The 72,089-nt window shown below is 41.3% G+C and overlaps 1 protein-coding gene across 1 annotated transcript; it reads right to left on the reverse strand.

Moving 5' to 3' along the window:
* Positions 1-12,032: 12,032 nt before the first annotated feature.
* Positions 12,033-31,173, reverse strand: serpinh2 (serine (or cysteine) peptidase inhibitor, clade H, member 2; the record flags this gene model as incomplete). The annotated part of the gene is made up of 5 exons (XM_083910278.1): positions 31,098-31,173; positions 28,882-29,474; positions 23,614-23,706; positions 22,321-22,553; positions 12,033-12,338 (listed from the first exon to the last, which is right to left on the reverse strand). Exons 1-5 carry the CDS (start codon positions 31,106-31,108, stop codon positions 12,033-12,035), a joined length of 1,236 nt encoding a protein of 411 aa, XP_083766404.1. The 5' UTR covers positions 31,109-31,173.
* Between the last annotated feature and the right edge of the window lie 40,916 nt (positions 31,174-72,089).

Raw genomic sequence — 72,089 nt, forward strand, 5'->3', positions numbered from 1 at the left:
TGTGTGTTTTTATTTGCAGTATTTGTGAGGCCATTTGACCCTCGCCAGCCAGAATAGATGATTGAGGTGCAATCTTGCTCAGAGGCAAATAAGTGCTTTACATGATTGCTACAACTCAGTCTGACATGGGAGTGAAATCTGTATACCCGGGAGCTATAGTATAACCTGTGTTTTCAATTTGCATGCATATTTATGATGTAAACGTCCCATCTGCACAGTCACATAGGGGCAAATCACTGTGACTTCATCATTACAGAATTGAGAAAGTTTAGAAAATAGTTCCTAGAAAGCAAAAAAAGAAAAGTTAATCCCATTGGGCCATATTTGAGTCAAAGGAATTTAAAATGCTTGAAATACATTTGGATGTAGGTGTATTGAGTGAAAATGATACTGCAAAATGAGAATTGCAAGGGGCTGAATGAATGAGAAGGATTTCTGACAGGATTATCCAATCTTTGTCTGATTATCCAGTAAACATGAAGCTGTGTCAGGTAGCAGAGGTTGTAATTGTGGGTGTGTAGTTTCTGTTTACTACCGGTGTGTCTGTGTGCATGCACATGCATAAAGTGTGCCAGTCTGAGTACGTCTGTTGCTCCTTTGAAAAGCAGTGGCATTTTGTACTCTGATTGAGATAATTAGCATGAGAATTGAACCATCACGACGCACTAGTATGCTGTATGATTACCCCTGTGTATCTTTCAATTCAACTCGTCTGTCAGCATTTACCTTTCTGGCTTTTGCAAACAGTGAGCATCTCTTTGGCTGCAACATGAAAGAGCGAGTCCAAATTGTAGAGGCATTTGTTGTTCCACATGAAGCAGATCAATGGCTTGCTGTCAAACTGACATTTTGTCAGAGAGAATAGTACCAGAATCTTTATTGTGATGCAGTCTCTGCTTTCAAGAGGAAATGCTCTGTTCTTTATGACAGGGTAATTTATAGGTAGCTTTGTAGTCAAACTCATTAAAAGTGGGGCTGTTAAAGTTGGGGTAGGCAACGGATTCTCTCAATTTAACCCCCAGATTAAATTGAGCTCCAATTTAAAACTGTAGTGTGTGTTTCTCAGTAGAGCGGTATCTAGATATCACAGATGGTGCTTGTAAACCCAGATGGTTGCAAACATGTCGGTGCATGACTGAAAACACAGATTGATGGGATAAATGCTTATCCTCACCCACTCCTGTGCTGCCGCTGTATACACACAAATGCTTCCTCCAGGTCTGACAGTATTGCTTGACAGAGGCCCTTTCCAGATGAAGGATGTAGCCTACAAATAATGTTACATCATTTCTGTTAATGAAGACCAAACAGAGACAAATCAACAAGTGTTGCACACTGCAGCTTTAAATCTGGAAACACATGTTGATTTATAATTAAAAACTGTATTTGAGCTTGAAACTGACTGTAATCACAGGGGTACCTTTGAACATCATGTCTAATTAAGCTTATTTTTGCAGCCCGACATCACACCAAAATAAAAACCAAGCAACCAGCCAGTTGAAGATAATAGTAGTAACCAGCATCAGGCCAACAGAGCAATCATCAGAACAAAGTTATAGTTGAGACGAGTGTGGCAGACTGCAGGAAAGAGCCGAGTTTCAGGAAATGAACAGATGTTAATGCAGGTGATGGATATCTGTGGCTAGTTAATGGGTACAGAGTCTCCTCCGAACAGGAGTCACAGGGTTTTTATTATTGAATGACTACCTTGTGTAGCGTTGTTTGACAGTGACATGTCTTTAAGTGAAGTACACACCTTTGAGGCCGGTGAAGCATCACCACATGTCGGCGGTGTAGTTGTCCTTGATGCTCTTTTCCCAGTATGTGGCAGGGAGCAACCCAGGAGCCGAGCAAACGGGTCATCCTGGGTGAGGTCATCCTGCACTGTGCCAAACTGCACAGCCACATCAAATGTCTCCTCTGTGATTACTGTCCTTGTCATGTGGAAGTTGTCGACCAGCTGCCCTGCCACCTGCCCATGTAAGAGAATGAGGCAGATGAGAAATGATTCAGAGTGGTGGTGAAAAGAAGGAAATGTAAAAAAAAAAAAAGTAAAAAATAACACGGAGATTAGACGAGGGGAGGTGAAAGAAATGCACAAAAGTCAAAAATCTGAATTTGATAAATGTGAAATGGTAAAGAAGTATGTTGAGAGAGCAAAGCAAAAGAAAAATTAGAGGAGTGAAGTGGAAAGGGAGACAGGGGATGGACAAAGAGCAGGAGTATAATGGGAATGAAAAATCTCCAGGAGGCACAATACAAGCAGAGACACACTGAAATACATAATTAAATCGTGGCATTCAATGATTCTCTTTTGTGATCTCTCGAAGGCAGGAAACCACTGCAGCCCTGAAATGGTAGATGTTTTTATTAATTCCTGTGGGTCTCTTTAGATGCAGCTCACTTGGTATTCAGGGACATCATTACCAAAATCTACAAAAGCTCTTATCAGTTAAAATACTGCATAGCTCCCTCCGTGAGTAGAGGTGTGTATGAGTGTTTGACAAGGCTTAGCAGCAATCTCTGCTTCACATCTTGGCGTCTGAGGGGAACGGACAGTCCAGCTTTTTTTTTTTTTTTTACTGTGCTTTTGACATTTCCATTAGTCAGAATGAAAGCAAAACAGGTATCAGACAAGCTGGACCAGGCTGCATAAACAGCTCCCTCTGATGAGGCTGTGTGAGTACATGTACACTAAACCAACAACACAAGACCAATTAAAAAAAAAAAATCTAATCCATAATTTCTTCCAGCCTCTATTTTGCCTTTTAACATGTGTTAACTGCAGGCACCAACTCACAGGAACTAAGCAGCCCTCCCTGGGATTTTCAATGTCAGAACATTCATTATAGGGCTCAATGGGGCACAAATCTTTCATTAAGGGCTTCATAACACGTCTCACTGGGGTTCACTCATTATCTGTTGGTGCAGCACACCACTGCTGCCGCATTTAGTTGGAGGGAGTCGAGTCGGAGGTCAAATGCACCTGTTAGAGCAAGGAGGATCCCCCCTACTGCAATAGTTGGTGATGTAGGTGTGCTTTGTGGAATTATCCAGGTTTCTATTTGTGTCTACAAACCATTGGTCACACTGAATGGTCCTCACAACTGATAACTTCAGCAGAATGGAGAAACCAAGGGCAAGAGAGACTTCACAATGTCACCATACCACTGTTCACCCCCATAAAGCGGTGGATTGAAAGGTTTGAGGAGTTACACATTATGGCATGTATCCCCCAATTATGTACGTGGTACATCATAATTGGAGAAATCTGTGGTCTAAACACTACAAAGCCCTCCTCCTCCCCCAACCCACCTGGCCCCACTCACACCAGCAATTTAAAAACACAAGCAGGTGGTGCCTGAGCTTCCTCCAATATTACCCAAATGATATCACCATGCAGATTATACAGGGAGCTGTCTTGTCGAATAATGCAATCAGGCAGGTACAGCAAAGTGTGCATGTGACCGTGTGTGTGCGCATGGGATCAGTGCAGACACAGCAACTGTTATTTTCAAGGAGTGTACACGTACACACACACACACACACACACACACACACACACACACACACACACACTACAGGGACTGGAGCATGGGTCACTGCATGTAAATGCCAGTAGTGTGTTCCCAGGCAGAGAAAGGGTAATTATTCCTCATAATTAGTTGAGAGGACAGTAATTGTAATTGTTTGTAATTGATGAGATTACAGTGACTATGCACATTTGCCAAAATGAACACCAGCAATCTCAACCGGGCCTGTTTGTCAAAAAATTGCTTTTTTGTGTGCGCGTTAATGCACTGCAACACGTTAGTATTGATGCCTAGGTGAAAAAAAGTAGATAAGATAGGTGGGATGAGATTAAAGGAAAAAACAACAAAGAAACAGTTGAAAGAAAACTGGGTGTTATATGACAGTGACTGAGCTTCAATAATCACACTTGTCCTAGTTTTAAGTTATCACTGAATTCCTAAAGAAAAACAAATAAAACTAGTTTTCTTCATCAGGTTTAAAGATAAAGGGGGGGCTCAGTTTGCACATTTGGAACAGAAACCTAATTATTTGATCACACGTGAGACACACTTAACAGCTTAATAATTAAATCTGAAAATCAAACTGCAACTCTATACTTTTTCTGGATGTATACTATTGAACACTTCAGCTGTGATTCCGGTGGTTTAAGTTGCTGTCAATCATTAAGTTACAGACCATTCTCTCTATAATGAGTCAGTGACCCATTAAGATTATTATGTATTAAAAGAAATGGAAATGCTTTCATGAAATAATTTGGCACACGTTCTGAGTTGCACCGATAAACAATAGAAACACTGGTTCTAAAAGCTTAAACTAAACCCTCTTCAATTTGCTGCTACAGGAGCAGTTCTGGATGACATTGCAGGTGAGTCCTGGAAGTCTGCTTTTTGTTGGCTTCAGATGAGAGCAGCTCATACCAATACTGATTGGACAGGAGCAGGACACAGGAATAACATGTCCTGAACTGAACGATATACCAGTTTAAGATCCGTCTGTAATGTAGATAATGCAGCCCTAACTCTGCAGAGTGCCTGTTGGTGGTTGGGAGACCATGACTATCAATTCTTTGCTGCTGACAAGGTTTCCATGAACAAACTGATGGCTTTACCAGCTTACTGGAGCATCGTGAGACTGACATTTCTAGCCCCAACAAAGCCTTCTCACAGGACTCAACTATTTATTCGCAGACTACAGTATGTGAGCATAAACATAGTCATACAGGGATGTATATGGAGTAACATGAAACATTCTAACAGAAATACAAAAAATACCATGAAGGACACCGACGTTGATAATTCCATCTGGTTCATATTGTCAGTATAATCCAGCCTCCCTATTCTCTCTTGTTGTTTTGACCACTATCGTTACTTTTGACAGTAGTCTGGACTTCAGGGCTGATATAATTGTTCAGAGACCTACTATAGTATGAATAAAAATATGCACACACACAGCAAAACCCCCCACACACTTTCTTCCTCCCAGAGGTAATGACATAATTATATAATTAGGCCTTTTAGGGGAGAATTATACACTATAATTATGTGATATGTTTTCATTTTTAGGATTCACTGGACATCACATGAAAAGGTAAAAATATTACTGTAATCAAGCTGTAAAAAAGTATAGGAAATGAATGGACTTTATCTTGAATGAGCTACATGTATATATGTACACTCACACTATATTTCAGCCTGATACCAATCATGTCACATGTGCACAATGGCAAACCAGCAACTGCTAAAACATTTCCTCTCAGTAGGTACTATTAATATTTCTTATTTTGATTGCATGAAGGGAAGCTGTCGATCAAGAAGTAGAGAGTGTCATCAATTAACCAGAAATGACGGTTCTATCCCTGGCTCCTTAAGTGTCCTCGGGGACACTGTGACCAAAATTAGCAGTAAATGAAGCAATCACTTCTTGAACTTAAATATGTGTGTCATACTGGTGCATATTGAGTACGTATGTATGCGTGTGTAGTCATCATTAATATTTACCTTCAGGTTGGGCCTCCTGTGGTCAACATGAGGGGCTGGTGGACCTTGTGAGAAAGGTTGTACCATACATTATTCTGACCACAGCACCTGGATCAGTTTAAAAACATGACAGAGAAAGGGTCAGGTAAAGAAAAAGTAAGGAGCCTGTTAGTTTAATTTCAGTCTTCAATGCCACAGCATTGTGTTTTACTAAGTCAAGCTGAAATGACTGTATGGCTTCCTGATTGCTGTTGTAGTATTATTGAGATCCTGATAACTATCCAAGCACCTGCGCTCATGGCAAATGAATAACTTCCACATTCACTATCAACTCCTGATCCAAAGATTGACAGCTGGGGCCTGTGGGGTGCACAATGAATAATTTGCGGGCAGAAAGAGCTGCAGGCAGGCGGAAAATTCTGAGACAAAAGTAATAAAATGGTGAAGTCAACAACTTCATGAACTATTTATCTTTCTGGAACCGATATGTCCTCCTTCAGACTCTTGCTGTACTGTTCCACTTCAGCGACAGCCACCTCACTTGTCAAAGCCCACAGCAGTCCAGGCTTTATTGAAACTTTGATGCAGTTTCCCAAGTTGTCACTTTCTAGGGGCTGTGTGCAATAAAGGAAACGGGTTATTTGGGGAAAAGAGCAGAGAAGGGGACTAATGAAAAAAAAAACCTTTACTAGCAAAGGGAAAAGAAGAAAAAGCAAAGAGACCCCACACTATAGTATGGTCTGAGGTTGGATGAAGCACAAAAGTTGACAGTGATCAATAACATTAATATGGACTGCTGCAGACACGCTGCTTCAGGCTGAGTAACTAGCTGCCATTGAGAAAGTTAGTAGTGACAGAGTAAAGGTACTGTGTGATGTTTCGCTCTTAGAAGGTTCCTGTACGCTTGCAGTTTGCCAAGAGAGTCAGAGATCCCACTTATCAATTGTGGGCTTAAGGTTACATTCATTTATACAAACAACATATTTCAAACAGTGATGTTCAAAAAAAAAAAAGGGGGGGGATTTCTAGGGACAACCATAGAAATTCCTTCAAAGTAGCCAGGTCATTGACACTGTGGCACTTATTTTGTGCAATAAAAAAGGCACACATTTCCTTCAAACTCAGCAAGCAGCATGGAACAAAATAAGAGACATTAAAGTACATGTTTAAAAGAGTTATTTCAAGTATGCAGCAACAATAAATCAATTAATTGGTCAATAATTAATCACCTATTAAAGTAGTCACTAACTATTTTGATACAATACGGTACAAGTGTTTTTCTGGCGTTTTAAATGTGACTATTAAAGAAGACATTTCAGAACATTGTCATTTTGAGCTCTACGGTGCACAGATTAACATTTTGGACAGTTTTCTGGCATTTTATGAACCAAACAACCAACCAGAGAAATAAAAACTTGATAGAAAACAATGGGTGCATTGCACAGCACCCATTTCGACACACATAAATGTAACTCAGCCATTATTAATTTGATCAGATACACCAGCGAGTTTCGTTCAAACTGTGTGCAACGGGCACATTGTTAGTTGTTGTTCTAATAAAAAACATGTTATTAGTACATTGTTATAATTACAAGCTTATGGCAAAAACAACAACAGAGAATATGTGAATTACTCTCTAGATATGACAAGCAAAGTGTGACAACACAATTCATCACTTTTTTTCTGGCAAATACTCAGTTTGAGGTGATATTTAACCAGCAGCACACCATAAAAGCAGCTGCGTTTCATCTAAGTGTATTTGTGCCAGAAGCTTGACTTTTTTCAGATCACTCACTCCGACTTGTGGCAGCAGCAGAAGCACAGAAGACATTGAATTGATGTTTCCCAGTAAACCTTGTTAGTCCACAAGCACACCGAATACCCAGTCAATGGTTCTGTCTAACATGCCATTAATTATGCTTCAGCCATATAACTGCTACTGTATGAAAATGCATTGCAATGCATAGAAAAGCAGATCAATTTTTTGATATGAACGTTGATTATGTGCCCATAATCAACATGTCTGGTTACAATTGCGGTCAAGCTATCTGACACTCCTTTCTATGTGGCCAAACTATCCGACACTGAATTTTAAAAGGCTTTTATAAAGGCCTGCGATCCAATGACTCAGGGTGATGTGTTCAAGATATCACAAGATCACGGTTGCTTAATCTTTGAAACATTGCTGCGAGGGTTATTTTTCCAGTTCAAGTGTGCACTTATTTTTGAAACGGATGTTGGTGTCCTTACAAATTAGCTGCATTGATTTATTTTACTTATTTAGTTTACCGTAAAAGCCTTTGTAAGGGAGGGCGTTACAATTCAGCGTCAGCTAGTTTGACCACGGAGAGTTAGCTAAAGCTAACCGCCGTTCGGTTACACCTGTGCACCTGCTGCTCTGCGTCAACAAGCAGACAAACTGCAACATATTTGACTTATTACATTCTGTCTTGACTACGTCAGGAGACTAGTGTTTCTATAAAAACGCATTGTGTATTTTTCAATGTTTTATCTCTGCCGAATTTCTGTTGTAGTGGCTACTTTCTGTATTCGCCACACACACAAGCACATATTTTCCCCAATAGTATGTAAACTTAACTTCATATCTCCACAAATGTTACATTGTAGGGACTCTAACTACCTAAATACTATATACGTATCAGTACTGTGTTCTCGTTATTAATAATGACCAAGAAAATCGCCATTTTACCTTAACTGAGGACTTAATTATCAATACCAGGTGCGACGTATTCCCACGCGAACTCCTCCGCTTAATCCGCCATGTTGGAATGTTACAGCAGCCCTGAAGGGACAAAATTTACGGGCTCGGTCAAAGTCAAAGAATGGTTACAGACTAGTGGATATTTTTTTTTTATTATTTAATCTACATATTGCATGTATTTTATTTGAGTTTTAATTTTTTTTGAGAAGCCATTTGGATTGTCACTTCATCCACCACCACACAGCACAGAACATTATTTATACAATATATATATATATATATATATATATATATATATATATATATAACAATATATTTTATTGAGTCCAAATCTGTAAAAATGGCTTAAATACATTTTTTTTAATTAGCAACCACTTAGCTCAACTCACAGGCTTAAAATACATACACACAAAATAGATATAATTTCACTTTGTATGGCCCTGTTGCACCAGATTTCTGACTAAACTATGATTGTATAAATGAAGACGTGTCATTTTTGTCTGCGACCAAAGTTATTATCTGACACCGTTTAACCTTGTCAGAACATTATTACTATGATTATTGTTGTTGTTTTTGGCCGTCTGTGTAAACCACTTGCTTCAGACAGGCAATGCTAATGTTGTCATATTTGCCCTGGTTTACCCTTTTTATATTTTTGTATTATTCTTTCTGCAAAGCTCCACATTCTTGAATGCTCATCGACTCAAATTATAAATATACAAAGTACATACAAAATAAACTAGGCTTGTTTTAATAAGCTAATTAACTGCCGAGTTATCAGCAGTCTCTGGGAGCATATACCAGCCTTTGAGAAAGCCCAATGTAAACACTTGTTCGTTTAATTTATGTCTGAAGGCCATTCTGTTATTCAAATAGCCGGGAAAGTGCATCTTCATTAAAAATCAAGTCAAATGCATCACATCTCTTGTTTTTTCTCCTCCTCTCCTTGTGCCTCAGCGTACACACATTGTTTTCATTTTATGTCATACATACAAAATTAAAATGACCAACATAAAAAAAACAGAAGAATTGCTGTGGGGTCCTGCACCAGTACAAAACTCTGCTGGTTTCCATGTATCGCGTGCTTGTTTCTTACTTTTGCAAAGCTTTAAAAAGATCAAGGTCAAAGCTGCAGAGCCCCTGGAGCATCCCTATCAGCAAGATGACCCCCATATGAACACAGCCAGCCGCTTTCATGATTCCCTCTAAAGGCACCTTGCTGTACTTGGGATGACGCTGCCTTTAATGCTCTTTTGCTGTATCACACTCTTGTCAGCCACTCTGATTGTCCAACACTTGAACCGACCTGAGACCGCAACAGAGAAGTTTATGGTCCCGTTTCTCCATCAGCTTTACTTTAGAAATAAACCCAACATAAATTAAACATTGAATTCCCTTAACTTTTTAAAAAAAACCATAGTGGCTGAGGTGATGCTCTGATGCGATATAATTACCTGCACAAAAACATTGCCGCTTTCTATTGTTGAAGACAGGCACATCCTTCCAACCTAAAATCACAAAAACAGTGCATAAAAAGCATAGATTGCACTGTTTGTTTTAGATGTTGTGCACACTGAGAAGGCATTTTATTAAATAAAAACCTGTCATGACCAACAAACTGGCAACACTAACAATTCTACAGACAACAAAAGATTTTATTGGTGAAAGGCTCCTTTTTAAAAAACAAAAACAAACAAATACACGATACAGCTGCTCCACATTACGGAGAAGTACAGTAGCTTCATTACATTTTCCCTGTCAGTTCGTGTCTGGCTTCCTGTGAGCGAATGCGGACGTGCATTTGTTTGTCAGGGCTCTGCACCAAACGCGGTGTGAAGGTGAGTCAGCGGGAAGCTGGTGTTGGAATGAGCAGGAGTGATGCACTCACAGCAGACAGCCTTGGATCCATCATCGGCGATGTCTGAATTGATATCCCGGGCTTATACAGTGTAGGGTAGACCAGAAGTATAACGCCGAGGCCACACCGGAGAGGTCACTGTGGTAGCTTTACTGTAGTCACACACAAGCAGTCCATGAACACATGCACACTGTTGCTGAGCAGACCTGTGCAGAGAGCTAAATTAGGAACAAAGCTACAGTGTAACACACAGCTGTGTGTCTAGACTCTCAGCACTACAACGGGGCGGGTGTGGCACACATTTGGATTTCACCTTCACTGCACCACTTTTTGTAGTTTGGCCCACATCTAGGACAAAATCCATTAGGTCTGTAGACACAAGGAAAACCAGCGACAAGTGAAAAATATCACAGTATAAAACACGGAAGCTACCAAACCACTAAAACATGGGCTGAATAGGTACAGCAAGGACTAATATTATATTTTTTTTAAATTAACTCATTCAGATACAGTATTTCATTCCTTACTCTATTCACGGACGGAAATTGAAGGAACACATTTTACCTTTCTCTTCGTGTAAACCTTGGGTGGATCTTCACAATGTTGGTGAAGCACTTTCGTAGCACTCTGCGAGTCCATCATGTGTCACTTCCAAAATGAAATAACTGATGCATAAACACTTGAGGCCCAATGTCAACCGACTTAGTTCAGGGTAAAAATAATTTAAAAAATGTGGTCAATAAAGATGGATCTGTAGCAGCTCCTCATGTAGTTACATTAACATGCATTATGGGGATTAGGTAAATTGGACACCCAATCATCATTTGGAGGATAAAGCAGTAGAAAATAAATGGATGTTTGATTAATTGGTTTGTATCAAGAAAAGGTTAAAATATTGATAAATATAGTGTGGCCAAAGCAAATGCCATTGATTCCTCAACATATTCATCCATCACGGTGCTAAACAAAACAAGCCAAGTTCACAAATGACAACCAGTGCCTCTTTGGACTCCTCATCCTAAAAAAATCAAGTTGTTACACTTAAGTCAAGCAATGTCAGACAATGTTTATTTCCAACAACGTGACAGGGTCATCGATCCCTCAAAGAGATTCCCTGTCCTCTCTGTGTTGTTGACACACATTGTGACTCATTACGGCTATTAGCATCAAGCTGGCTCATCAATAAGCACTTGGCTGACCCATCAGTCTTTCTCAGATACTAACCCAGGAGACCCCGCCTTAGCTGGCAGCGACCGCATGGGCATCCCTAATGTGTCAACACACACACACACATTCACACAATTGCCCGGGTGTTTGTGTGTTTGACTGTGAAGATTCAAGTGTCGCTGTAAGGCTGTGTTTGTTAGAGTTCTTTGTTGACGCTGCTGTGTCATGTCACTTTTGCTTGTCAGCGCGTTAGCGTTTGTTGTTTAGTGCTCTCCTGTTTGTCGTTTTGTTTCGTGTTGACTCGATCACTAAGCCCTTGAATGAGAAGTTGAAGTGCGGTCAAGGAATCGAGTCAATCAAGTCTGTTGTTTTCCATGTAACAGTCATCGTCTTACACAATATTTCCATTTAAGTAGGTGTCGTTGTTTATGACTGTGTCAGAGTTGGGAGTAAGGCATTGGCAGCATCAGTCACAGTGCGAGACTATGCCGCGTCAATGTATGACAGCAAGGCATAGTCTGATGTGAAACTGTACTAGAGTGAACGGCAACGTCTTGACTATGAAACCTAGAGCAAGAGACAGAACATAGACTGTGCATGTGACCTTGTGGTTGCGAAATGAAGCCTCAACATTTGCGATTTGACCACAGCAGTGTCAAAAAAGTAAGTTCACGTCCTACATCCTGGGCTTTTCAACCACAACACTGCATAAATTTTTATATAAAGACTATGAAACAGACAGAGAAGAAAGTAAAGGCACAGAGGATGGAGGGCCCTACAGTTCATCATGGAGAGCCTCCCCCTCTGCGTGGTCCAGGGCTCCTATCAGCAACAAGGCACCGGTGGCGTTGTCTCTGACAAAGATGATGAACGGATGATCTGCATAGAACATCTTGGGCTTTTCTATGTTCTCCTCCTCCAGATCTGCTTCTCCTTTCCCAGCGTGAGGAGCCAGCTCCAGGGACGCCCAGTGGAGGACACCGCTCAGGTGAAGCTTCCCTTTGCCTCCGTCAGACACGCCAGAGAAGTCGGCCACCTCCTGGTCCCAGGCATCGGTCAAGCCCAGAGCGAGCAACTGTTTCTGGAATCAGAAAACACAAGAGTAAAGGGAGAAGTCCAGCAAGTAAATGTAAATAAGGAGCTGCTAAAAAATGGATCAATTATGCAGGCAAAGAGACCAATGATGCTGTGAGCATCATGCTGTACCATGGCCCCTCCAGAACCTCTCCACAGGATTAATATAAACATAAGCATTTTCAGGACAGTCAGTCAGTCGTGAACTTTTCTTGGGGGAATTTTTCACCATGATGTTTATTTACTTTCTATCTCAAGAATTCGAGATGGGAAGGAGCCTGACAGTTGCCCTTGTTGCGAGCTGGCAGAACAAAGTGGGCGACAGGCAGAGAGGAGACGGAAGGAGGAAGCAGAGGATGAATAATTTAAGAGTGATGCCCCGTGACCTCAGCACCCCCCCTTTGTTTTGCCTGTTTGCCTGGTATGAATTCCACAGAAAGGCGTCATCATGACAGGTAGTTTATCCCGCAATGGCAGAGGGCCACTCACAGTGACAGGCTTCTTCCAGGGCCAGATGAGAGCACGCGTGGGTGTGACTGTGGGCTTGTGTGTGGATGTGCGGAAGGCGATGGCTAAAAGAAAAGTTGCAGAGACAGATGAGTGGGTGCATGTATTGTTTTTAGCTGTAGCATTGTTTCAAGTTTAGCTGATTAAAGGCTTTAGTGGGAAATATCCGTAGTGGCTGACAAAAGACAAAAAGAAATCATTTTGACGAGTTGTCTGCCTGTAAATGTAAATGCTCTGCAGGTGCTGCATCACAGAGTTTGACTTTCTCTTTATTCTTAGAATTATGCTTAGTTTCTGAAGCCACACACTCATGGACAATTGTAAGGATCCATGAAAAATAACCGTCAATTTCAGGAATTTGGAACAGAGAATTAGTGAGAAAGGCAAGGTTGATTCTAGCCAGCAGTGACCATCCTCTATTGGAGGAATTTGGTCAGAGGTACAGGCAAATCAGTCAAATCCTGTATCATTTTGTTTATTTATTTATTTATTGTTGCAGATATTTTGGTGGGTTTTAAACGAACACTTCTTGTGGCTGAATCGGGTTGCCTGCAATATTTTGTGTCTTTAAAACCACTGCTGCAAACCAAACCCCCCTCCTGAGGGAAAACACAGGTCTGAACTGAACTGAAATATGTGCTTAATATTTGAGATGTGCATGCAAAAGGAAGTTAAATTTGATCATGTTAACTTAAAGCTACACATTAATAAGTGGATGTATGAACAGGCATCTGTCACTCCCATTCTTGTATATTAATGCAAAGCTCCCGTTACACAAAAACACACACACGCCACCTCCTGTCTAATGCACTTCTGTTGTCCTCATCCATTATTCCCCCACTCCTTCTCATTTTTTTCCACCCGCGACCACTACATCACTGTCTTCTTCTGCTGCACTGCCACCCGCCTGGCATCCCCATCCTTCATCAGCCCAACATGCCTTTATTTTATCCCATTCTGTTTCTCTCTCTCTGCTCCTAACGCAGTCTTTTCCCCCTCCTTCCACATCTGTCTCGTTCTTTGACAGGCCAACGCGCCTTTGTATCCATTGCTCTCTCAACTTCCCGCTTTCTCTGTTGGTATTCATTTCAGGGTTTTTTGGTTTTTTTTGCTCCTCGTCTGTAGGAGAAACAGAAATAAACTGGTGGACAAAAAAAAGCAGCTGTTACTGTATTTCTATGTAACTAACACTTCTTTTAATCTTAAAGACACAGTTTATTTTATGTACAGCAATGCAGGTTCCGACATGAAACATATAGAAAGTACCAACCCTGGATGACCTGTCTCTTTTGTAATATTGTATGCTTGTCAAGGCAAAAGCGCCTGGTTTATTTTATTTTTTTCAAGCTATAAAGTCTTTAAAAATTAAGAGACCCTGTGGCAGCGAGCTGGGAAACAGGCCAGGAGTGTTAGAGGAGCCCAGGAAAGACTCAGAGGTGTGGCACTGCATTATACAGAAAGAAGAACCTCTGGGAGATGCTCTTTGGCTGCCCTTTCTCTCTGAAACACCACATGAATCTTAGATGGAACAGCACTGGGCCGACTTTGCTGATGCCTCACATACAGCATCAATGAGCTATTTGTCTGAGAGTGAGAGCCACAGGCATTGTCAGCTGGTGGTTTCCTCATGCATGTGTGTGTATGTGTATGTATGGATGTGGGTGTGTGTAGCTGACTTGGCCTACAGCAGTGCAATCCAAGCAGGCCTGAGGTAGGATGGCATCAAGCCTGAGGCGTGCATCCCACTGCATCACATTATTTCAGCCTGATAGTCGAGTCCACTAAGTAGCTTGTCGGCTGGTGTTTTCAGGGGGAGGTTGTGGCAGCTTTGTCGCAGGTCTGTCAGTGAGGAGTCACTGAGGCACAAGGAAGAAAGGGAAGAAGGGCAGGGGGCCCCCTGGGGTGGGTCTCTAAACAAAATCCAACTTTGGGGTCATACGGGCAAAAAGAATGAATAATAATGCTAAATTGGTATGGATTTAATGTAATTCTTAAATATATTCACTGGCCAACCTTATTAGCTAGTATCTAAAGAGTAACTTCATTTATTCAGGGGTCATGCTGAACATCAAACAGAGCATCACAATCATGGATGTTTCTACTGGGATTTTCAGGAACAACCATTTCTATGGTTTACAGAAAAGTGGTCTGCAAGGGAGAAAATATCCATATTCTAAAATGACAGAAAAGCAACAGAAAGTAAAATCACCATTTAGTATCTAGTCAGTCGCGTCCAACCTACAGCAGGTGCCACTTTATTAAGTCGCCTGTGTACTTGTGAATTCAGTGGCTGGTTGGTAGATTGTATATATTGTACATATTATGGAATATAAACTAACTTTGGGTTTATTTTGTTTATTAATCGATGACTGAATTGATAGTCAACTACTTTGATAATCAATTAATCGGTTTGAAGCTTTTTTCATGATTAAAACAAGATTTCTGATTGTTTTAGCTTGTTAAATGTGAATATTTTCTTTGTTTCTTTGCTCCATAAAACAAAATAAACAAAAAAATAAAATAAATCATTAAAACTGAATCATTTTGGTTTGTGGACAAAAACAAGACATTCAAGAACATCGTAATTTCCAGGTTTGATCAACGTTTTTTTAAACATTTTCTGACATTTTAAGGACCAAAGGATTCATCAATTAATCGATTAGGAAAATAAAGGCAAGTTGCAGCTCTCTATATATGGAATATAAACTAAGTTTGGGAGTATTCTGTTTGAACTGTGAGAGCAGAAAATTGAAAAAAGTAATGTGATTGAGTGCTAAAGCGATCTGTCCACTGATATGAGCGCAATACTCCATGTGAAACCTTCAGAAAAAAGAAAGAAAGACAGAATGAAATTTCATGATTGAGCGCTGTGGTTTTATACTCGGTGACAGTGGCACACAAGTCTGAATACACAGAAACAAGAAAGCAAAAGCAAGAAAGACGGCAATTATTTTTTTGGAAATAATTATTACAATTTGTGCTGCTGAAATCAGGACAAACCCAGTATGAGTAAACAAATATCTAATTTTCTTCACTGCACTAGGACAGACCTACAACCCCACATTATTCTTCTGAGCAGCATTAAACAACTACAGACATGCTCTTCCTAATTCAATACTGCCCTGAACATTGTGTGTGGGTGGTTTTCGAGCACGCAGTGCGTGGCACAAGCATCATCACAGCTCCATTTCAAGGACCTATTCAACGCTGGCTTTTAAAAAAAAAAAGCCTCTATTTTACTCTCTCACCATCAGCTCTCAAGGCTTCAAAGCCTCACCATCTCTTTATTGAGTCTCATCAGCATTGCTCCTATTGGTTTCTTATTTATATAGGCTTTTACCACTTTTTAGTCATTTAATTGTTTATTTATTTATTTTTTATTCCACAAGGACATATTTTCCACAAATGAAAACCTAAGAAAAAAAAGCCGTAGCTTTTCAGAGATATATTTAACTAATGACCATGAAAAACATTTGATGAATACATATAATGCAGGGCCGTAGTAGCTGTGTTAAAACAGCCGCCCCTCGACACTGTATACTGCCGAGTATGCTCTTGTAAATATTTGATGGCCTTTTGACCTCATTAGCCATGATTGAGTGAGCTCTCCGGTGCACACTCATACATCTTAGTCACCAAGTGGAGATAGGGCCAGAACAAGGCTCAAGCTCAGCCATTAGTGTGTTTATGTGTGGGGCCTGGTCAGCACTGGGTCAGAGAGAGAGGGGAAAAGGGGTGAGACGCAGCGAGCGAGGGAGGTTTACTCAGTAATCTCTGGACCAATCCTTGTAAAGAGGGTTCTCCATCTCTGCCTACAGACTATACCACAGTCTGCCCTTCAGCAGACGAGAACGCCACGGAAATGGAAATAGACAGAAAAGAAAAAGGCACAACTCCTAGCTATTTATAGTCCTCTGTGACACGTTCCATCTTGTCCCCAAGCAATCATTGACCCCCCTCGTCCTCCTCCACCTCTCCAGTTCCACCTCCACTCGCCTGCCGAATGTCACTCCTATTTAGGTCACCAGAACCATGGCAGTGCAGCTGAGTGATGCTGTATTAGAGTCAGATGTTAGATCTACAAAAGGAATTAGATCTCGGGGACTGATGACAGAGAGGACAGGAGTGAAGGAGGGAAAAGGTGCTTTTAGATGTGGCAATTTAGCACTATGTGACTCAGAATGCATGAATGTATTATTCTCATTTGCTGCAGTTAGAGGAAGCAAGACACACACACATTTGTAGTCCCATCTTTGTCATTGATGTAATGCATTCCCTCACACTTTAACCTCATGTTAAACATCAGGTAGAAAAACTGGTCCTCACATCTATAGGAAAACATACACGCACTCTCTACTGTGATCCTCTGTTTGTCCAGATGCTGTCCTCTAGTCCCAGGAGTCTGTGGTTGGCCCAAGCACTGACAGAAAGTGTGGTAAACAGCATTTACACACAGTAATGAGCAGTTATCTGCCTGATGCAATTGGAAAAATGATTGTCAGAGGAAAAAAAAAAAATGTCTGGTTGTCAGTGGCCAGAGGGGTCGGACAGGGTTTGTTCAGAGCTTAAACTCTTTCACTGTGATTCCTCAGACGCACTTCTATTTCTCGAGAGAGCAAAGGGAGGAGCACAGCGTCAGAGACTCAGACGCCAAGACATTGAAGTGTTTATCCATAATTACGTTAAATAATGAGCGCAGCATACGGCTTCTTTTAGTTATTTACTGAATCGCTTTTCCTTTTGTCTTTCAGAATCTCTTGCAGAGACAAAAGCGCTTGTGCAACAGTATGTTTTTTCCTTTAACTGGCAAAGTCATGGCCACGTCAAAAGCAGTTGTTCCAAGCCTTAGTTCTAGATTACAGCCTTTTCCCCAGAGAGTCCTGACAATGTTTATGTCAAAAGTTTGTTGCTCGCCAAGTAACATGGCAGTACATCACTACAGAGAGGCTTTGTTAAACTAGAAAGACGCAAAGTGGATTTCATCAGTCCATGATGAGGTTACGATGTACATCTAAAGAGAACATGCTAATATGTTCCAGTCAGCGTAGCATGCCCCAGGGAAATGGGTTTTTCTGGCATGGCCTCTGAATCTGTCAAGCTCAACTAACCCATCTTTCTCTCTCTCTCTCTTTCTCTGACTATGTCTTTCTTATTCATCCACAACTGCTGTGCCGCCAAACATTATACCTCGCTAATTGTAAGTCCGTGTTCAGACTGTACACAGGGTACATTTCCGAGGCCGAGTGACTGCGCACAAATTAACGGATAAGATAGAAGAGGATTCTAACTGCAGCCAGTGATTCCCCTTCAAGTTGTGGGAAACCAAGGTGACAATGCATCTGTGCCGAAATCTGAAAATGTTCAAAATATTATAATAATAATAACAAGGTTGTGTGAGTCAACCAAATCAAACCGACGAGATTAAAAAACAGATGACATAAACAAGCACAAGGACACAGTCCACACAGCAGTCACTGTGTACAAGAAAATACGGCAAGTTTATGCACGGTCTGCAAAAACAATGGAGCTATCAATGACAAATTAGCAATGCATCAATTCTGCATGTTCATTAGGTCTGTGTCCTTCAAATGAGTAACAATGACTGATCCAAAAACAATTATGAACATTAGAACGTTATGGTTACAGAATCAAGAATTCAAACAGATGTTTTTTCCTCTGTCTTTAGCAAAAGATTTAAATGGCAAACATTGCACTGATCGGGCTGTCGCTCCACAACCTGAATTCTGGAGAATTTGATAACAGACCATGTATAAGGCTGGGTCCGAAAAAATCAATGGATTATAATCGATCTTCTATTCTACATAATAATATGATAATCGATTCATAAAACCCATAATCGATCTTTTAATACAAGTCTCACGCTGAAAGCTCTTTAGAATTTGTTGGAACCGAGCTACGCTTTGTGTGTCTTTGTGTAATTAACAGTATTAATTCTGTAAAAATGTTTTTATAACCGACTCAGAGTGGCGATACAACATCCCTACGTCTGACCTGGGCTAAAGGTCACACACATACTGAGAAGAATCTCCACTCACTAACGCCACTGTCACAGGATCACAACACTGTCTAATCAATAAATCATTAATAATTATGGACCAGAAGCGTTGAAGCCAATAAAACCAAAACATGTGTAATTTTTTCAAAAACACAACCTCCTTGTCAGAAAGCATTAAAACATATTCACGGAACCTTTAGATTCTGTGACAACTGCAAATGAATACATTAACCCGTGGTGTAGTCAGTCACATAAAAGGAAAACTCCTGTTTCCGACATCACATCAGAGGAACATTCTCAAAGACAAGGAGACAAACTTGTCTGTGCCGTGGCTCCTTCTCTACAGACCCTGTGGCCTGGTCAAGAACGTGTTCTTCCACCAGCCTGACACCTCTCTAATCTCCCAGTCAGCAGCCTGACACAGCCTTTAGTTTGGCCTGCGTGAACCTGAGCAACCCCCATGCACTCACATTAGCATCAGCAGCCACTAAAGCTGCCGCCTGCCTGCTGCTCCACCTATGCTCCATCCACAGTTATGTGTTTTTATTTCAAAAAATATGTTTCCCTCCGCACCTAGATGCACAAACACGCCACAGCATTATCAAATGCAGAATACATGTTGTGTTCAGCAGTTATAGTTGAGGCTTTGTAGGTTAGTGAAACATGACACATCAGAGAAGGATAATGTCATAACTGAGAAGACCCAATTAAGCAGAGTTTACACCGCATGATTTTTACAATCTGTAGGGTTGCTCTGCTGCTTGCACTCCACAACTCGCTGTCTTGTGAGTGGGAGTTGACAATACATGACTGACTGGCTACAGTGCGATCACACAGTACATGAAACCTGGCTTGATTTTCAATTTGAGTTGAATTCCAGTTTCTGCTGCAGCCACATGGTCATGCTCACTGACTGGCTAAAGTTGGTTGGAGCTGTTGCAGTCAGGCTTGATTTCAAGCAGGCCCCCGAAAAAAATCAGATCAGAGTCTGAAACATGGCAGCAAGCGCTCTTTCATATATATCGCGTCTTTGAATAGTTCACAGATGCAACAGGTAATCCTGCAATCTGCAACTTCTACTCATGCTCTGTGTTGTGTATTTAACAGAAAGAGAAACACACTGAAGCTGTGGATCTGGTGATATTAATCCTTTAAAGGATATAAAGGGAAAAAAAGGATGTCACATTTCTAGTCAATCACAGCATCTCTCCATATAACAGCCCAAAGAGCCAGAAGTGCGGCAATTAAAAAGAAAACTCCCTAGGGAACAAGGTACGCTAAGGGGAATTATTAACAAGTGGAACTCATTTTGGGGATGTTCATGAATATAAAATCACTCTTAAATCTTAAATAAAGGAAGAAATAAGAACATAAAAATGGTAAAATATGTAGTAGCCTAAAGAAGACAAGTCTGATTATCTGTGTGATAAACCGGGAGTTTTCAAAAGGAGAAAAAAGCCAGTAGGCTTTTTCGAGAAGTCTTAAGTTTTAAGTCGGTAAGGTTAAGAAGTGACGCATGTTAAACTGAAACGTGGTGTGGATGTCTATTGACTCTGGGAGTAACGGGAGCAGAGATCCAACAGCTGAGTCTGTTGGGGGTGTGTGTGCTTCATGTCACGGTCATCCTCAGGACTCTTTTATCCTTTTAGCAGCCAGGGTGTGCTTTAAAAAGTCTGAGACTGTGAGTGCAGGAAATCCATCATCTCAAGGCAGGCAAGGAGAGAGAGTGTGAAGGCGTGACATTTGAACTCACCTGAGTCTGAGTCTGCAATGAGCTGGAAAGGCTAAGTCAGGCCACCACTACATTGACTAAAAGCAGTAAAGAGCCACAGGAGGAAGACGACGGAAACATAAGCACGGAAGAGAAGTCACAGGTGGGGAATTTATGGAGGAAGACAAGGAGGCGGGAGAAAAAAGGACAAGCGAGAAACACAACACAACATGGAGGCAGAGGAGCAACACAAGGACAGAGAGAAAGAGAGAGAGAGGAGGCGACAGAATCAAAAAAGGGCAGACACATGAATGGACTGGAAAAAAAATGACTCTTCATGGCAAAGAAAAGATAAGCCAAATGTATGTCACTGAAAAGAAGAGGCCAAGGCAGATGAAAAGAACAGAGAAGAAGAAGAAGAACCAAAGAGGAGGATGAGGGGCGACATAGAATAAATATGAGAACGATGAATGCATTTTTTGGAGGTATGAAAAATTGTATCAGTGTGTGTGGTTCCAGGAAATGAATACGAGAGGGAGAGAGAGAACAAAGTCAATTATAACTATGGCTGTATGTAAGGATCAAGCCTGTCAGACCGCACCGCAGTAATAAAAAAAAACTGCACAAGTTCACGGTGCTGAGCATATTATGTACGCTAGAAGATTTTTAATCTGACTTGATTCTAAAAACGTGGGAGAACACAGACACAACAAAACTTTGTAACTAATGTTTTAATCCTGAGAAAGCACAGACTAGACGGGTTACGGCAAGTTATTTAACCTTTATTTATACAGGTTATCCCATTGAGACACGTGGTCTCATTTTCAAGAGAGACCTGCTTATTGCGGGGTTCCCAATCGCTGTTCAGTCATAAATATCAAACGTGTTTAAGACTCTGATGCTCTGATGTTAAAATCCTGTACCGTTAACCCCTCATAGTACAGGATCATTTGGCCAGATTAGCTGTTCAAACCAGCCTCAAATCGGAAGGGCCAGATCAGTATAGAAATCTGTTCAATTATTGGCTTAACTAAAAAGAATAAAGCCACATTGCTTACTCACAAACACCTGCAAAATCCCTCAGAAAACAAATACAACAACCCCCCTCTGAGTTTGCTCTGGAAAGAGTTAGGTCACCCTTAAAACTACATTTGGAAAAGGACGTGGAAGCTGCAAAAAATGCTCTACTCGTCTGCACATCACAGGAGAGGCAAATGAGAATGCAGCCACAAAAACCTAAGACATGAACCTAAAATGAACCAGTATCACAGATGGATTAAAGAAAGCTACTGAAGCCTCTCGGATCTTCCCTTAATGAGATTATCAATCAGGTGCGGAATTTGATGTCAGACAAATTTTTCAAAAACACTGCCTGCCTTTGTGCACAGGCACACCATAATACATCAGCCTGGAATGGACTAAATAATTCATGCGAACAAGAACATTAAAATGCTTTTTAAATAAAGAACTAGAGTGAATCACGGAGCAACAGACAACAAACAGCCCCGTCAGGGTCAACTGCTAATAATTAAGAGCAACTTACCACCATGCCTGAAAGTGGCCCCTTTCATGAATTAAAAATGTATAATAGAACACTGTAAATCACAAGCTTACGGGTAACAAATATAAACAATCATTGAAGCTAGAAAATACTGCATGTCAGTTGCAAACTCCTTATCAAAAACTCACTATAAGATCTGTGTATGCTGCATTTTTCATATGTTCAATCTCTATAAAAGTAGAAGTGGCACTAACCTGCAGACTGAGCTTGCTGTTGATGTTTGCCCTGGGCAGCGAGATGGCCGCACTGGTCGTGTTGGTCTTCTCCAGCCACGTGGACAGCAGCTCCGGGGTCAGCAGCTTGTCCAGCCGAGTCAGATTCTCCACGTGGAAGGGCAGCAGGAACACCGCGCTGGCCTTGCCCCCCCACAGAGGCGCCTCCAGAACCTGCACCATGTTTTCTATGTCCTCGTAGTGACGGTACAAACCTGGAGGAAGCAGAACAGAAGCTTTCAGCAGAGGTTATGGACATGAGTTCAGACTGCAGTCATGCAGGGTTCCACCCTGGTTCTCACCTCCCTCGTCTCAGGAAGAACTTCATTCAAACGTGTGTCAAATGTGATTGAACCCGTAGACAAGATGAGGGTCACACATAGAGTGTATCATATGTCTGTGTTTGACATGGGAAGTTCTCAGACGTCACCTGCAACCAGGGACCTATTGGACTGTACCACTCATAGGTGCTGTGGTTTGTAATGTTTCTTTCCTCTAAATGGTAAGATCGTTTACAAAAATGACATCATGCAGGTTTCAGCAAGTCAAATCTAACACTTTTTAAGACTTTTAAGATTTTTAATGCCACCTTGAATGAATTTTAAGACCGAAAACACTATGAATAAAGGCAATAGTTGGTGGATCCTGTTTATTGAACATAAAGTGATTCTCAGTGCTCTCTGGTTCAATAGCTGTATGTACTAGTGCAGATTAACTGCATGTTTTCTGTCCAAGTATACACAAAAAATACACAAGAATACAAATTATTTAACAAATATAGCACATTTAGTCTCTACATCTCACCATTTTTAATGAATTTAAGACACTTTAAGGCCTTAATTTTACATACATGAATTTCAGGCATTTTAAGGATGCGCGGACACCCTATATTGTTGTATTAAAGAAAACCTGAAACCTTTTTTTCCTACTTCCTCAGCTTCACAAGAAGACTTTGTCCATTTTTAATGTACAGTCTGTGGGACCACACAGACAATCTTTTTCATGAATTACAAATGACATGACAATATAACATTACAAACAGAAAAATCATGCCTGTTACTGCTGGCAGGGCGGAAATTCTCTCTGCCTTGTTGTTGCTTTAATACATAAATATGAAAAAAAGCTTGCTGAATAAATGATGAGGTTCACGATGATAAATAGAAGGGAAGCAGTTTGGACCTCACAGATGTTCAAGCTGTTCAAAAGCGTGATTCAGTTTCGCTGCATTTAATCGTTGGCAGACATTGAGACAGTGCTTTTTTTGTTTTTGTTTACCTGCTCTGTACATCATCAATACTTTGGTGTATTCCTTCCCCAGGAAGGTCCGCCGGTCGTCGCCGTCGTCGCTGAATTCTCTCTCCCACAGGCCTGAACAAACACACAGTCCATGAGACGGACACTTTAAATATTGGACACAGGTTAAAAGGTGAAACAAGGACCCAGTTGAGGGACAACACACACAGACCTCATGCACGGTGACTAATGTGACACTCCGCATGAATCATCAATATTAAGTGGCAATTAAAACTGTCCACCTCTTCTCAAAACTGCGGAGTTAAGAGGGCTTTACTGAACCAGTTATGAGGTCCTCCAGGCTGCGGGGTCCTTTTCAGTGTTCGCCACATCCCACTTGGCCCCTGCTAACCCCCCTGACAGCTGTCAATTTAGGAGCGGGTGCGAGCGCTGGAATTACCGCTGTAATAGCCTCACAACACATGGTCAAACCTGCTGGAACATTGAATAGAGCAGGGAGCGCGGCGGACGGAGCGAGGAGGTCGACAGATTATGACTTGTACTTACTGTGTGTCACTCTTTTTGAATGACACCGAGGTCCCCAGCGAGGGCTGTAACTAATTATGATTTTATTGATTCGTCGCTTTCGAAAGATCACTGCAATCATGACACAATGCCGCGGCGTAAGGAGGGCAAAAAGGATTCTAATGCATCATTTATCCTGGTGAAAGTCTCCAGACCAATTTGTGTGGCTTTGTTATTGAATACCTGCACAGGACAAAAGTGTGCAGAGGCTTCTTTTTTTTCCCCTTCTCTCTCTCTCTCTCTCTCTCTCTATGTTATTAATAACCGACTCATCTGTAAATGACAGAATGACAAAACAAAAATACCCACTGCAAGTTCCAGGAGTCCAAGGTGACAGCTTCTAAATGCTTGTTTTGTCACAGCAACACAATTAAAATACTCAATTGATAACTTGATAAAGCGGAAAATTCCCTCATTTGATAGCAAATCTGTTGCTTGATGAATTATTTTAAAAAGGTACTCCAGATTAAGTTTTACACCTGCATCAAGACGGAGAACATTTTAAAGTTAAAATAAAGAAGACGACAATCCAGATTACCATCAACTTAGTATATTCAACATCTATTATTCAGCATCGATGACTAATGCCATTAGTTGTGCAGTGTTAAGACATAAAGCAAAGGACAGAGCAGTAAATGCAAAAAAAACCAAAAACTGAGGGATGATTTAAGTTATTGCAAATTCTCCCTGAGGGCAAAAAAAAAAACTATGTCTAACAAATGACAGAGTGACAGATGCAGCAAGATGTTGTCAAGACGCGTCAAAAACCAGAAAAGTCCCATGGTGGCACAGTACCATACACTGTCTGGGAAACTGAAGAGTCTGTATAACATGTTCTAGGGACAAGATCTTACTGCATAAACAAATACTTAGTGGCACGAAAGACAAGGTCATTGGATCGCTGAGGTCAACGCTTCGTTATCAGGTCTCCATGGACCATACCGGGACAAAATCCTCATTCATTCATTGTGTACGGCTTTAACCAGCGAAAACAAAACTTCTTGCAACATCTTGCGCAGACATCTTTCTACAGCAGCAGGAATAGAGAAGACCAGCTTTGAAGCAAAAAGCTCACTGTGCAAACAAAGAAGAAAGTCCTCTTCTCTGGTGTGCAAAAGGCCAATATACTTCCTTGCTTGAGACATTTGCAGTCTCACCATTAGATTTTAATAATTCTTACACACTGGACCTTAAAGTCATTTTCTGGGGGTCGACTAACAGTTTCAGCATGCACGCTTTATTTTGAATCAAACGCCAAAGCACACACACATGACATGTGATTGTGCCTCCCTGGGCGTGCCAGCACAAGTCACAGACATTCGCTCCGCTTCCTGTAACATCAGAGGGAGAAACGCGATAGCGCTGGAATGTCTGCTGAGGGCAGACCCAAAGTGGCAGCCGTGTCGTCGAAATGTGGTCGCGATGACGAGCGATTTCTGTGTAAACGCTGTGAAATGGTATCGAGCAGGGGGCGGGCGGAGTCAATGACCTCACCGCTGGGCTTGCACAGCACATTTCATGAGGTCTCCGTTTGCAGATGTTTGTGGTCTTTTATTGGACACTTGAAACCAGTATCTATCACTGTCCATCCAACAATGAACCAAGAAAACAGCTGCTCAGTGAAGAAATCCCATCAGTCAAAGACAGTGTAAACCTCAGCCAGGAGAATCAATGATAGCAACTCGCTCCCTCTCCTCCGCGTCTGATCACAATTAGTTATAATTTTACCCGAGCTATTATTAGAGGTTAGATAAATATGAGGGGACTTGTTTTCTCTCGTGTCTTCTGTTCTTCTTCTCGTTGTTGTGTTATCCTGTGTATATTTGCGTCTCGACTGTTTTTGTTTCCCTGATTCGCAATCTATTTTTCCTTCTCTTTCGTCTCCAGTGTTTGTTTGTCTAAAACAGGAACAAAGCCCGCATTAATTAACTGGTGTGGACTGGGACTCCCATGGAAGACTTTTTACATCCCTCCACTCCATCTGTCAATCTCTTTCATTCTCTCAGCAGGCCACGGTCTCTTTCTTTACTTTTCTTAGTTGTCAGTCTTTACTTTTTTCCCAATTTTCTCTCCTCTGCTTCTCTTTGTCCCATTCCCACCCAGGAATCTCCCCTTACGCTGCTTTGCTCTTACCATCTCTCTGCTATAAACATGTTTCCCTACTAATTGCCCCTGACCTTCCCTTTATTTGGATGCTGTGCTAAACCCCAAAGAAGGAGGGACAGCAAAGAGCTTTGAATAATTAGCCAAAGGAAAGGAAAATGAAACAAAAAAAAAAGGAAGGAAATTCCAGCACCATCTCAGAAACCATTACATTACATTATCACAAGCTATGAAAGGCCTAAGGAGCCTGAAATCAAAGACAAATATAAAATAAGTTAAAACATACCAGCGGCGGCTATTAGAAGCAAGAGGAAAAACTATCTACGACTTTCAAATTATGAATCAAAACTAAAGGAATCCAATTTTCCCTAATCTAATTTGTGTGCTGCAGTCTCCTGTATAATCTAATTTGTATACTTCTTCCACAAAATTACTGCACTGAGCAACGAGGGTCGGATCACAGAAAAACTCATTTTGTAATGAAGTCAGAACATCAAACAAAGGAAATTAATTAAATTGCTTATCAATGTATGGTCTGTCCGGGAATATTACTTTCAAAAAGGGCTGTGTATCTGTTGGCAACCTGTTTTCACATCTGCAGCCTTGCACCTAATAAAAAAAAAAAAGGAAACGGAGGGAGTGGACGCAGACTGACACAGATAAGGATGTGAACAGGAGACAAAAAGGACACGGACATAAGTGCCACAAAAACGACAAAAGTGAGACAGAAGCATAATATGTACTTTGAGAAAGTAAGAGATGAGAGATGACATTGCCTGAATGTATGAAAACAAAACATATGGTCCATAAAATGTTGATCGGTGTTTCCAAAACCTCGAAACGATGACGTCCTCAAATGTCTTGTTTCGTCTACAAACCAAAAATTCATCTGTTTTTAATGATATTGGTTTATGGAACAAAAGAAACCAGGAAATACTTTACATTTAGGAAGCTAAAAAAATCAGAGAGCTTGTTCTAATCAAGATTAGATTGGAACAACACCTTATGCACCCTAACAACAGATTATATATTTTTCATTTCACACATTATTTTGTGTTAACATGTACTAATAACAAGTTCGTTTAACTTTAAGCTTTGTACCAAAACTAAAAATGAAAAGCCTTTGTATTTGTTGGTTTTATGAGCTCTTGAAGACCCCCCACAGAGGTTTCAGTGACTCATCACGAGCTAAAAGCCAATCGCAGAGACACTGACAATGTTTCACAGTCTAATTAAAGCAAAACAAGCCCCACTATAAACTTTGAATGGGTTTTAGATGGATACGTTTTTTGGGACGCGACTGTTGAATCACAGATGGAGCTTCCGAACCCGACTGAATTCACATGCAAACACTGACTAGTTTTCACCCCCGCTGCCCGTCACAAAGAACAGATCTGAGCCAAGCTGTGCCGCCGCAGACTTGGAGCGTTTTCCCGAGCACAGATGTTAGGCATGACAGTGAGGAAGAGAGTCTGGACACTTGTTACTCAATTATTTAAGATGACACATCACCCCCCAATGGAAGATGAATAAGCTCTCAGTGATAGACCCCAGAATCATCTTTTATCTGCTGTGTCCACCAGCTGGAGTCCACCACGTGCACACACACACACACACACACAGACATACATGCATGCTGCACACAGGTGGGAATGCTGGCACACACCAGTGTGTACTGGTGCAAACTGGCACATAGACTCTCCGTGCAGCCTGAGCACTATATTGTACATGCGCGCACCATATTAATATTCTAAGACATCTAACTCAGAGCAGTAAACAACTCCAGTGCAGAGATATTGCATAATTCCAAATGACTCCACAATTACAAAGCACATCAGTCTATTTCAGCATGACTTAGTGCAGCCAAGCTGCTCTGTTGCGGTTCTACTTCCAACCTGGCAGGACGCTGCCTCTGCACAATAATGAAATATTCAGTTGACTATATAATTCCTTCATTTGTCACAGCCAGTTTTGCCTGTTTTGAAAAACACTAGATTTTCTCTGCCAAAGACTTAGATAGAAAATATTCTGTCAACTGCCTTGGAATAATTTGTCCATAAACTGATGAGAAAGTAACTAATCAACTATAGGAATTATTTCAGATGTAATATTTATTGTATTTAAATATAGGCTAAATATATAAGAGGTAGCTGATATTTGATACTGATCCTATTTTTAAATGATTGGTCAATTATTATACACTAAGTTACCAAAACCTATCAACAAATTCTACATTTGTCGTATTTTTACGACAAACCTATTTCTATTACCTATTGTATTTTTTTTTGTTTTGTTTACACACTATAAAGAATGTTGTGTATCATTTGTTATCATAGAACTTTTATATTTGATCAGATTTTACCCCTCCTCAATGGCATCAGCTACAGAAAAACCCTAAACAGTCACCTCTAATATGAACCATAACAACTTTAAAGGATGAATCTGTAAACTTTCTGGCTGCATAACACTATACTCCATATGAAAATCATTGTATTAAATCAATAATAACATATCATCATATTACAACTAGTTTACTATAACCAAAACAATGTCATTAATTCTATGGATCAAAGATAGCATGACGAGTATAAACAACTCCACTTGTGTCTCTGCTCTGCTTACCTTTAAAACAGAGAGCATTTGCCAGTATCAAGGCTCCAGTGTTGACCTGCAGTTCTGCCTCCAGCCCACCAAGTGCATCTTTGGCCCAGTCATGAAGCTGCTTCAGGTCAGCCTTGGAGCCTCCTTTCCCCAGTGGCTGATGCTGCAGCCTGAACTTGGCCTTATTGTCCTTCACAAATGCCTGGCTGACCGCAGGGGTTTGCTTGGAGAACACGGCGGAGGATGTGTGCATGTGAAAGGTGGTCGCATTGGCTTCGATGAAGCTCTTCAACGCAGCGGAGAGACGCTCCCCGGTCTGGGCGCTGCCCTTGGACGAGGAAGGATTTTTGAGGAGGTTTTGGAACTCTCTGGCGGTGGTGCCTGCAGCACCTGCACCCAGCGCTCCAAGAGAGGAGGCAACAAGCAGAGGTGAAAACAGGGTGTTTACAGAGCTGGAGTCAGAACGTAGGGCCTGGTACAGGCGTAGGCCCAGAGCCCAGGTGGCGTCATCAACAGGAGGAGGAGGAGGGTTGGCTGAGGAGGAACTGCCCTGCACCAGGAGGACTGGCAGCGAAATGAGGAGGCACACAGGAAACGTGGACACCATGGCAAATCTAGGCAAAACACAGGATGAGGAGTCACATTTCTGTCATTAGAGAACATTTTCACTAGTTATTGGTTTAAATTTTATCAATTGAAAATATATTTTCCAAATATTTTACACTTGAAAAACCAAGAAATTCATTGCATAGTTTATTTCCGTATGGTTTTTCAAAGTATTTCACAGTCACAAACAAATATGACCCTAAATTTTCCTTTGAACGTAACAGATGGATTTCAGAAACTGCTAATCTACTGGGACCATGTCACAGAGAAAATATTGAAGAAGAGAAAAAATCAATTGTGTAGCAGTTGGGGGAGAACATGAAAATGGACAAATAACAGTTAGGCACAACACGTCAAAACTTACTATAAAGCAGTTTAAAATCAGTCAATATCAATAGTTATTGCAATGAAATGTCAAGCATTTACATGGTCTCTGCAGGTTTCAACAAGTCAAATTTAAGACTTTTTAAGACTTTTTTGAGACCATAAAGTACACAATTTAAGACCCATTTCAAATCCATACTGGCAAAAAAGTACAAAATATACTCCAATAGGAATATTGGAGCCACAAATCGTTGAACTTGCAATTCGGCTTAGCTGTGGGCTTTCATTATGTTTTCTCCGCTGCTATGCTAAGCTGTAACACACCGCGGCGCGCACAGCACACTAGCTAGCGGTGCTCGATAAATTCTCACCGGGCAGCACAGGTGACCTACTTTAGTTCCTTGTTGTAGTTATGTTATCGCAATCTCAAAAATAGAAACATTTCAATGCGAGACTGAAGTTTAAGCATGGTTTAAATTAATTAATATTAATTATTTATGTATTTATAGGAAATTGTAGTATTTATAATTTATAAGTTAATGTTAATAGATTTTTAAGACCTTTCAAAATTGTATTTTAGACCTTTTATGACATTTTAAGGCCTTAAATTCAAATTATTGGATTTAAGACCCCGCGGATAGTAAGTATGTTCAACCTTTATTAAATTGTTTTTGACTTACAGTACAGCAGCATTAGACCACACTGACGTCCTGTGTACTTAATAAAGTGGCCAATGAAAGTACATGTACATTTTAATGGCACATTAGAACACATATGATGTCATCTAGCAGAAAAAGCACAGACTAAACTGCTGGCTGCAGTTGTTTTGGTCCGTGTTTACCAGCGTAACAGCCCCCTCTGTGTCACGGCCCTGTTCATGTTTGAAATGAAGTCATATAAACACATCCACAGGCTTTTCCCTTCCCTGTCTGCAGTAAAAACGCCTCCTTCTCCTCCAGTGCCACACCACTAATCTTGATTAGTAAATTCCTCCCATACTTGGCAAAGTGGTTATTATCTCCCCCGCTGATGTGTGACAATTAACTTTGGAGAAGTTTTGTGCTGAAAAAGTGGATAAAAAAAAGGGAAAGGGGGATAAAACGGCTGCTGTTTCTACTCGCATTAGAAAAAAAACAAAAAAATGAATCATGTTTTTTTTTTTTCTTCTTCTTCTTCTTCTTCTTCGAGGCGCTGACAGTCGTGAGTGGAAACATCTGTCCGCGTGCTGCTCAGCTCCACGCGCTGCTGCTGCAGATGTTTTTGCTCCGCGACGGGAGACGAAAGAAGGAAAAGATGTTCACATTTACCGTTTATTCATTCAAGTGTATCACTCCGCTGCTGCTGACGCTGACGCCGCCGCTGTTGTCCTGTCCTGGTAGCTCCTGCTCCAGAGGAAGTAGGGCTGGGACCGCGGGGGCTCAGACGTGGCAGCGCACGGAGGAAGTTCACCGGCGGACACTTTCCTCTCTCTTCCGTAACTTCCTTCGCCATTACAGTTAGTCTATAAACGTTACATTAAACAAATATTAGCCACGTGCCCTTATCACCATTTAACTATACAAGATATAGTCCTATTTTTTGTGAACTTATTTTCACAGCAGGGTGGTTCAAAACAAAGCTTGTCTTGCTTTTTATCAATGTACGAAGGCACATTAATGAATATCAACATGTAAGTATTGTATTTCTTAGTGTGTTTTATGTTCATTTTTGTGCGTGTCTTGTGTTGCAATCTGTTTTTTATTTTTTATTTTTTATTAATTGCATCAATTATCAGAACAATCGATAAAGACTTTCTATTCAATCCTATTGGCTAATTTACGTGTTGTGTCTAGCCAGTTAGCTGCATAGCATAGACTGTTGTTCCAGTTAATGAGGACATGATTTCTAACAATATACATACACACATAAAACCTTTATATGTGCTTAAGAAATCATTGATTCGAAGTAAAAGATACCCAGAGACAATAAAAGCAACAACAGCAGAGACAGAGGCTCTGTATGTATATACGTGTGTAAAAAGGAAGATCTAAATGACCAGAATGCAAAAGAAAATCATAACATAAAATGTAAAATAGACAAATACAATGCCATTAAGCAGTTGCAGCCAGATGTTGTAAAGTAAAAGATCATATCACATATCAAATAATATGTGATGCATTTAAGACCGGGGAAATAGGAAATAGGCATCATTCGTTTCCGACAAGACCAAAATGTAAACATGACCTTGCCAAAGAACTCGAGTTGGTGTCCGTTTTATTGCACACAGATGATGATGATAGAAAATGTCTATTTCTAATGTATTTACAGACTCAAGGTCCAGAGATAAACATACACACATTATACAAACCTACACACACATAAAATCATACATACAGTTGTTTGTTCCAGTATTTCCAAAAGATGGAGGAGTATCGTGTGTCACTTTGCATCGGGTCAGTCGAGGACATTATTCTGTAATTGGACTCAGTGATCCTACACATAAATATACACATCCAGTTCCTGAGTATAGCCTGAAACGTGGGAACATTAGAAGTCACAAACATGTAGCTAACACTTCTCCATCTTGGATACGCATCATTATATGCCACCTTAATCTTATTCACCTTTGCTTTGCTATAACTACACCATAGGTGAGCAGTAAACTCGTATGTCTTCCATACAATGAGGAAACATCTGAGTTCTCCTGATAATGAGCCTCCTTGTTCTTGCTCAGCATTAAGCTGCAGTTCCCTGATCCTCTCAAGCGGGGTCACTGATGTTCTTCTCATCATTGCCTTCACTCCGTGACCCTGTGAGACACGGCAGCATGAGGGACAGGTGCTCCCACACCTGACAGGCAGCACTCACACTGACGCACATACAGTCTAAACCACACACTGACGCCTTTAGAGCTGTTCCTCTTTTCTGCACGATGATTTATTCTTATGATCTCTTAAATATATCTTGGAATGATAAACAGGATAGGGACAATGATTTATATAGCACATCATCATACACAGGGTCAATCGAAGGGTGTAAAAAGCCAGAAGAAGCACACAGATATGCACAAAGATACAGAAAACATTTATGTACGCCAAGTAACACTCGTGATCCATCTTAGACTATAAAGGCAAATCTGAATCTTTTTTTCCTTAAATCAGATCTTCTTTGGCCCTGTGTCAGCTGGGATTTCTCACCAGCGTCCCCCGCAACCCTCACGTGGAGGATAAAGTGGTAGGTGAATGAGATCTTTTCAGAAAGACTGCGTTGACAGCAAATCCAGACATAACCAATCCATCATCTATCTATAAGAACTGCTTTGGGTTGATGTACCCACTGTTTGTGATGCAGCGATTTAAGCAGACACATCTGAAGAATTCTGATTTGAATTTCAAACCACTTCCAAATGTGGTTTTTCTTCACATTTGAAGAAGAAAAAGGGACTTAAAACAGACTTAACATTCTGGATATGTAGAAGGGTTAAGATAGATATAGATTACTTATAGATACTTAACCTTTATGTTCTGTTAATCCGATGTCCACTTCTCTGTGCAGCAGTAACAATAATGTAGTCCACTGTCAAAGAAAAGTAGGACAGACTATGCAAGCCTTTGTTACCTGTGACCCTTCCAAACGTCCTCATTCTGTATTCTCCTCATTCTCCTGTTTTTCATTTTTTTTTTATCACCTCACTAAATTGCACACCTCCCCTCTCCCTACAGTAGAACAAGGAGTTCAGAGCAGATAAGTTGTAACGCAGAGCTCCGAGACAGGGATTATTGCCCAAATTGAAGGATGGAGAATGGTCATATAGGGTCCTAATCAATAAATGTAGAGATAGACTAAGGAGGCTCGAGATGGATCAGAGAGGGATATGGAGGAAGATAACTGCTCAAGACCACCAATGCTCAGCAATCAGGCCGAACATGACAGCTTGTAGACCCAACCAATTATTTACCCCAGCCAAATCAATACGGTGCTCTCTCAAAGATAGCCATCAACAGCACTATCTGCAACTCACTCGCAGCAAAAAGCACGGACACACAACGCGCACTCTGCCACTCGCCCCGTCTCATCTGTTCACACGCACGCACATATGCACACATTCAACCCGGAAGACACTTTGTTATCTGGAAATAAGATACACATCATCTAATTACTGGACGCTGAAAAGACAAATATAAAAACAGGATATGTCAAATTACATTCGCAGCAAACGTGTAATCACATCACGGGGACCGTGTCACAAAAAACACACACACACACAGATGCCTGCACACAATGACATGGCGGGTTCACATAAGTGGTGAAGAGTCGATTGTGTGTGACCTCAGAGGTTGTAACATTCACCGGTGGAGTCACCGTCCACTGCTGAGACCCACACAGCTCCACATCACAGTCGCAGTCTCGTCAGTAATGAGCAACGACACACATTACAGTTCAGGTGATTCATAAAAAGATGGGCTTGTGCTGTGGTTAAACGAGCCCCACGGGAACTGGATGAGAACCTGAGAAGCTGCTCACTCTGTGGATTGCGCGTCGAGGGATTTGTAATAAAAGGCTGCACTTTAACCACAGCGAGCGCTGCTACATCCTTCCTTTTACCACATCCCACCCTCCATCAGGCCTCACCTGCGCGCTGCCTTGCTTTGACCTCACCTTCTTGCACCTTGTCCTAACTCTCCAGCCTGGATTCAGGCGTCTGTGGCAGTAAACGTTGAAATTAGCCTCACATTGTTATCTCTTTATGTGGCTTTCAGTCACTGTTGCTGGTTGTTATGGAGGTGAAACGCCCGTGGCTCAAAGGCTCGGGAAAAAGGAATCAACACCTCGCAACAAAAGCTGTTATGGTCACTGCCAAGTTCCAACTGGCCTGGAGCTACATTTACTCACTCCAATGTCCGACTCTTCTCATTTTCTCTCGCTTTATTTTTTACTTGTTCCCACATCCACAGCCCTTTACTTTTTCAGAGCGACATATTCATTATTTCAGCTTAGACTCGTATTCACTCCGTGGCTTCATTCCCTTCCTCTCCCTCGGCATCATCCTTCCACGTTATTGTAACTGAGGTCTCAGTAGTGTTTTTTTTCTTTATCCTCTGGGGGTTCTTCACTCACTCACGCACTATATATCCTTTTTCTCTGCAGGAAAAGCAGTGACACGTCTGAGACCAGACATAAAGCAGACTGAGCCCCTTCCCCATAAAGCACATCTTAAACAAAAACCTAAACTTTTCCCAGATATATATATTATATGTGAAAATGTTCTCCCACATCTCCCACCTACTCTAGTTCACAACCAATTTCCTCTCCACTTCTCACCTCCTCTCCTTTCCTCATCCCATACTCCTACTCGTTTCCTATCTCTCCTTGAGATTTTTATCCCTGCTCAAAGTCATTTAAATCTCTCCCCGTCCCTCGTGTGTCTCACTGATTTTGGAGTCCGTACAGAACAAACTGTGTGTAAAATGTTAGCTCCCTTTCTTGTCAGTTTTGGCCTTCCTTTCCGTCATCAGCTTGGCCATTTAAACCAGTCGAGAGCTCATTTAGACCCCGTCTGGACTGGACCACTGAGTGCTGTTGGTTTCCATCAAGTTCCTTTGTGGTCTCTTCAAATTGAGGCTCTTACTTAGCGTCTGGCAAAGCTTCTAAACCGAGCATTACCTTCAACCCAACTTCATCCTGGCTCAACCTGACTTGAGCAAAACCGTGACCATATATAGACGAAGAGAAATACAATATAGTCTAAGAAGATTATTTTCAATGTTGCCATCACCAAATGACCTTAACCTTTTTTTTATTAAAGAAAACAAGTCAAAAATCAGTCAATGATAAGAAAAAGCACCAAACAATAAACGAAGACAAAAGTAAAAGGACAGAACAAATAAAAGCAATGATATGTGATCAGAGCAGAACAGATGACAACAGCTAAAAGGATGCTTAGCACTGCTCTGCTGAAGATCTAAAAATACATATTTGGGTTGAGATTTAGGGAGAGGGAGATGAGTGTCCCCCATCTGGGATGTTTTTTTCCCCTCTCCTCAAATCTAGGGCAAAACTGGATATGGCAACAGGAGGTATGGCTGGACAGATGGAAAATGTGTGCATTTAATCAATGCAGAGGGATAAAAGACGGGGCAGTGGGGAAAAGGTGAGGTGGGCTAGTTACAGACAGGGTCGGGGTGAACATGTCGAACACTGCCAAAATCACGAGACACATCTGCTGTTCACCTCAAATGTTTCCAATAAGCTCTAAACGCTTCCTGCAGCTCTGTGAAAGTGTGCAGAGCTGCCGCGGGGGAGGCGAGGGGGAGGGGGGGTGAAGAAATAGGTGGTCTTTCACCTTTTCTTTCAGTCCATGTTTCTATAAATTACCTCAACGCCAGTGACATGCACACAGGCGTCGAAAAAGCAGAGGTACACGTCTCTGTGGGCGCACATCCACACACGTGGCGAGAAATGCAAATAAGTGGCTTTTAATGTGTTCAGTGAGTCAGACTGAAAAAAATAAAAAATATATAAATGCCAAGCACCCACAAGAGCACACAGCTGCTTCAAGTGTTGACAACCATCTTTATAGGAATCAAATATTGCCCTTAAACCGCACCCCTAGTAACCGCCACACACCTGTGAATCAAATCACTCCGGCTCAGACTCCACGACATGAAATCAACGCGTGCGCATCACGGATGCATCACGCTGAAAACACACACACACACACACGCAACGCCTCAACATGCAAGCACATATACACACAAAGCTTATACAGTATCCTCTGGCTGTGGGTTTGTCAGCAGCCAGCTGGTACTGTCATGTCTGATAGGCTGGAACAGAGACAGAGACGAGGCCGAAAGAGAGAAGAAGGAAGGAAGGAGGGAGGGAGGCAAGCTGGTAAAGCATCTACAGCAGAATGCATTAGTAAAAGCCCCTGTCTGTCTGCTTAGTGTGCGAGTGTTTGGGAAAACTGTATCAATCCCTGGCAACTCATATAAGAAGACTCCATCTCATGTGGGTCCATAGAGAGTTTTCCACCATGCAGCAGCATCCTCTAAACTACAGGACATCTTGGTCTCCATGCAGCGCTTCTCTTCTCTTTATTAAAAAAGACGTTTTTTTTTTGTTCTGGGTTTTGCAGAACTTTAAAAATTTAAAGTGCACATTTGTACGTTAAAAGGGAAAATAAATGAGGATGGTACCATCAAGATAAATTACTGAGCAATTTGTCAAAAATAAGCTCACACTTTAAATCCAAAAGGCTTCAGACTGAGCAGTGTGATTATGCTGGCAATGTCGAATGAATTTCCCCAAGAGACCAGATCATTTCACTTTGACACAATATGAAAATTCATTTGTGAGAATTACTGGTTTGTATCGATAGAGGCTGATAAGTCAATCTAACGTTCATGACCCTGACATAGAGACTGTTAATGGAACAATCTAAAAGGTCATGCATGTGGTCGGTTGTCTTGCAGGCATGTGCAGATATTCCTCATCTTACAGTAATTGACCGTATTGTATGGTAATTGCTAACAGCGGCTAATTAATGCAGATTCATTTCGTTTAAGAGGCAGTCTCACTCAACCAAAACAGGTAGTGCTATTGAACAAAATGCTGAAATCTCACATTTGCGCTATTTGTCTTAAATTACCTTCAGGGATTTTGTATATTTCAGGTCTTTTCACAAAACAAATCTTAGGTCAGAAAGCTGGTCAGTAAACGATGATAGAAGCTGCTTTCAAGGTCAAAAAAGTATGTTCAAGGTCAACAGCTGATGGTTTTTGTGCCTGTATAAAAGGCATAAAGTATATTTTAAAATCATATCAGACAATATGACCCAGGTATGTAAATCAGATTGTTCATAAATAGAAAATACCTTGTATTATAAGCAGGGTATGATGTTTACAGTCCATCAAAAAATTAAAGATGCATCCAGCACCATAAAAAGCTGGGGGTGCACACATATAAAAATGTTCCCAGTCATTTCTTAACTTTTATAGCTGCCCTTTTAATTTTAGTAAAACTTTATTGCAAATCCATTTCGGGGTTTTTGGCTGAGCGAGTCAAACATTTCCATCTCTCCTTATACGGACGGATTTTTCATACATTTCAAAGTGACTGCTACATAATTCCTTACATAGAAGGGTCACAGAGCACATATTCACGTTAGCATAACCTCCAGACTTTGCGATGGCATTTGGACAAGATACGGTGAAGTTCTCACAATCACAGCCAGATTACAGCCTCAGAGATTAACACCCATAAAGAGTATAGTGGAGCTACCGTCACCTGTTCCCATGTTTTATTCACAGCACCTCCCCATGCATTTCCATACATATTTATAGCGATAAATGCATTTACATGTACAGGGACACCCTTGAGAACGTGCACATACACATGCACACATGTGCTTGTAGAAGTTCAGCCTTTCCCTGAGGGTGAAAGCTGTCATTTCAGTTCTTCACAGCAGTTACTGTAAGAGTGTGTCCCATGGAGCACACACAGAGATCCATTGTGTGTGTTCAGATTGAAGGACAGATCACTGCTGAGGGTCACGTGGCCACAGAGTCATCTGAGGGGTGGCGGGGGGGGAGGTGGAAAATGTGTAGGTTGAGATGGCATTAGGTAGGGGTAGAGTGGAGGTCAGGCTGCCACTCAGTCTCATGAGAAACTGGTTCCAGTGATGCTTTAGGGCACATAAAGAGGGAGGGAGGAAACCAAGCTAATGTGGGAAAGGGAAGCAAGGCAGAAGGAGACGGGTTAAAGGTCAAAATATGGAGCACAGGAGGGGATTTGGGTTACGCATCGATTCCAAATGAATAAGAGTCACCGATTTATCCGTCGGCGCGCTTACGAATGTCGGGCGGCGGGTGCGTCACGGCCGGCGCGGAGCGATTCTCGGAAAACAGACGCGAGGATGTCTCGAAAAGAGTCTGGTAAGCACCGCCGAACAAAAGAGAAGACGCGGATGAGTAATACATCAAGAATGAAAGACGAGATGACTGACGTGCACAGGCAAAATTAAAATAAAGGAGTGTAATATATCACCGAGGCTGCACTACTAAAAATCAACAGGTGATATCATGTGGTTGAGTGCGATGACGTCATGCTGCGTTTGGGGCGACAGGGTTGAGTCGGGGGAGGGGAGGGGAATTGAAACCTTGTGAAAGAAAGGAGGGGAAAAAAAAAATCAAAAATCTTTTCTCTCCATTCTCATTATCCCATCATCGCTCCCTCACTCTCCAGTTTGCATCAAAGCTTCTCTGTCTTTCTCTCCCTTTTCACCCGTGACCCCCACCTCCTCTAAGCTGCTCTGCTATTCGCCGTGGCGAGGCTTAAGATGGAGGGATTTTTTGCCCTCCTCTCCCTCCGTGTCACTTCATTTCCAGTACATAGAGCTACACAAAGAGCAAGCGTCTATCAGCGAGGAGATATAAGCTGCTATGAATGTCAAGGGTCAACTTGTGATATTATTCTGCTGTTAATGGCCGGCCATGTTACGGGGGGGGGGGCCTCTAATACCTCTGGAAATGACTGCTCAGACAGCTACAGCGAGCGCGTGTTTGTGTGACATCATGAGGATGTGAGACCACCTTGTAGACCCTCACATGACTAATGCTCTTTCAAATCAGAAGCAGGATTCCAACTCAAAGCACTTCAGCCGGCATCTGCACCGTTCTGACCTTTACTTTGTCCCTTCACTTTCTCTAAACAACTTCAAACAGCCCTTTTAGAAAATGACATTTAATGGCATTTAGTTAAAGTGTACATGTGTGTTCAGGGGAAATGCAGGCATACATTAATTCGGTGATTATTCATCAAAATTACCTCAGTTTCAACCTCGCCCAGTGTGCAGTCCAAAGACGGGCAGCGAGAGGCTTGTAAATACGACTCTGTTGTAATTCCAAAGTGGCCACAGGTGCAGCCTTCATGCATTTATTAAAAACGCACATTTGAATTTTTAAACTGTTGAATCGCAATGTGTTGTCATGCTGATCTGCAGATTCACTCCCCGGGCCGTCTCCCCTCCTGCTGCAGAGAGCGACAAGAGCGGCCGTGTTCACCGTCCTGCACACGCAAACATTTGAAGATTCCCATGGAAACAGTTAATCATTTTATGGACCTTAAAAAAAACACATCATCTTTACAACAGAAAAAAATATGGCATTTGAGGGAAATGTGGGCACATGTTAAATATACTAATTTAATTAAAACAGAGGCAATTATGTCCCCAATTGTTTCAATTAAATATCGCATTTATTCCAATGTGCTGATATTAATGGTAGATCATTTCAGGGCCACTCTATTGTATCTGGTTTGTTCATTCAATCTACAGCAGATGTGACAAGCACTGTTTCTGAATAATGTCGTCAGCGAAGTGAAGTGACCCAGCATTGTTCTCCATCCACTTATTGTTTCAAAAAGTTCTGCTTTTTATTTTCTTGTCGAGAGCACAGGAGAGGACGAAGAATTCAGAGCCTTTAAGAAAAAGAAACACTACAATGCAAGAAAACACTCCAGCACTTGAGTAAATACAGAGACGTATTTTCAAGAAAATTGAATTCTACATCAGATGTACTTCTTCCGAAGGGATCGGCGCCTTCCAGTATATTACATTTTCATTTAAATAAAACTGTAAACTGCAGCACTTTAATGCAACAGAGTGGAGGTGGAACTAAATGTAACTACTTTACACTCAATTGCCACCGAGCTAAAACTAATGCAGTCTAATGGAAGAGTCCTGCGATAAATCCTCCTTTCCATGAAGTTTATGACATGCATTACACATGGAAGTGTTTGCCATTTGGCCAAATGTCACGGACGATAAATGACAAAATAATACAAACACATGCTGCTGCAACAACACTTACACAAACCGCAGCATTTCCAATGACACACACAAAAAGTCTTGTGCTAGACGCCGGCCCTATAATATATTATTAGGTTTAAAAATCTCCTTGTGCAAAAGTACGTTTTTATTTACAGGGATCAAAAAGTGTGGAGGATTAATGTCATTTCACAGTGACATTTAAGTCACTGGAAACTCTACACAAGCAAATAGAGTGCATGTACCCACACACTCACAGATATTTGAGTCTTAAAACAACACAGTCTGTAGTGTCAGGCATTCAATTCACGGTCCTCATTCTAAGAAAAAGCAAGTAAGAAACCAACTTCTCTTGTTTTCGCTCCATCTCTTGCATCTGAAACGCATTAAGAAGGAATTTAAAATGGCCAGTGTGCACGGGGGGGATGATTAAAGCAGGAAATCTTCCATGTGGTCAAATGATAAAAAATAAAGTGACCATATAGATAGGTGGTGACCCTTATCTCTGTTCAAGGATGGATTCAGCCGCCTTGATCTTTCCGTGTGTGTCCACACACTCGTGGTTGACGACCTTGAATAGCTCCCAGTCAATTCTGTAACCAGTTTCCAACTACTGATGTTATCTGCGACTGTTGTTTATTGGGAACAGGGCTCCTTGCTGTTTGTTTTTTTTAAACCGCTGTAGTGTTTCCAATTACTTCCGCAAATGTTTTTCTACATAACTGCTTTGCCCTGTTGTGTAAGGTGTCCTGCTGAAGATTTGCTTAAGTGATATTTACTTGAAATGGGAGTGCAATGTTGTTCTGCCGTAACTGCGCAGTACAGTTAAAATAGGCTCATGAGGATTCAGACATGTTGGATTATAGCTACTGAGTTTCTGACAAAAATAACGACTAAAGCAGATTTTTACGATTGAATCATATTAAAGGTGAAGGTGGCACAGGCTGTCAAGGGCTGCTTTGAATGTGAAAAACATTCCTGAGTCCTGTGACGCACACCTTCTTCTAAATTTATGGCAAAACACGTTAAAAAGTTATCAACGCCAGTTTGGAAATAACCTATAACGTGGGAACCAGCGAAAGCTTTTGTAACAATGTGCATTCCATAGTAATAACATAGCAAGTGAGTAAGTGTCTTCACACAAATGGGGTTGGGGTGTTAAAAACTTTATGAGCAGCGCTATTCTCTTCTTTATGGTTCTGGAAAAGAAACAATGCATCTGCGCCATAAATCAAGTTGTCATATTTCTGGAAAACAGCATCCACATGCAATCTGCGAGAGAAAAACAACATAACTTACTTATGTAAATGTGAACGCTGTCCCGATTACTCAATCAACTTTAAACATCATAACAAGTTTGCAGGACATCGCACGGTAGATTAAAAAGGCAACCTTTACAACAAATCCAGTTTTTCTTTGCCCTCCACAACCCTCATCCTGTTGCACAACCTGGATTTACGGTCGTCAAGGTAACCACTTCATGATAAGCCTAATTGCTTGCAGAGAATAATGCACGTCATAAATTTGACAAAGGCTTGTAGAGCTTGTCAGAGAATCATTGTCATCATAATTGCCATTACATGCGCGCGCTTCAGCACAAACACGTACCTGGAAACCTGGTAGATATTTTTTTTTCTCCCAAAGGTCTGGTTTTGACAACAAAGAGAGCAGAATAAGAGTCATACTGAAACCATTTGACTGCTTTTTTCCCCTCCTCACTGACTCCTACTGTTTGCTATTTTCTTTGCAAAGGCGATTTACATTTTTTTTTCTCTTCTTTTCCTTAACAATCTCGTATTCAGGCAGCAGGAGGCTGACACAGAGGCACACAAAAGGAACGTTCTGCACAGTCAGGACTCCGAGGAGCAATGATGACACACACCAGCCACATTCAAAAGGAGAAACTCCTCGGGATCCCATTCTTCTTTCGCAGAAATGATGAGACGTGGTAATAAAGCAGGAGCCCGTGGTCTTAGCTGTGCTGTGGCCTTTTGCATAATGAACAGTATAATTATTTCCTGTTCTTGTACTGCATTGTGTCTGGTTTTAATCCAAACAGATGAGAGCTCAGGTGCACAGGAGGCAGTAAAGAGCGGCGGAGGCTGTTGCACGGTTTAGCGTGTTGTGGCCTCGGCTGTAATGAAGCAGGTGGGTGCCGTGGAGGTAAAGGAGGGAGCTGTAATCTGAGAGGCAGTCTGCTTTATCACCCCACTGTCTTATCATGAGGACACTACACAAGAACAAGGAGATTGAAGGGGAATGAAAAAAGTGCGAGAACAAATATGAATGTGTGAAGTAGAGGAAGCAGAAGCAATCAGCTGCGTAGGCCTAATCACATTCGCCCTCTTTCCTCTTCACTGAAACCATGCTAGCAGCTCCACATTCGGTCGCATTAAGTTCCCTAAATTATTTCCTAAGTATTTCGGCCTTCACCACCAGCAAAGAGAGAATGCAAAAAGATTGATGAAGAAGGAGCTGATTAGACCTAATTATGAATCCTGATTAAGGATTTTAATTAGTCGAGCCCAGCACTTGAGCTGGAGAGGGCAGCGATGACGGAGAAGACAGTGGGTGGAGACGGAGAACGTTTGGAAGCAAAGTGTGGCAACGGTTGGCAAGGACTAGTGAAAGAATAGGAAAGAACAAAGACGAGTGATGGATGGCGAGTGTGATTTTAATATCTGACTGACAACTCACTTACACCGTGTATTATTTTGAGAAGTAAACCATTGAAAAAGAGTGTGTGTGACACACAAGGTAAAATTGGGGACATTTAAAGAAGTAAGTAAGTAACATTTTTCAAGATGAGACAAAACGGATTCAGCAGCTTACACTCTATTTTTTAAATAGTTGACATTGACTTATGAGAGACGCTGATACGAATCCTTTTTTAAATAATATTCAGAGAGCAATTACTGGACGGGGATGAGCACAAGGTGACTCCCTTCAATGTCAAAGCAAATTAATGCAACGTATGATATCATGGCACAGCTAGGTTTTCTAAAACTGCTGTGAAAACTAATTCTAATAGTGACAGAACAGTGAAGGCTGAGTTTTAATAGTTCATTCTCAGCCCCTAAAACAGCAGCTGAAAGAACAACCGAGTGGCTTGTTTTCGAAGTATGCGTAACTGTATCCCACAGTCTCCAGGAGCAGATACACTTTAGTTTGTTCAGTTGTTATTAAAGTTGTCACATTGAAGCATTTTAAGAATGCAACCTGCTGTAAACTAAGGCCTGGAATGTAAACTGTAGACAACACAAGGCTAGAGGGTCAAGTATTATTTATAAAAATAACATATGAACTTTGAATCAGGCATGAACCTATCTAGAGGATAAAATAAAGCAGTTACATGAATTAATGAATCCACATAAAAGAAACAATGTTCTCCTTGTGTGTGTGGGGGTAAGAGTGAAAGCAACAATTGGCGCAGTAACTTCTTGAAATTAATCAAATATTTTACATGAAGGCGACTGATTCCTGGAGACAAAATTTCAGAAATAGAGAAAGAAAAAAACTGTGGAGGTGCTCAAGTTGAGAGACCAATTTACCCGCGTATGACCATCATGATATGGATTTATTTTCAAAAATAAAAGATCAATGATTGAGTTCTTCTTTCTGTCACTTTTTCCCAAGATACATTTCACTTAAATTTAACCATTTAGGAATTACAGTACTATCATCACAAACATGTGACACGTCGGTCAATCTCGTCTGATTGAACGGTCGTTGTGTGGAAGTCCTGAGGGGCTACCGTAATGACAAGTATATGTGTGCAAAGCACTCTTTCGCTGCTATCTGGTACCCATCCATCCATCTTCTACAGCTTTATCCTCCACATGAGGGTCGCAGGGTGCTGGAGAGATGGCTAGGTAATCGTTTCTGAATTTTGCAGATATCGCAAACAGTCTAGGAGTTACGGTAATGAAAAGTAAGCATGACGAATCCCATTGGTGCCCACAGGATCGCTAACGGAAGGTTTAAACACCTTAAATATCAAGTGAAACGACAACTGAGCTGGCAGATGTTTTGGCCCAAGTATGAAATTAGTCCAAGATTAGTCAGGGGCAACCGATGTGGGACTAGACTTGGACCACATTCATTGTGTGTCTCTGCCAGATTGTAGTCAACTTTAAGTTAAGATTGCTTTGCCATGAACGCTGGAGCCACATCATGGGGGGAAAAATCACAAGGTCCCTTCAAACATTAAAAAATAAATCAAATGTATTGACGTCAGGGCTATGCACATATTAAGCCATATTTTTTTTTATTAAAGCTATAATGATGAAATTTCCAATATACATTTTTTAGATTATGAATGCATTACTCTTCTGTGTGAGTGCTCATAAGTGAAACATTTGATTAAAATAAAAGCTTATTTCCGCTGCTAGGGCTGTGTGAATTAATGAGTAGCTTTAATAGTTAAATCATCACATGCGCGTGCAAATTGCAGCCAAGCCAAAAGCACCTCTGCTAATCATGTGAACGGGGGGGGGGGGGGGGGACAAAAAGGTATTTTCCAAAAAAGACCGTCTTCATTGTCCGGCATGTTTAGGTTCAGGTTCTTAAACGAGTGTCAGTGCTTCTCAGTTTGACCTTAGCCAGTTCATCAGATCTGTTAGCCCCTGTGGATTCCCCTCTGTCGAGTAAAGGGACATACTTAGTGTTAAGTATGAGGAACACATCTGTGGCTTTCAGCAGAGAAAAAGAAGGCAACGCTGCTGTTTCCCTTTGACTTCCCCCTCAGTGTTTGCATCAATCCTTATGATCCTTCCTCTGCAGGAGAGCCATGATTTGCCTCTGCACTGTTGATCTCTACATTTCTGACAGATCCTTGTTACAAACAACCACTCCGCTGTTCCGTTCTTCGCCTCTCATCTTCTTCCTTCCATCATTTTCTTGTGCTTTTCCTTTGTTCCACTTCCCATCTGGCTTTTTCCTCTCAAAAGTACTTCATGCTCTCTCCCTCTCTTTCTTTCCCCTCTACTGTAGTAGACCATTTGGCACAAACCTCATCTCTCCTCCTCTCATCCCTCGTTCTCACCTCAATTTTCGGCTGTTGCATAATTAATTAGCAGCACTGTTCACTATCAATGCAATTACTCCAGAGAATGAAGAAAGAGAGAGGGGGAAAAGCAGAGAGAGAGAGGGGAGGGGGGTGGGAATAAAACGGTAGAATAGGGCCAAAATTGAGATGCCGTTAAAAAACGTGGAAAAAGGAAGGACAAGAGAGTGAAAGGGAGAGTGATTTCAGAACTTAAAGGGATGGAGTCGATGCGAGGATGAAATCAAAGTGGTCATTTTTGACAATGTGAAATCCATTTGGAGGCTCGAGGACCCAGACAACACAGGTTTGGCTCAAAATGGAACATTACACACCTCTTCACATTAAAACGGCCTTCGTTCATTTCCTTTCAGTCATTACCTACACAGTGCATTCACAATCCAGCTTTCAGATTTTGCATAAGCAGACGACCGAGTATCCCGGAGCAGGATGTTCAAGCAGCCACATATAGAGTCATCGTTTAACATCTGCACACGAACAAAAGCCGATATCTGAGTCATTGTGAAAGTGTCTGCAGGCCAAACGCCCATTTCCAAAATTATTCATAGATTTGTGTCAACACTCCCTCGTTTAATCTTGTTTAGACATAACCCAGACTCATTCCATTCCAGATCTGGCACTGGCAATGTCGATGGCGTTACACGCTGCCATATGCACCAGTGTATTTTGTACCATCGCGGCCCAAAATAAAACTAATCACATCACAAGTAGGTCAGATTTATCAGTTTCTTATTCCCACAGTAGTGTGATGATTTACATATGAGGGAATATAATAAAACTTGAAAATATTTTTCACAGAGCCATGATTGTCACTGAAGCTGTGGGTGGAAGCTGTGATGTAATGAAAAGAGAAGTTTCAAATGAAGTGTCACACATGCTGAAAAGCAGGCGTGAAGGTATGCACATGTTTTAACAATAAATAACAGACTCCGAGCGGAAAAAATGTTTCTTTTGTTCAAATAGTGTTGTTTTTTTTTCTTCTTAATATCACAGCGACATGTCCAAAGGGAGGCTCAATGATTACAGGTCAATACAAGGTGACATATTTGTTAGCCACTGACCCGGATAAGTACAACCACATTTTGCTGGGAAGGACATTTCTGCTGTTGGCTGCTTTGCAACAGGCCTTTCAGTCGCTGTGTCTCGTTTCAGCAGACGAGGGATTTCTGTTTACCCAGAGTAAAGCACATAGCATCACTGACCAAAGATGACAAATTATTTATGATGTCAACAGCACTACTCTCCCTCCATATACCACACTGACTATAGCCCTTTGTTTAAAAAAGGAGCCTGAAATGTGAAAAACACCAGTGCAGTTCCATCCCAAGTGGGAACTTTGATCAGTTTCGTACAAATAGCCTTTAGCAGAGATTTTGCCAAGACCTATTACTTACTCTGACTATTAACACAAAGCCAATGCATTCAAGGATTGATGCCATTTGTCTGGCTTTAATTTGTTAGCCAGGCATCATTTTACACTGCTGGGTTGATGGTGTTCAGTATTTCATCCATGACTGAGGAATCTGGGGAGTGCGATGCATATGGAGAGGCTCACTACACCAAATCACCAATGCAGAGAAGACGCTCTCTAGAGTCTGACAACCCCCCAAAATGACAGATGGACTAATACAACTTAATTCCTTCTGCCTGTAACTCTTTGTCCTTCCCTCAATAATACGAGTGCAATTCAAGGCTGGAAGTATTTTTATATACACAATGCAACTGGTGTCATTTTGTGCTATTGTTGGCAGTGTGCCACACTGTATTTCTAAGCACTCCGTTATGAACTGTCAGGTCTATTTGATGCAGCGCAGACACTGATACTGATCGTCTTTGCATTGAAAATGATAAACTGGATGTATTAAATGAAAACATGTCAACTAAAGAGCGATAAATAAATAGAGAAAGCTTCTTTTTTTATATAAACACGTTGTCTTATTTTCCTTTTTCATCCGCAGCTCATTCAGCCTCATTGGATTGTAGTTTCTGTGGCTTTACTTTCAATTACTGGAATGGCAATTCCATGAGCATTAATGAGAGTCACACAAAAGGCCAGCAGTGGAGAGGAAAATAGTTTTAAAGTAATTTATTAGGAGAATATGCACATAAAATAATTAGCATGCACACACACACACACACAGAGAGAAAGAGAGAGAAAAAGAAGGAGGAAGAGATACAGAAAAGAATAGAGAAATAACCTGGAAGGTATTTCTAATTACACGCAAACGTATTCATTGATATTGTCGCATCGCTTTGTCATTGAAGGATGTGATTTGCATTGATTTATTTATTTATTTATTTCTGCCGTTGTGTTAATTGTTTACTGAGGGCTAATTAAAGCCTGTCTGTCATAAACGATGATCACTGCTCTCACTACATGGAGGCAAAATGGTGACAAACCCCTGACAGAGGGAGCATGGGAACAAAGGAAGCTGACAGCGGGAGACAAAGAGAGATATTGAACATGTGGTGAAATGGCAAACGTGACTTTTATTTACACATAAAGCCAAGCTAGTGGTGTGGATTTAGAGCTGGCTGTGTCTAACTGTCAGTCTAAACCTCTGGTCCCACAATAATATAGATCACACAGATGCACTTTGACAGTGAGTTGACTTTCTTCAAAAAAACAAAAAGTATCTCAGAATGACTTGGGATGTACCATCCTAATAGTCGGCATCGTCCTGGACAAGGATCCGTTGAAAATATTTGCAAACCTCTTAAGGAATAATTTTAATGAATTTTTAAAATTCAGGAAATTATCCTTTTGCCCTGATGCACTTTGACAGTGAACTGACTTTCTTCAAAAAACAAAAACTATCTCGGAATGACTTGAAATTTACCATCATAATAGTCGGCATCGCCTTGAACAAGGATCCGTTTAAATCATTTGCAAACCTGTTAAGGAATAATTTTAATGAATTTTTTAAAATTCAGGAAATGATCCTTTTGCCCTGATGCACTTTGACAGTGAGCTGACTTTAGTCTCAAAAACAAAAGTATCTTGGAATGACTTGAAATTTCCCATCATAATCTTCGGCATGTGTTCGTAATACTGTTAAAATATGTAATATATGTATGTTGGTAATACTGTTTTTAACATGCAATTTTTTCAGCATGTGAAGTTTTTAGATGTCATCTTTACATTCAGATAAAAGAAATTGCAATAAGGAGCTGCTTTTTCTCTTACATTTTAATTTTTTTTTTTTTTTGAAATGTACAAATAAAACAAGCTAAAAAGTCATTTAATTGTAAAATCAGTTTACACTGTATTTTTCATTTACAGGGCAAAACTGTACATTTCAGTGACAGTAAAAAGATGTTAATTTTACAGTAACATAATGGCAACCCAGCTGCCAGTTCTTAACTGTTTTTTTACAGGAAAATTCCTAACAGTGTGGACTCCACTAATCTCTGAGTGTTAGGATTACACGGATGTATGAAGTTAGCATAAAGGAATTTGGGTCATTATCACCTAAAGGTGCTCTATAAATTCTGACCTTTTACAATTCATTTTCCTGTAAGAATAGATTGTTATCACCTGTCAATTCAATTGTTAAAACCTATTTCATCAATTAAATGTAATGTACACTGCCATTATAATCAATTTAAAGGAAAATCGTTCAAAATTAGTATTTTAAATGTACTTTGTCAAGCTATTTGCTAATTTATAATTCATATGCCACCTTTTGGAATCGAAACATGTATAAGTGGCTTTTCAGGGATTTGAATCTTGCTTTACATACTTTACACTCGGAAATGCCACATGCTGTACCTAAAATAGAAATACTCATAAAAGACGACGAGTGTTTGAGTACAAGTGTGACAGCAGCTGTAAAAATATGTCGCATAGATTTCGTGTATGTGCGTCTGTGTGTGCTCTGCATGTATCTGCATGTTTGCCTTAGCTGGTGTGAGGACTGTGTCAAAGACAGATTTTTTTATTCCTAGATTCATGTCAATCACTGTTAGTTGGAGTGGATGTGCTTGTTAGTGCGTGTCCCTCTCTATCACCGAGCGTCCCTCCACATTAGATCCTATGGCAGGATTAAGTGACACTGCTGAAGGTACACGGCGACCAGGAGTGGTTATATCTTCATTTAACACTGGCAGCTGGTGATTTGTTCCCGTGCACATCTCACAGGTGTGTGTGTGTGTGTGTGTGTTTGTGTGTGTATGCATGCATGCGTACATGCAAACTCGGGGAGTAAATGGAGAGTGAAGAGATTTCGACTCAAGCTGATCGACTCTGTGTGTGTGTGTGTGTTTGTCATCTGTAGCCTCGAGTGAGTGTGTGCGAGACACAGAATTGAAGGAGTGATAGATGGTAAATAGTAGGGGAAGGCTAATCTCTATCAATAAGCCAGAAAGACTGGAGGTTGCTGATGTAGAATCGATCGGTCGAGAGAGACGGTTGGAAATGTAACTAATAATTGAAGCCAGATCAAATGAAATTTAAAGCAAGGTAAACTGTTTTTTGGCCTCTGAGGTTCTAAAACTTTCATACCAAGTACCACAACATTAAAATACAGTGGTGTAAATAGGCCGAGCAAAGAGGCAGATTTATTCCCAGTAAGATCATTTGCTCTCTCATCATCCTCACATACACTTCAAATACTGGAATAGGCAAATTAGAAAATTCCTCAGCTCCACTCCGATTACATACCCTGGTGTATGCAGTAGAACACTATTTCTGATTTTCCTCCAAGTACCACCAGAGGAAGCTCCCACCGTTTGGGTCTAGTTCAAGTTCATAAAAGTACTGCAATGTCCTTTTATAACTTTAAGTAGTGATGGTTATTTGTGTGCGAAAAAGAGTCCAACAAACAAAAGGAGGCTTCATGAAATAAATAACTTCAATTTATGCTTCCTCAGTGAAGAAAATCCGGCATCTCTATGACATGGTTGCATTGGTTCTCATTGAGCCGTGAAATCGCAGCTTGTTTTTTTTGTGCACATAAAAACAGCAAAAACATTAAATATTAATTAATGAGCTCAACAGCTGCTATTTGGAAGATTTGTGTACCTTCGGACAGTTTCTGAATAGATATGTCCTCTGTTTAAAATGTGCAAGCTAACATGGTGCTGGCTGTCGCTTCATCATTATGACGTATATCTACCAACCTTTAGCAAAACAACAAACAAAGACTTGTTTCCTAAATGTCACAAGATTCCTCTCAAAGGTATGAAGAGCATAAGTGAACGCTTAGAATCGTTACATTTTTGTGATCAATAGGATCCATGCAACACGAGCAGTGCTGGTTACTGCAGTAAACATTACTGGTTATATATCTTCATTATGTTTTAAACTTTTTTTTATATACGACACATTCAACAAGGCAAAATGGGCAATCAAATGGCCACAACTGCTCCTGTGCTGTTGTGTGTCTGTGCACATTATGCATCTTTATGCAAAAGACACAGAGAGAGAGAGTCCGTGCCTTGCATAGATTGTTTTAAGCCATCTGCCAATTTTAGCACCCCACGGCAAAAAACTAAATGGCTATACATAAAATAAGTACAGACGAATTAGACTCAGTGATGTGGGGTATAAATTACACAGTCTGCAGTCAGGTGAGCCAACTCATGTTAATTTGGACCCAGCCATGCTTAGCCATGTATGTCCTTCCTCGTCCAAGCTTACAATGCCAACTACCACCAGCACCTGCTTCCTCTCAGCTCCTGCCTGAACAAATGCTTTCATATCAGCATCAGGTTATGCTTGACTTTTTCTTTTAAAGAGGACAATAATTGTGTGTAGCAAACATATGGTTGAAAGCAATTGAAAAGAACTTATCTTAAAAAAAAAAAAAAAAAGAAAGAAAAAGGAAAAACTTGCTGCAGACAAACGGGTGCATTCACTTCATTTCCGGACTTTAAAGCTGGGTAAACACTGTGTGTTTATCCTCCAACAGTGCCAATCAGCTCTTTGTCTATCTCGCTGCCCCCAGGCTCCTGGCCCATATGCCTGCCTGGTCTGTGAGTCTGGTCACAGAGGTCAGGACCCTGCCAGCCTCACTGGGACACAACACTGTGCATGCGTGTGGAAGCGTGTGTGCGTTCATCTGTTACAATCAAAGTGCGTCCTGTGACAGATCACCCCTGACCCCCCTCTCTCCTCCGGGAGGGAATATGTGCACGTATGTGTGTGTGTGTGTGTGTGTGTGTCGACGTCTGCGCTCACATGCTGTGTTCTGGAGGTCGACGGATTAATCAGACTTATTTGTGTCATTTCTTTTAAATCGTCAGCAGCAACCAATTTTGTACTACAACACCCAAATGTTTATTTAATATTTAACTTTGGATTTATGTATTTGATATATGATATTTAACCTAAAGGTCCGATGTGTAAAATGTAGGTGAAATGGATTAAACTCAGTGTTTTACAAGTGTACAAACACCTGATTGAATGAATTGTAGTTTTTTATGAGCCCAAAATGAGCATTTTATATTTATATCTGAAGTTTTGGGTCAGCTCTACTGAAGCTGCCACTTTGGACCACTATATTTTTACGACAGCCCACAATGGACAAAGTAATTGAAGGCTACATAGAATCTCCAACACAATTAAAAGGGAAGAGTGAGGTGAGGTTTAATAAAGCTGCAAATATGCAACTTCACCGGTAAATGTTGTCATAAATGTCATGTCACACACCGTACTTTTGAGCATGTTTGTGTATTATTTTTGTTGTTCTTGGCAGAAATGGAATATATTACAATTTTTTTTACCACCGTTTTTCATAAATGTATGATTGCTGTTATAATAAAAATGCATTACATGTCAGTAACTCTTACACGCGGGACCTTTATTCAGAACATGGAATGGGAAGGATCATTTTTAAATCATCAAAATATGTCGAAAAAAAATTCTGCAACATAAAACGCTTCAAAATATAGGGATCATAGACGGATAAGATGGGGGTGTGATAGTCTCCGGAGGGTGTTAATTAATTAACTAACATATGTTCAATACATTATTTATGTCACTAAGTATCCATTTATTTCTTCATTTATTTTCAGTTTAAATTGGTTCTTTTTCCTGCTATGTTCTAACTACGTGATGGTGTGTGTGTGTGTGTGTCGAGTTAAGAAAAAGGAAGTGGGATAAAAATATAAATAAGAGAAAAGGTATGGGATTTGATTCGGTCTAGACTTTTTCCCACTCCTTTTGAACACGTGTCAACTCGTGTTAAGTTTAATTCATGTTACTTTTTTTCTTCTTCTCCCGTTGTTGTTCTGTTATTTCTTGTCGACTCCAAGTTCAAATAAACTTTCAAATGGAAAAGAAAAAAAATGAAGAAAATCAGTCAACCAAATAAATAATTCAATACATCAGCTATCAGCTGCCCCCGCTGCATTCATGTGCTTGTATCAATCCCTTTATATCTGTATCTATCTTTATAAGCCAGTGGGCGTGTCTGACCCTCACACGCCAACATGACCACAATCACTCTTTTCAAACTCCCACCTCCCCCGCTCCGCTCCTCTATCAGTGAAGTCTGAGCCAGATGGGGTGCCAGGGTCACCTCTGACCCCCCTACTGCAATGTGACTGATGGGACAACCCAGCGCTGTCACACCACCAACCCCCTATTGTACCCTGATGGGCATCTGACAACACTCGGGGCCCGGTCATTAAAAACACCACTGCCACGCACCTGAGCTTCTTAATAAGTCTGCCAGTCACTGTTATTCCATAGGCAGCGCGTTTCAATAACTCTTTGTTGTTCGCAAATTTATCAAGAGGACGACAATCAGTCTTTTGTCACATGGCACCTGAGCTTTTAAAATAACGCCGACAATCAGCAGATTTGCCATTAGAGAGTAAATGACCTGTAGTTAAAGGGTCAATGCAGCCAAATTGCAAAAACAAAAAAAACAAAAAAGAATCTGATTTGTCTTGAGCGGGAAGCACAATGGTGTTATGTCTGAGATTTCAGCTCCGATCCCTAACACCACAGCTCAATGGTGACAGTAGCTCTGAAAATAAGACTAAAAAAACCCAAAACTGTCTTTCCAGAAATAGTGTCTTAGTCACTCAGGACAACCCACAGACCATATGGGACCACTTCCTTGTTAAAAAGTGCATTTATGACCAAGAGATATTCCCTTAGACTGCTTTTTTTTAAAACCAATCATTTCATTGACAACAACATTCTATTCAATTCTTTTCTTTCAATTCTTTTCTTTGACCAGATTGTCAACAAATTGTTTAAGCTGAACCCTCGGCACATCAAACTAAATATAATCAGCGTACGCGAAGAGAAACACGAAGAGAACTGACCAGAACAACTTCTCATCTGTCCTGCATGACTGAGCTGTTACCTACAAACCACACAGAACCATGGACGTGCAGCTGGAGCAGAAGCACCTTTATCACAGGTAATACCAAAAAAATAAATCTGATTCAAGTTCTAAGAACGACACTCCCGCCTATCTTTGATAATTCTCTGTGACACTGCGCTCATCTTGTGTTTGCCTTCTCGTGTCCCATCCTTCATGAGCTCGTACAGAGATGTGAAAGTTTGCTATTTTTTTTTGTTGTGTGCAGTCGCACGCCAAGGCCATCAGGAGGAGGAGGTGGATGTTTGTCTACCAGAATCTGTGGGAATGCCTAATGCTAACAATGCGAGACAAATTACCATACAGATTCAGCAGTAGCTGTTTTAAATCCATTTCCTCCCTGCAGATCTGTTATAAACACCTTCGTTGCTGATGGGAACTTGTTATTCCCTTGTGATGATTGCTTTTTTCCACAGCTAAGGAAATTCATCTTCGGGTATTAGTTGTTTGCTACAGGATGCCGCAATATTAAGTGTAATGCAGAGGTTTTTGAAGAGGGGGGTGCTGATACTTATCAATGTATCAGGGTGAGATTGAAATCATATGGTTGTAAGGGCCTAGTTGCATGCAAATCTCTTCAGGGCAGAGGTGAGGAGCCAAAAAAAAGTTATTTCTTCCAAAAAACTGCAAGGAAAAGATAAGGAGGTTGATCTGCCTGATGATTGTATGATTTCTGTGAAAGACGTATACAGTTTTCAACCTATTTTCGCCTCTGTGTGGTCGTGAACAGTTCAGTGTGTGGTTGGTACACTCGCTCTTGTTTTATGAGTTTCTTCAACAGCTGCAATTAAATTACTGAAACAAACAGCAAAAATAACAGGAACAGACAAGATAAGACCAAAAGCAAGTAGCGCATACTGTGCGGGGAGCAGCAAAGGCATGACCATGTCACAGATGATAAAAACAACATGTGGATTTCTTTCGCAGGATGATTTGCACACCGCTTCCCAAAAGCACTGACGGCAAGGGAAACTGATTCATGAGTTTCAATTATTTTTGGAAGTCAGTGAAGTCTGTTTTCGATTTGTCTTATTTTGAAAACAGTAGGTTACAACTCAAGTTCTGAACTGGACTGAGAGCACAGGGGAAAATCTAAATGAAAACAATCCAAAAAGCCATTTGCCATCTGCAATCCATATTCTTCGAGGGGGAAAATGTGCATATGCAACAGTGAAATAATGGAGGAAAAACCATTTGGGGCTTTAAAGGTCAAATGTTGACTGTGAAGCGCTATCCATACTCAAATGAGGCCCCTGGGGCCATGTTTTGAAGTGAGCGTTTCAAATGAGTACAGTGGATAGCACAAGCAGTCCCCTCTTACACTCTGAAGGTTACATTATTGAGAAAGGGCACCCTGTCCCAGTAATAAGGGCTTCCAGAGGTGCATGCCACCTACAGTGGTTCTACGTTTAGCCTCAACTTGTAGCTCTGACTCAACCCGGAGGTGATGTCTTTTATGCCCATCCTTACACTGTAGTGTCGACTGTAAGTTGTAATATGACTATATATTTCAGCACAGTTTATTTGTTAGAAATCAACAAAATCCTAAAAAGGTTGGAAAGCAATGGAAGGGTACCGATTTCTTAAGTCTGGCTCTAACATACTTAGCTCTACTTCGCTGTAATTGGAGCCTTTCACAATATAATCCAGCAAACGATTGGTATCAATGTGCTGTATTGTTCTGCCTCAGAAGATTTCATATCTGCACAATAATAAGGAATCTAATCCAAAAATCTGTGCCCACAATCTTGCCTTTACAGCATACACATATAATGTGTGTGTGTTTGTGCTTAACTCTAATTTAATTAAGGGGTTATCTCTTTAATGCAAAAATGGATGTCAAGTTTTTATTAGAAACTTCACCAGAAGCTTTTGTATTCAAGTACTAAACCAAGAAACAATGCTTGCATTGCGTTAAATTAATGAATGTTGATCAAATAATCACTGGGTTTAGCAAGAAATATAATAATTCACAATGTAATGTCACAGATTGCATACATTGCATCAAAAGAGGATTATGAAAAGTCTTAAAAATTGACTAATAACAAGGTGGGTTGAGGTGAAACAAGTCCTGTGCAAAAAGCAAATTACTCTAATGCAAAACAGGCAAGTTATTTCGAACAAATTAGTGTGAATGCCACGCTAATTTTTATCTAGAGCCTTAATCAATCTTTATTCAGGTTTTGTCAAATGCAACTCTAATCTCACAATCAAGAAAATCATTGCCTTAGTGACAATCAACATTCATCATTGCTTTTTTTTGGCTGCCTGATTTGAATCTAAAGACCTGAATAATGAAATGGTAGAAAAGCAGTTGCTAGGAAGAATATCATGACTGAATATTTGTTACACTGAAAGACGTGGTTAATACAACAAAATACTTATTCGGACGGGATTAGAATTACATGGGGAGGTGGAGTTAATACCGGAGCTTCTTCTGGACGGTGTCAGTAAAGATTACGGTGACTTTTACCTGGGGTAAAAAGGTCTGGAAAAATTACCCCAGTTAATACAAATACTCTGCAAATAGACCAGCAGTAATTTATGTGCGTAAATATTACATCATCTCCTGTTTACAAGAAGATTTCCACAGATTTTCAAGCATGGAGGCGCTATGTTGATGTGGGTGTGCACAGCATTATTGTGAGATAGTTGTGTTAGTTTTACTGAGATGTCTTATCCCGTGCAACTTGGCCATTAATATTACAGATGCAGATGTCCTGTGGTAAAATTACCTTACTCCACCTCCCCATGTAAAACCAATCCAATTTGTCTCCACCTGAAGCAAAAACTTGTCCACAATTTACTTTTTTTTCCCTTCTTCCAATGTTTTTCTTTTGATTCGGATAACTCTAAACTAGCTTTCATAATGTTTGCTTAGTACAGGAGGGGCACGCAATTAAAGCTGGCACTGGCTGTTCCCACTGGACAAGTGCACATGACCTTAGCAACACGTGTCTTATTCAATATTCCAAATGGCTGCGAGCAATGTTAGATAGCACTGCATTGATTTGTAAGTGCTGTTTGTAAGCACAGAATGCATTTACAAATGGTGCCCGGATTGGAGGGGTTGACTGCCTCTGGCCAATTAATTAGTTGGCATCACACACGTCATCAATCCTGACATACACACCAACAAACTCTGTTCTGCAAGCTCCAGGGCCTCATGTAGAGTAGTGTGTATTAACATAGTGAAATATCGAGTGTGACATCAGGAGGTTGTCAATTTGCTGTACAAGAAAAAGGCTTCGGCCTTCTTCGCCCTTAAATACTCCTCCTGGTAAATAAGCTGGTGAACGTATGTATCACGTGTTGGGATACAACAAGCTGAAAGCATTGCACTTTATTATTGCTTTGGTCCTATTTGCTTGGCCTTAAACACTGGTGGTGCTAAATTCCTAGCAAACATTGTGTTTTATGGTCCCCATCGCACACAGAATGACCCCTGGCTTTTAGCCAAGCCAGAAGTGAAGCTCCAGGGAGGGGGAAATTGTTCTGTCATTCACTGCTGTCCCAACATAAACATCTCAACAACTATTAGCTGGATTACACGGAATCAATCTTTTAACTGTTTTCTGTCAGCGGACCAAAATCAAATACAGTTCACTGTTGATGAAAGTTTATGGTTCACGGTTTTCCCGATGATGAATCCTGGTGACTTTGTTGATCCCCTGACTTAGCACTACCATAAGGCTGACTTTATGATTCTGAGAAAATATCCACACTAATTTTGAATGTACTGCCATTAAATGTGTAGCATTCTTTTCCAGAAGGATCGACATTCATATCCTTACTGGAGTAAACTGCAATAAATAGTCCAGTTTATGACCTTCAAGTGCATAATAGCATTCCTTTAGCCTAACATCTTGTTTGGGCCAATGGTAGCATGCTAACCCACAAGATTTAAATGGCAAAGATGGTAAACATTAAGACCCATGTGCACTAACAGGAAAGAGTCAAAGTTTGGACTTATTTTTGAGCCAAGTGGTTTCCTCATGTTTTCATTACAGGCGTCACTGCCAAGTGAACGCAATCTGGCCAAAACCTGTGATTTACTGGGACGACAAACTAATCTAATTAAAAAACTGCTAGGCTTTGTAACTTTGTTTTCAACAAGAGATGGCGCTTCTTGCTGTGCCTTTGCATTGGACACAAGTCTGCGGGTTAACTTGAACTCAGGAGGTGTACAATGTTTGTTTTCAAGCCACAGCTAATGAGGTCCTGTCAACCTTAATAAAGAAATGTGACGATGTTTGTTTTTGAGGTTTGGAACAAAGATGGCACCTGCAGGTATGAAAACATCCAGCTCCTCAAACAACTCTGGTCATGGCATTTTCCTTGCTGATTATAATACAAGAAATATTTATTGTGCAGCCAAAGCAATTTTCAAGCAATGAATGGGTTGTGGTTCAATAGCAATAATTGCTCATACCGATGATACAGCCTGTAGCCAATGAGATGGAGAAGTAGTCACCATGGACAATAGTTTGCCTCATTGTTTGTATTCCTGCAACTTGCCATGGGAAATGTCCACTCTCCGCTCCCTACTTTCCATTCTGTGGCCTTAAAATGATTGTTTGTCTGCATTAATCACCCTCCCGCCCTCTTTCCCCAACACTCATACCTTTCCTTGGTCACTCTGCTCACTATCTCACCATGTCTGCTTTCTCCCAGGCGACCCCCAGATCCCAAACAAAGGTAGAGCTCTTGAATTGGCTTTAGGGGGAGAAGACTAAGAGAATGTAATGTATCTGCTTCTATCCAGGCAGCCAGTGGGAACAAATATTGACATATAATTCTTTTTTTCCTCTCCCCTTTCTGTCTGTGGCCAAACCTTCACTTCCATTACAGCTGTGAGGGAGAGTGGGAGGGATACTCGGTGTCACCAGGGAGACCGACATGAATGATATATTTTTCGTTCTCTTCTCCCCGTTTCTGCACTCTTCTTCTTCTTCTTCTCACTCCTTTTCTGTTCTTTTTTTCTGAGGCTGCTCGCCTTTTCGCCGGCGTACTGTTGTCGATCTCTTCGGTGAGAAAGCGAAGCCCTTTCCAACAAGGTAAATAACCATTAGTGGGTGAGTGAGTGGGAAAGAGGGAGGTGGCAGAGAATGGAACACACAGAGCAAGGGAGACAGGAAAGAGATGAAACTTGGAAAAGGTCATTTGTTGCTTTTTCAATATCCTTGAGCCCAAATGTCCCACCTTTTATTATATCCAAGTGCCTATTTGTCTTTGCCCAAACTGATTCTTAACTAAAAGGAGACGGCACTCTTTGACTATTCACGACTTGTAATATAAGAGCACAACGGCCGATTCTCACAAGGTTGTAAGACTTCTCATTAAATCCCTTTATTTATCTTGCCAGCGCAGACTGAAGGATGAGACAATAAGACAGAGTGATGTGAAGAGAAGGGAAAATAAGTGATTTCATTTCATTATTTAAGCACAATATCCCGTTCCTGTAGACGTGGTACATCACTATGGCAGGGAATGATGAAATATATCTGAGGCCTATAGCCTGCTGCTGCTCTTCTGTGCATTTCACACACTGACTGGACACATATTATTGATCACAGATGCTGCCGGTTGCCTCAGTTTGCCCTCTGTCTTGCCGTCTGCCTCTCTCTCTTCCTCTTGTGTCTGCTGTTCCCTTGCTCTCAGTTTCTTCTCTCCGCGATCCTTCTGCCTTTCCCAAGCGCCCCACTTCTCATCTTCCTCCATCTGCCATCCTTCTCTACATCCCCTTCTGCTTCTGCTACCATCCCTCTTACTGTGTCTCTTTGTCTATCACAGCGCTCTCTTCTGTCAGACATGTCTCCCCCACCTACCTCCCCCCCGAGTCTATCAGAGTGTCCTTAGGAGACACTTGTAGACAAGGCAGGGGCTCATACACTTGGAGGTTATGAAGGAGAAACAGTGAATCAAGTTCAGTGCTGTCCAAGTGCTTGCACTGCATCCAAGCACCCTTGCCCGCGCGTGGATTCATGAATAATTGATTTAAATAATGGAAAATGTAATGAGGGAGATGTTTTAAAATTCAAATTCAAATCAAACAACTAGCCGTGGCATTCGCTCGCTCCTCAACAGGCAGAACTTTGGTGATTGGCGAGAGGATGGAGCCGTGTGACTAGAGTGTTCATTGAGGCATGGAGGGAGGAGATTAATTTCGGTATATTTCGGGGAGTTGCAAACACACAGGTGAGCATCTGTGTGCACAAAACTTTGGAGCAAAGTTTGCATCTACACTGCTTCTTTTTTCCAATTTCAATGAGATAGTGTGTCATGCGTGTGAGCATGTGTGGGAGAGTCTGCCCAAAAAGAAATTGTTGTATTTGCATGCATGTTTATGCAGTGCCTCAGTGGTTCTGACTGGATGTGCGAATGAGAAATACAGGTATAATATCTCTGCTGCATCTGCTCTCATGTGCCTGTCTGTACCACGCATGTCCATTAATGTCACGCTCCAGCGGCGCTGAGCATGCGACAGGATGGATCAGACACCGACATTTGCACGGTACTGAGGGAAAAATAGAAGCTGTATTAGGAAGTGGTACAATATGGAGAATGCATGTCACATCCACGTCTCCCTGCAGTGCCATCCTTCACTCTACTGCACCACTTCTTTCACTTATCGTCCCTTCACTCTTTTCCCACTCGATCATGTAACTCTTTTTTCTCCTCCCTCTGTCTTTCCCCGTTTCCATCTCTCTTCATCACTCCTCTATAATTCCACCTTTTCTCTGCATCAATCCCCCACTCTCTCTTTCTTGCGCAGACGTTTTGATCCTTCCCTCCAACACTGCCATGGCACAATGCAGGGATCATTAGTGGCTTAATGGAGGTAGCCATTTTCTACAGGGGGGGAATAACAATGGCAATGAGCAGTATCCACCACTCTGCCCTGCCTTCCCTCTTTGCCTCCGTCCTTCCCTCTTTTCCCTGTTTGGGGAGTCTTGTTGACTCGGCTTCCTCACCCTCTCTGTTCTCCCGCAGCGACAGTGACAATGACTGCTGTGTGCACCAGGTGTAAGAGTGGTCCTCCTGTCTCATTTACACTGTTATTTGCCTGGGTATCAGATATGTGTGTGCATGTGTGTGTGTGTGTCTTTGTATCTGCACACGTGTGCCTGTTTTGACACGGAAGCGACATCACTGCCACATTACTGCATAAGAGCACTATGGCGTGACACATGGGAATGAACAAACACAGGTGGAATTCTCACACAAACACACAGTATTTTCACTTCCTATTTCTTCATCTGAACAATTCCCTGACAGTTTATTTCCAGTGGTATTGTTGCACAGCGCTGGTGAGAAGGATGGTATTCAGTGTCACATATTCTTTATTGGGGTAAAAAGGACAGGATAATGTAATCAAACCCAGCACTCATCTATTCTTATATGAAAATGAACACACGCACACAACGTACAGAAAGACACAACAAACACGATGGCTGTAAACTGAGGAATAATGTGTACTTAATAAAATACAAGTATATAAGATAAGATAAGATTGGACATACTTATTATCTCTGAGTAAATGAAACCACTATCTGAGCAAAACAGTAGCACAACGTTTTCCAAACTGAATTTTACAGGTGTCACCTGTAACCAGGCGGGAACTTTAATTACAAAATTTATATCGTGAGCTCTTGAATAAGATTCATTTAAAAAGGAGACCAACTCCTCAGGAAAACGTGTCCTGACGTTACAAATTAAGTGGAAAGTGGGCTAATCATCCCATAGACTTCTACTCAAACCAGCGTTTGGGCCCTAGTGACAATTTAATATATTCTTCTTTCCTGGTTTGCTTTTAATATATTGACAATGAGCACTATTACATTTTTAACAGAGGACTTGCAAGTCTATGTAATTAACATGGGGTATATAAACATTAACAGTGTCAAAAAATATCTATAATGACATATGAACAAATTCAGGTCTGTCCATGATGATGGCAGCAACTTTTGCCTATGTTTAAATTTAAAGTTAAACGCACAACACAGTAACTGTACAGTATAACTGCACTGATTCATACAATTTCAGGGGCTACAGCTGAAATGCTGCTCGTTCACACTTTGATTGTGGCCGCGTCACTCTTTGCCAAACTCGACTGCAGGCAAACTCGCAACCGCATGTGCCAGTGGTTGACAAATGATCGAACATCAGCGCGGAACACCGGCCAATCAAATCACAGAATGTAAATATTTCAGCCCAGACGCCAGCTATCAAATCACACACCGTCCAAACAGAGCTCTCAAACATGGCCGCTATTCCCCTGTTGCCAGTGTACACCTGGCAACGGAGGACCTGTACAAGCGAATGCAGCATTACAAACAGGTTAAATGGCAAATGACTGCAGACGTGGTCTGACTGTGGACTCTGGTGTTGGTTTTATTCATTTGGGACACTGAAGGTTTATGGGCAGAATTCAATAACTCAGAATGTTAGAATATTAATCATCATTATCAGAGGGATGCTGTGCTCTTTTGTTGGTTGTTTAATAATGACAGTCAAAGAACTTTTGATTGTGGTTAATGATTTAATAACCCCAACACACACACTAATCAAATACAGGACTGTACATACTGTACGTCCATGGGGTTTTCATATAGTGTGATCTTCAATTAAGAGTACTGTACTGTGCACAGGGATGTTTACTGGGCACCCAGTCACAAATAGTTGGCATTAAATTTTCATTGTATAGATTTGGCTCATTAATATGAATGAGGTCTGCTGTGTGTTTGCAGTAGTCCATCTGTGAGAGGGTACAACACACACACACACACACACACACAGAAACTAGCCTGAGAAACTGCAACTACCCAACTCATATCCCATTATTTACCAAGAGATGGGCCCCATTTCCCTCTGCAGCTCTTTTACTCCATCCCTTCATCTTTTTTCTTCTTCTCCTTCTTTAATACACGTCCATCCTGCAGTTACCTACTTTCCTACCACTGCCCGCTGCCTCAAATCACAGCAGCAAAACGACTCAAGGGACAGAGCAAAATTGTCAGGGAAAAAAAAAAAAACTGAAAATGAAAGGAGGGGTGGAGCGTTGGGAGTGGGAGGGGGGGGGGGGGGTCTCTCTTTTCTTTCTTTCCCTCCGACAAAAGACCAGTGGGCATTCATCTCAGGACTATCTGTTGACACAGAGCCACAGAATGAGGAGCCAGCTGGCTGGATCAACATGGATGAAAAATAGCAGAGTCAGAGCAACAACAACAACAACCACCACCACCACAGCGGTGACAACTATGACAACAGTTGCTCTAACAAACAAACAAACAAAGCGAGACATCTGCACACAAAAAAAAGCAAAGACCACCAACAATTACACGCAACATTAGCGGCGACGATGACGACATTAGAAGTTCCTAACAAGAACCAGAATGGAACCCGCTGCAACATTTGCTAAAACGTTCTTCGATAATGGAAACATGCTGCATATGCATAAATTACTAAACACCAGCAGGAGAAGAAACATCTTCACCACTACCTCCAACAATCAAGGTGCTCACTATAACTGTTATTTATTTTCCAACCACTCTCACTTTTCCGTTCTACTTCTGCTCTCCCGCATTTATCTTTCTCGCTCGCTTTATTCATTACACAGCTGCGGTGGTGGTGGTGTGAACACCTGAAAACCCTAAAATCCAAAATTTCTGCGACTGAGGCAAAACGGCACCCTGTCATTTCGCCACCACACCCGCTCATCTCCCATCTACCATCTCGCCTCTTTGCTTCTGTCCTCGCAGCCATCGACCACAGCAATCAACCAAGATCTGCACAGAGAGAGCGTGAACAGGAGGAGGAGAAAGGGAGGAAGATTAGAGTGCAGCTGCTTGACATTTAAGCCAAGAACTGACTGGACATTTGGGCACTGATGTCTCTGGCAGTGATTTGTTTCAGGCTTATTTTAGATTGAGAAAATCACACTTGATATCAGGAATATTTTTTTAATAGATTAATCTGGCACAGCATAAAAACAAGTGTGAATAAGGAGAGTAAAAAAAGGCTGAATTTGTAATAGTGAATACAGTCAGAAAACTTATCTTTGAACATACTAATTTACACTTATTCTTATACCAATTAATATTCTACAGTTCAAATGTAAGTGTTAGTTGCAGCCGTAATTCAAAAATAAATCATTTAAAGTTAAAGCTAACAAAAGTGAATGGTCCGACTTAAAGAAAAATCTACTGAGTGTTGCAGGAAACGGCAGCCAATCTTCCCACCTGACATTTTGTGAGTGGCAGGTGTAAGTCTGTCCATTTAAAGACATACACCAAACACCAAAGGGTATTTTTGATTCTCCAATTAACCTGAACCATATGTCTTTTGACAGTAGGAGGAAGCCCAGAGAAAACCCACCCATCTTCTTGCTTCTAGTATTTATTGGGTTCATATCCAAACAACCCTGATTTCAGTGATATCACACCAGAAATGCCTCAAATAACCTTTAGATGAGAATTTATTTTTCAGTCGGGACCAACTTCTGAGCCAGAATAGTTGGTGGAGATGGAGGAGGAGGAGGAGAACGAGACAGCGATGATGGAGCGCTGCATGAACGTGTGCGAGAGTGAGGAGGTGCAGAAGGGGAATGGAGAGGGAGGACTGAGATAAGATGGGTGAGGGAAAGCAGAGAAGGTCTGAGCAGTGAGAAGTGACGAGAGCTGATCCCTATTGATCACCACAGACAGCTTCATTATCAGCACTTACTGGACACATGGTGAATCCACAACCACTTCCTCCTCTGTGTGTGGGTGGCTGTGTGTGCGCCTCAGACTGTGAGCGCAGTATTGAGTGCATTTCTTTCTAAGCAGTGTCTGCTGGAAATCTTTAAATAGACCATTTCCATCTGGTTATCATCAGTTTGCCTGCCTTCAAAATACACTATGCAAGAAACTACTGAATGAAGTTGCTATTTTTGTCATCACATTAATGGACTAATATTTGTCTTCCTACAGGAAGCTACAATAACAAAGCATTTACACAATAATAATATGAAGGAACACGCTAATTTTAGTTTAATTAGTGACAAAATGGTAAAATTAGCAAAACATATTAGCACTTAAACACACATACTTGTTGGATTGCCATATCAGATATTGCAGCAGATGAGGTTTATAAAGATAGGAGGGATATGTACTGTATATGCCCAAACAATACTGTACTTCCCACAACATAAGTGCGTTCAATGACTCTTGAAACTCCTCTCTGATATTAAATACTATGAAAAAAAAAAGGAGGAAAGAAATAACAGTAATAGCAGTGAGGCCTCTTTCCTCCAGATACTAAAATTATTTTGATGATTACTTGAGCCACACGTGTGTTTCCTTTGGCTTCATCTCAGCCAAGTTCTACAGGCCAAGCCTGGCCCACATACAGCATAACATACCATTTTCACATCTGGATCAATTCTGGTGTATAGGGCTGCGTGATATGACAAAATATATCTGGTGATGACAGAAAATCTGATTTTGTTTGATATTATTCTATGTCCATTATTTTGTTTGGCTCCTGACACAGATTATTGTACTTCTCAGCAGTAGGAATCCATCCAGTCAAGACAAAATGAGGAGTGTGTGCCTCTCAATGGGACTTGTTCTAAATATTGAGAGGCTCCAATTGTGAAAAGTCACAACACAAAAGAGACCTTATCAGAATGGTTCTGCATGTTGCTCAAAGGCACAAAGACCATGGCACCATAACACAAATAAATGGCATGACATTTCGAAGCATCCTTACTATTCACGTCAAGCATGAAACAATTAGGACAATAATTTGTGTGAAAAAAATCACCTCATGGGAAGAAAAGTCAGTGTTTTGCAATGACGAACTCTGTAGTTATTTCACATAATAAAAAGAATAGGAGAGAAATATCTGGGTACAATCAACACCTCTTTGAATTTACACACTGTGATCACATCGACAGCTCACAATGACTGGATACAGGCTGGAAAATATTGTCAATGAGCTAATGAATTGGAAAAAAGTGTCCACAGTGCAACATTTTTTTAATCATAGACTCAACCCAGCCCCATAGCGTCATGATGTGGTGAGTCTGCTTTGACCCACAGTTGCAATGAAGTAGTTTTACTTCAAGTAAACGCAGTATATAAATACATCCATGACTACACAAAGGCTACAAACTCTAATTAGCCTACAGGTGCGGTAACAATTACGCCGCACAAATTAGAGAATATTAAGTCTAAAGGCCCTTTAAGATCCAAAGCAAAATTGGCACCAAGCCCATTATTCTCAATGGCCTGTGAAATACAAGGACAGGGTTTTCAATGTGGCCGAGCGAAGCACAGGCACAGAGACACTTGAGCACCACCGTTAAACTTGAACTTTGACACTGCGTGCTGTGACATACGCTTGTGCGCCCAATTGAAACGATGCTTCCTGCCAGGACAAGAATGCAAAAATGGAGGAAGAGCTTAAGTTGTGCGTCTGTTCGCCTCCACATTCTCCTCGTCTGCTTGCTAACAGGTTGAGTAATAAAGTGACACAGCTCTTACTAAACTTTTCGAAAAGTCTGAAAATTGTGTGCTGAAGCCAGAACCCAGCTCAAGTATGTGAAAGAACACTAACTCAGAGGACTGAAAACTATCTTGGTGAAGGCAAAATGTTATGAATTAGCAGTGTCCCGGTTTTATGGGCTTCCATCATCTGTTTCCTGCAATAAAACCAAAAAACTCTGGCCACTCCATATCCAACCATTATGTCAGTGAGTGCACCATCTGAATGCACTGAATAGTTGATAGGATACAGCGGCAGATTATATGGCAGAGGGAAGGGAAAGTGGGGATAATGCATGTTCACTTCAAACCTCCCCCCACCCACCCCACATCCTCCGCTTCATATCTTCCTTTCATTACCTGGAGAGGAAGCGGCGGAAGGGAGGAGGGAGGGGTGGAGATTGAAGGTAGTTAGTGGTTGCAAGAGTTAGGTGTGTGTGTGTGTGTGCGTGTGCGTGTGTGTGTGTGTGTGTGTGTGTGTGTGTGTGTGTAAGGGATGGGGTGGGGGGGCACTGGTGAGAACAGAAGCGAAAGAAAGAATGAGCAAAGGTTGGCGGCAAGGCGTTGCCATGGAAACGGGGAGCAAGGCCCTCGTTAGCCCAGCAGGTGCTAATAGAGATAACAAGGGGGTGTTGGGGGACAGAGGAGAGAGTGGGGGGGACAAAGGCAAGACCACTTTACCTCTCCCAGCATCCTTTGCTCCTGTACTCCTTCTGTCTGATCCTGTTCCCTCTTTGCTTTAGACCTCCTTCTCCGTCCATCTTATGTCCCCCCCCCCACCTCCGCCTCTTCTTCTACTTCTCATTCTTCTTTTCCTATTTTTTCCACAGCTATTCCACTTTAGCCATCTCTTTCCATTTCAGCTGCACCGGTTGCACTCATGTCAACAACTACCGGCCCTATTTTTCCTCCCTCCCTCCCTCTCTCCCTCTCTCGCTGTCTCTTCATTTCCACTTTTCTTCCCCAGCTAATTTTTGCCTCTGCCTTTCCCATCCCTCCATCCTGTCCTCCATCCATCCTTGCAGCACTTGAAGACAGATAGAAAATAAAGTCCTCCAGTGGCTTTCTAGACCAAAAAAAAGGCAGAGAGACAAGGGAATAAAAGCTGAGGGGATGGCGAGGGCAAAGGAGAGAAAGGAGGAAGAGAGAGATAGAAAGAGAGACAGGCGGAGGACATTCAAATCAATACTTGTGTTTGTCAGGTTGTATTTTTTGTGCAGCCTTTTGTTTTGTCGCCCCCCCTCTCTTGCTCCTTCTACTACTTTTTTTCCTGTACCTCTTACGCTGAACACACACACTCCTGCTCTGGCCGTGAACCCAGCAGCCGCCGCCATTTCAGCCTGCTTTCTTTCGCTCAAAGCTCTTTTCTCGTTCAGCTGCCCTGGCCATTTTGTCGTTTCTGACAAAGCCTCTTCACAGGGCATTCAGCAAAAAGGACAGATCTTACACCGGCGCTTCATACATTCCCAATTCACAGAACCTGATGCTAATTAAAATACAAGTGCCCAAGGCCTGGCCACTTCATCAGCACAAAGAAAACACAGGGACTCTTACTTAGCCACTTCACGTGAATGCAGCCAGACATGCTCAAATGCAACGTCCTCTGCTATAAATATAATCACAATGTAAATCTTGTTGTACCGTGGAGCCCAACAGAATATTCTGGACATTTTTTCATCAAGGTCACATTTTTCTGTGAAGAGTCTAATCCATAAACACCAACTCATTTATGTGTCTCCACTAAATCATCCTGCCTGGCAAAATTGTAACATGAATTATTGTAAGGTAGCACACTGGTATAAAGTAGAAGACTGACCTTTTTGTAATTTAATGTATCTGCTGAAGACTGCACACACACACAACAGACAGGATAGCCTAAGGTAACCTTGCACCTTTACCCATATATAAATATGCTTCTATCCCTTAATGCAAAACACAGAAACAGAAGCATATTTAGCATCTGCAGCATACAAACCAATCCAAACATGCTACAAACAATCAGCTCCATGTGTAAACGCACCTGTCAGCATCCAGAGAAAATTCTAATGGATCATCATCTACCAATCATAATTTAAAATATCTACACGTTGCAATACCTGTTCACGATTAAAAAAAGAAAAGAAAAAACTGATGCACTGTGAGCTCCTTGGCTTCAGTGTTCTCAGGAGAGGAGGCAATCACAGAGGCAAGCAGTGCCGCGGTGTAATTTCCATTGTCTGCTGTGTTTCAGGTGTCATGCAGCTGACCCTGAAAGTGTTGTCTCCTGCGCTGAGTGGAAGTGCTGTGCTGCCTCCGCCGCAGGAAAGTCTGATCACAGGTTACACTGATTCCTACATCAGTCAACTCCCTGTTTCTGCGGCAGGTATGTTGTTGTCAGGCTATAACTTAAGTGGTAGTTAAAATGTTAAAAAGGCCATTATGACCTCTAATTGTTTAGCTTTCACTGAATCTGATTCATAATGACTCTGTGTAATGGTGTTTCTGATGGTTGTGTTTACTTGTGTAACTCACAAGAACAATGTGAACATTTACTTTGCATTCAGTGTGAGAAGGTAAAGCTGCAGTGTACTTTAACTTTCTTTGATTTCTGTTTTTGAACAGAAACATTATTACTACTAACATTATTTGTATGCAGAATACTTCCTCAAATACATTTTTGGAGAATCTGATTATTTCTTTTCAGTCATAGTCCAACTAGCAACATGTTGCTAATGCCTCTTTCTTGACATAAACATACTTGACATATAGGTGACATGACGTCTAAACACCACAATACTGAAAAACACATAGAGGGCTGATAGCCTTAATCTGTATTGTCTGATCTCCTTTAATAATGGTGTTAATGTACAATCCAATGCACAATGGTTTTAATAGAAAACAGGATATGAAAGGTCTCCATGACAGTAGTGAGACCTGCTATGATGTATGGCTCAGAGTGACCAGGATGGACAGGATCAGAAATGAGCATATTTGAGGGACAGCTCAGGTTGAACTATCTGGAAATAAAGAAAGCGAGGCAAAGGATGCTGATAATGGAGCTGCCAGGGCAGGAAGAAGAGAGGAAGACAACAAAGAAGGTTCATGGATGTTATGAAGGAGGGCATGAGGACAGTTGGTGTAGCAGAGGAGGACACAAGGGACAGGGCAATATGGAGGCGGATGATCCGCTCTGGTAACCCCCAGAGGGAGAAGCCGAAAGAAGGAGGAGGAAGACGAAGAAGAAGAAAAAGGTGACAAGCCAGTCCACTCTTCATGATTAATATAAACTAAAATGAGGCTCTGTGTTTGTCTGGCTGTAGATTAGAAGTAGATTAGATTAGATTTTGTTGAGTTCCTGTCTTCATTATATTCAGTAAAGATACAGTATGTTGTTATATAGCCAAACAGCACATTAACCTTCAAAGCTGTTGGGGTTGACTATAAACATATTTTTCTCAGACAAATCTTTAACACAGAGCAAAATACCATTTGGCTTCAGTGGCTGGCACATTTCCAAATATCTGCAATAGCTGACATTTTCCCTCCATCTCTGGTGTAGTTTGCATATGAACGGGAGTTGGAATTACACCCTGTCAATCAAGAGACATCATGTTCATAGATTCTAAGGTAGGAATACTATATCACCTTGGCGTCTTCGCTACCTTGCAAACAGAATTGGAGGATTGAGCAGTAGCAGTTTCTCTCTGCACATATACATATATAAAAAATCTAACTGTCATGGAGAACTGTGCCACGTCTTTCTGTGTCATTAATATTTTATGAGCTGATCCCCTTCTCCAACACCCAACAGAAGGTTCTGATTGTGGTTTCCTCTGAAAGGAGGTTTTTAGGATTGTAAAATCCACATCATGCTCATTTAAGCCTGAACGCACACTTTGGAAATCGTGATAATACCGCGACGGCGAATCTATAAGGTATATACGCTTCAATGCATATGTGACTAAACTTAAATATGATTTATACTTCTCTTCTGAAGCTCAGACATTGACCTTATTCTACAATTCTATGTCTGCAACACAACATAACATGTTATGCATATTATTGTATAAACACGCAAGATAAAGGACACACAAGGAAGTGAAGTGACGTACAAGCCAACAAAGACCAACAGCAGATCCTGAATGAATAAGCCGATGAAGCAGAGGACTAACTCAAGGACTATCTCTCTCTCCTTTGTCTGTCTTTCTTTCTTTATGTCTGTCTGTCTGTTTCCCTGCCTTCAGAAAAAAATAAACCAGGTGTGCATCTGACGTTTCCCTCCTCCCTCTACCCGTCACCTCAGGGATGAAGGAATGAATGAGAGCGAGTCAGGAATAAAGGGAAAGGGGTGAGAAAGAGAAGATTCCCACAAGGGAAGATGGGAGTACAGACATTCCTGGGGTGTGAAATGTAGCAACCCCTCCCTTTCATCCCGCCGTAGTAGAATTAGGTCCAAAAGGCCGGGGGGCAGATATGACCCTGAAACTTACACACACACACACACACACACACACACACACACACACACACACACACACACACACACACACACACACACACACACACACACACACACACACACACACACACACACACACACACACACACACACACACACACACACACACACACACACACACACACACACACACACACACACACAGATAGATGCAGCACAAAGTCTTTTGAAACAGCTGGATAAAGACATCATCTGTCATAGTTGTCAGCTGATGCCCCTCGCAACACCAACATGCACATTTACGCCGGCGTGTGCACAGGCATCCCCAGATATACGCTGGCTGGAATGTGTGTGTGTGTAACAGATAGTTGAAAGCCACCCTCCCACCTTCAGTAAATCACACGAACAAACAAACATTTGTCCTTCACTCTCAATCTCTCTATAATGGTAGGATAGAGACGTCATCTGTCACACTCAACTGTCAACTGTGTAAACACAGCCACCCACCTGTCCAAAAAAAACACACACGCACCCAAAATCAGTGTGCACGAACACACGCACACAGACACACACACACACACACACGCATACATCATAAGACTTCTTTGTGTAAACACTCCAATTACCTGAGAGCAGCATGAGGTCCTGGGGAAATTGCGGCTTCATTATCATAGCGGTTATTATGTTAAGCCACATGTCAGGGCCAAACACACACATTTGTAATGAAGGGTTATGCTATAGGTCTGACAGCATTTCCATAGGTGGATCGAGGAGGTCATTACAACAAAGTGCGCTCAATTAGCATGTTAGAAAAACACATGTGCTCATGATATTAGGTCTTTTAGCAAATACGTGCACGCCTGTCTTTAGTGCAGAGATTTAGTTTAAGGTGTAGAATGAGATTAGGGTAATAGGTGGATTTGGGTATTTAGTTTGTGAAAATAAGCTCAAAAGCATGTCATTAAGTCTCTTCACAATAGGAAAACAAACATGCGTAAATACACTATGTACAGTATGTGTGTATGCGCAACCTGTGCACAGGTCTACAAGATTACCACACTTGGAGGACGAGCCGCTGCCACTTTAAACCAAACCAATTTGAAGGCAGCGCAGTCACTGTCGT

This window comes from Microchirus variegatus, assembly GCF_963457635.1.
Source record: "Microchirus variegatus genome assembly, chromosome: 2".
Lineage (NCBI taxonomy): Eukaryota > Metazoa > Chordata > Actinopteri > Pleuronectiformes > Soleidae > Microchirus > Microchirus variegatus.